Source organism: Trichosurus vulpecula, chromosome 8, assembly GCF_011100635.1.
Source record: "Trichosurus vulpecula isolate mTriVul1 chromosome 8, mTriVul1.pri, whole genome shotgun sequence".
In the NCBI taxonomy this organism is placed as follows: domain Eukaryota; kingdom Metazoa; phylum Chordata; class Mammalia; order Diprotodontia; family Phalangeridae; genus Trichosurus; species Trichosurus vulpecula.
Genome location: NC_050580.1, coordinates 107694295 through 107766383, shown reverse-complemented (window position 1 = coordinate 107766383; position 72089 = coordinate 107694295). Strand labels below are relative to the sequence as shown.

General features: G+C 36.6%; 1 pseudogene; it reads right to left on the bottom strand.

Annotated features, from left to right (window-relative positions):
• Nucleotides 1-13311: 13311 nt before the first annotated feature.
• LOC118829596 lies at nt 13312-46038 on the bottom strand (annotated as a pseudogene).
• Nucleotides 46039-72089: the final 26051 nt, after the last annotated feature.

Below are 72089 nucleotides of genomic sequence, written 5' to 3'. Positions count from 1 at the left end.
CTCTTTTGTTTTTGTTTTAGGGTTGTTTTTTTTTTGGTTCTGTTTCTTCTTTCTCATGATTCATTTCATTGGTCATAATTCTTCTCCACAACTTGACTAGAGTGTAAATTAATTTAATGTGAAGTTACACGTGGAAGATATATGGGATTCCATGCCATCTTGGGGAGGTAGGAGGGGAGGGATGGAAGAAAATCTGGAATTCGAAATTATGTAGAACCGTGTGTTGTAAACTAAAAATAAAAAAGTCAAGAAAAAAAAAAGAAATGGGGATGATATGGACTTCATAACAACCTGGAAAAACCTACACAATACAATGCTGAGTGAGCAGAGCAGAGCCAGGAGAACATTATACACAACCACAGATATATGGATTCTGTGAGGACTAACCCTGTTTGACTTTGCTCTTCTCAGCAACACAAGGTGCAAAGACCATTCCAAAGGACTCACTATGGAGAATGCTGTCTACATCCAGAGAAAGAACTATGGAGTCTGAATGCAGATATTGAGGCACACTCCATGCTTGCCTTTTTTCCCTTTTTTTCTCTTTTGTTTTTGTTTTCGGGGTTTGTTTTTTGGTTCTGTTTCCTCTTTCTCATGATTCATTCCATTGGTCATAATTCTTCTTCATAACTTGACTAGTGTTTTAAACATAGAAGATATATTGGATTCCATGCTGTCTTGGGGAGAGAGGGGGGAAGGGGGGAAGAAAACCTGGAACTCAAAATTATGTAGAACCAAGTGTTATAACTAAAAATAAAAATTCTCAAAGAAAATAAAGTCACCATAGACACTATAAAATATTTGGGAGTCTAACTGCCAAGACAAACTCAGGACCTAAATGAACACAATCACAAAACACATTTCACACAAATAAAGTCAGATCTAAATAAATGTAAAAAACATCAGTTACTCATAGTTAGGCTGGGCTAATATAAAAAAATGACAATTTTTTCAAAATTAACTTACTTATTCAGTGCCATACAAATCAAACTAAAAGACATTTTACAGAGCTGGACAAAATAATAACAAAATTCTTCTGGGAGAACAAAAGTTCCAGAATATCAAGGGAATTAATGAAAATAAATGCTAGGGAAGGTGGCCTAGCCATACCAGATATTAAGCTGTATTATAAAACAGTCATCAAAACTACTTGGTACTGGCTAAGAAATAGAGTGGTGGATCAGTGGAATAGGTTAGGTACACAAGATGCAGTAGTCAACAACTATAGCAATCTAATCTTTGATATTTCACAAAAACTGCTGGGAAAACTGGAAAATGGTATGGCAGAAACTGGGGATAGACCAATATCTTACACTATATACCAAAACAAAGTCAAAATGCCTTCATGACTTAAGAATAAAGGCTGATGCTATAAGCAATTTGGGAGAGCAAGGAATAGTTTACCTGGCAGATCTGTGGAGAAAGGAAGAATTCATGATCATATAAGAAATAGAGAGCATTACAAAATTCAAAATGGATAATGTTGATTGTGTTAAAATGAAAAGTTTTTTGTTCAAAGTCAATGCAACAAAGATTAGGAGGGAAGCAGAAAATTGGAAAAGAATCTTTACAACCAGTGTCTCTGATAAAGGCCTCAAATCTAAAATTTACAGGGAACTGAGCAAAATTTATAGGAATACAAGTCATTCCCCAATTGAGAAATGGTCACATGATATGTATAAGCAGTTTTCAGAGGAAGAAATTAAAGCTATCTATAGTCATATGAAAAAAGTACCCTAAATCACTATTGATTAGAGATATGCAAATCAAAACAACTCTTAGATACCACATCTCTCCTGTCAGATTGGCTAACATGATAAAATAGGAAAATGATAAATGCTGGAGAGGATGTGGGAAAATTGGAACACTGCTACATTGTTGGTGGAGTTGTGAATGGATCCAGCCATTCTGGAAAGCAATTTGGAACTATGCCTCAAGGGCTATAAAAATATGCATACTCTTTGACCCAGCAATACTTCAACTAGTTCTGTATCCCAAAGAGATCACACAAGTGGGAAATGGACCAGTATGTTACAAAAAATATTTATAGCAGCTCTTTTGCAGTGGCAAAGAATTTATAATCAAGGGGATGCCCATCAATTGGAGAATGGCTAAACAAATTGTGGTATATGAATGTAGTGCAATACTATTGTGCTGTAAGAAATGAAGAGCAGACAGACTTCATTATAACCTGGAAAGAATTATATGAACTGATGATGAGTGAGGGAAGCAGAACCAGGAGAACATTATACATGATTACAGACACATGTAATGACTAACTTTGATAGACTTGGCTCCTCTCATCAATGCAAAGTTAAAAGACAGCTCCAAAAGACTCATGATAGAAAAAGCTATGCACATCTAGAGAAAGAATTACAGAATCTGAATGCAGATTGAGGCAAACTATTTGCTCTCTTTTTTTCCCTTCTTTTTTGGTTTACTTTCTTCTTTCTCAAGATTCATTCCATTGCTTATAATTCCTCTTTAACACTTGACTATTATGTAAATAAGTTTAATGTGAAGGTATATGTAGAACTTATTTCAGATTACACATCATCTTGGGAGAAAGGGGGAGGGGAAGGAGGGAGAGAGAATTTGGAACTCAAAAACTTGTGGAACCGAGTGTTGTAAACTAAAAATAAAAAATAAATAAAAAACATGGAAATGAATGTTGAAAACTAAAAACAAATAAAGAAATATTTTTAAAAATCACTTCCTAGGAGGAAAGGAGAATAAAAGGAAAATAAGAAAAGAAGAAATATAAGATATCAAAAATAGCTGACCTAGAAAAACATGGCAAAAAAAGATAACTAAAGAACCTTTAAAATCCATGATTGGAAAAAAAAAAAAACCAGGACACTGTATTTTGAGGAAATCATAATAAATGAACATAGCTACCTAGTTTTTTATATACCCACAGACACTAGGTATTAGGGCAAGAACTCACTCTTTGACAAAAAATAAACTTCTGGGAGAACTTCAGCAGAAAATAGGCCTAGGCTAACATCTCACATAATATAGCAAGATAAGGTCAAAATAGCTACATGATTTAGACATAAAAGGTCATATCATTAGCAAATTAGGGAAACATGGAGCATATTGACTGTCAGATATATGCATTGGGAAAGAGTTAATGAGCAATCAAAAGAGAGGATCTTGGGAGGTAAAATGGATAATTTTTATTACATTTTTTAAATTTTGCATAAATAAAACCAAAGTATTTAAATGTGCCATAAAACTGTCTAAAATCAATCCTCACTCAACTTTTGTAGGGGGTAACAATCCTAGGACAGAGCTGAAAGTAAAAAACATGAATGTTGATACATGAATCTATAGGAAATACAGGGTTAAATGTCTGCTAACTCAAAATGTATTACCTTTCATTACAGATTGCCAAAAGCAGATCTTTCTGCATATAATTCATTATAACAAAACATTAAATCTGATAATATACACTGTTCCCAACACAATAACCATGAAATAATCCATAATATGCAAAGGAGAGGAGAGGAGAGACAACGTATTTGGGACAGAGAGAAGCAGGAAACGTCAAGGTTAAAAAGTAAAGGGGGAAGCTGCCATCTTTAAACTCCCTTTCAGCTCTGTGTTAGAAGTATTCCTTGATGAAAACCACATGCCTCAGGGTGAATCACTGGTCCCTAGTCCTAGCTTAGAAGTCTTGCCCTGGGAAAGCAAGACCTAGCATAGTCCAACCTAGACCCAATAAGGAGGGGTAGAGCAGGCCTGGAGAGGAGCTTTCAATGTGCCTCTCATTTGTTTCTCTACTATGCATAGCTGGGAATGTGCATAGTTGTCAATATGAAAGTGAAAATGAGGTTACTAATTAAACCACCCATGTTTGAAGTTATGGAAGTTAAAGATGTAAATATTGAAGATTCATCACATATCCTTTTACCCAGAAATACTGCCACTAGATCTATGCCCTCAGGAAAAGAAAAAGAAAAAAAGGACTCCAGTGTTCAAAAATATTTTTAGGACCATATTTTATGGTAGCAAAGAATTGAAAACCAAGAGGATAGCACTCAGTTGGATAATGACTAAACAAATTATGGTATATGATTATGATGGAATATTATTGTGATGTAAGAAATGATGAGAGGAGGCAGAGTCAAGATGGCACTGTGAAAGGAGGGAAATACTGGAGCTCTCTCACAAATTCTATCAGATGCATCTAAAAAAGTGAATCTGACCAAATTTGAGAGAGTTAGAAGCCACTAGTAGAGTGAATGGGGCAGTAGCACCAAGCCCATGGAATGGCACCAGACCAAACAAAATGAGAACAGTAGAGGAATCCAGCCAGCATGTGCATCTGGGAGAGTGCTGGGTGCACAAACAAGGGGGGCAGGAGCAAGCCCAGGGCAGAAGTACTGACTACGACAGTGATCGATCCCCAGGCCTCTCAGCCCAGGATGGGAGTCTGTCAGAGCTATGGGAGACACCAGCACAGAGCTTGTGGAAGTGGGAGCAGCTATGCCCGAGGCCTCCAGTCCACAGTCTAAAAGCTTGAAACTTGCCTTCTTGAACTTCTGGGGGCCATGATGACCAGGTAAAAGAGCTCTTATCCCTCCCCTCCTCACCCAGATAACACTCCCTCAGGAGAAACCCTGAAATAGAGGAGCCAGAAGTGGGGCTTCAGTAGCCTTTTAGTGAGAGAAATTGGGGAGAGGGCCCTTCTTGTGGTGGTAGAAAGAGACTAGTGCAGGAAGAAAGGTGTCTCAGCAGGCCCCACCTTAGCAGAACAATGGGAATTCCTGAGCCCCAGAGGGGTGGAGCTAGCAAACATCAACACCAGGACTACAGACATGCCTTCGCACAGCCAGGGGAAGTGGCAGACACCAGTACAGACAACATCTGAGACAATCTGTGTTGTAGAGCAGCCCCAGGGGAAGAGGAGACTTCCAGCAGCCAGACCACCCCTCCCCTACACCTCACAAAACCAGAGGCCACAGCACACAAAGCCAGTGAGCAGGCCCACAGTTTCGAACACAAGAAGCTTGGGGCAGAGCCCCCTGATCTCCAGAAGCAGAGATCCACTTTAGAAGCCAGGGGAAAAAAACAGACTAGAAAACCAAAGAGTATTGATTACTATTATGAAGATAGGGAATATCAAGATACCAACTCAGAAGAGGACAGCATTGACACTAGACCCACATCTGAAACCTCAAAAGGAAATGTGAACTGGTCTCAAGCCCAAAAACCATCCCTGGTAGAACTCAAGGAGGACTTTAAAAACCAAATTAGAGAGGTAAAAGAAAAAATAGGGAAAAATGGGACGAAATTCACTGATGAGAACAAATCTTTAAAAAGTAAAATTGGTGAAATGGTTAAGGAGGTTTGGAATATAAATGGAAAAAATGTCTCATTGGAAAGTAAAACTAACAAAATGGAAAAGGAGGTAGAGAAGTTAAATGAAGAAAACAATACTTTAAAAATTAGAATTGGGCAAGTAGAAGCTAATTTGTCTATGAGACATCAAGAATAAGTCAAAATCTAAAGAATGAAAAAATAGAAGAAAACATGAAATATCTGATTGGAAAAAAACTGGCCTGGAAATAGATACAGGAGAGACAATCTAAGAATTTTTGGTCTACCTGAAAGCTATAATGAAAAAAAGAGCTTGGACAGTATCTTCCAAGAAATCAATAAAGATAACTGCCCCAAGGTCCTAGAACCAGAGGGTAAAAGTCATTTAAAGAATCTACCAGTCATCTCCTGAAAGAGATCCCAAAATGAAAACTCCAAAGAATATTGTACCAAATCCCAGAATTATCAGGTCAAAGAAAAAATATTGCAAGGAGCCAGAAAGAAACAATTTAATATTTTGGAACCATAGTTCAGGTCCTACATTAAAAGAAAGGAGGAATTGGAAAATGATATTTACTCCAAAAGGCAAAGAAATTTGCACTCAACCAAGAATCAATTACCCAGCAAAACTGAGCATAATTTTTCAGTCAAGGAGATGGACATTCAATGAAATAAGGGAATTGCAGAGCTTCCTGATGAAAAAGCAAGAGCTCAATGGAAAATTTGATCTTCAAATACAAAACTCAAGAGAGACATAAAAAGGTAAATGGCGGGGGTGGGGGGGACTATGTTATTCAATAAGGGAATATTGTTTACATCCTTATATAGGATTACATTTATATATATATATATATATATATATATATATATATATATATACACATATATATGTCAATCTTGAGAATGGTACAGTTATTACGACCATTGAAAGGGATATACATAGACTGAGGAAGTTAGTATAATGTAACTGCTGTGATGATAAAAAAAAAACATAAGGAGTGCAAAGGGATTGTTCTGGAAGAAGAGGTAATGAGGAGGTAGAAAGGGTAAATTATGCCACATGAAGGGGCACAAAAACAAAGGGAAAGAAGGGAGGGAGAAAAGCAGTGTTTGAGCTTTACTATCACTGGATTTGGTTCAAACAGGGAAAAACACACTCTGATAAGTATAGAAATCAAATTTGTCCTACAGGCAGTAGGAGGGGAAAGGGAAAAGAAAAGGGGTGGGGTGGATAGAAGGGAGGGAAGAAGTAGCAAGGGGAAAACAGTAAGATAAGGGAGGGGTGTCATTATGGAGGGAAAACTGAGGAAAACGGTGGTGAAAAGCAAAACTCTTTTGAGGAATTGAAGGGAGAAGGGAGAAATAAAGGCATCAATGGGGGAAAATAGGATGGAGAAGACACAGATAGTAATCACAACTGTTAATGTTAATGGGATTAACTCTCCCACAAAAAGGAGGCAGATAGCAGAATGGATTAAAAACCATAATCCTACAATATATTGTTTACAAGAAACACATTGGAAATAGGGGGATACACACAGGGCAAAGGTAAAAGGCTGGAGTAGAATATATTATGCTTCAGCTAAAGTAAAAAAAAAAAGCAAGGGTAGAAATCCTGATCTCACACAAAGCAAAAGCAAAGATAAATCTAGTTAAAAGATAAGGAAGGACACTACATCCTGCTAAAAGGCACCATTGACAATGAAGCAATGTCATTACTTAACATATATGCAACAAGTGGTATAGCATATAAATTCTTGGAGAAGAAGTTAAGGGAGTTACAGGAAGAAATAGACAGCAAAATTATACTAGTGTGGGACCTCAATCTCCTACTCTCTGAACTTGATAAATCTAACCTCAAAATAAAAAAGAAAGAAGTTAAGGAGGTAAACAGAATTTTAGAAAAGGGAGATATGACAGACCTCTGAAGAAAACTGAATGGGGATAAAAAGGAATATACATTTTCTCAGTGGTACATGGCACATGCTCAAAAATTGACCATGTACTAGGGCATCAAAATCTCACAATCCAATGCAGAAAGGCAGAAATAATCAATGCATCCTTTTCAGATCATGATCCAATTAAACTTATTTTTAATAAAGGACCATGGAGAGACAAACTAAAAATTAATTTGAAACTAAATAATCTAATTCTAAGGAATGAGTGGTTCAAAGAACAAATCATAGCAACAATTAATAACTTCATTCAAGAGAATGACAATAATGAGACAACATACCAAAACTTATGGGATGCAGCCAAAGCATTTCTTAGGGGAAGTTTTATATCTCGAAATGCTTACATGAATAAAATAGAAAAAAGGAAATCAATGAATTGGACATGCAACTGAAAAAGCTAGAAAAAGAAGAAATTGAAAGTCCTCAATTAAATAACAAATTAGAAATAATCAACACCAAAGCAGAGATTAATAAAATTGAAATCAAGAAAACTATTGCACTAATAAACAAAACTAAGAGCTTGTTTTATGAAAAAAACAATAAAATCGATAAACCTTTTGTTAATTTGCTTTTAAAAAAAGAAAGAAGTAAACCAAATTGTCAATATCAAAAATGAAAAGGATGAATTCAACTCCAATGAAGAGGAAATTAAAACAATAATTAGGAAATATTTTGCCCAATTGTATGACCATAAATGTGACAACCTGAGGGAAATGGATGAATATTTACAAAATATAAATTGCCCAGATTAACAGAAGAGGAAGTAATATGCATAAATAACCCCATCTAAGAAATTAAGCAAGCCATCAATGAACTCCCTAAGAAAAAATCTCCAGGGTGAGATGGTTTTACATCTGAATTCTATCAAACATTTTAAGAACAATTAATTCCCATAGTTTATAGAAGATTTGGGAAATTAGGCAAAGAAGGAATCCTACCAAATTCTTTTTATGAAACAAATATGGTACTAATAACTAACCCAGGAAGAGTCAAAACAAAAAGAAAATTATAGACCAATTCCCATAATGAATATTGATTCAAATATTTTAAATATAATATTAACAAAACGATTGCAGCAACTTGTCATGAGAATACACTATGACTAGGTAGGATTTATTCCAGGAAGGCAACGGTGGTTCAATATTAGGAAAACTATCAGCATAATTGATCATATCAACAACAAAACTAACAGAAACCATATGATTATCTCAATAGATTCAGAAAAAGCTTTTGAAAAAATACAACACCCATTCCTATTAAAAACACTAGAAATCAAAGGAATAAACGAAGTCTTCCCTAAAATTATAAGTAGCATCTATGTAAACCATCAGCAAGCATTATTTGTAATGGGGATAAGCTAGATCCATTCTCAATAAGATCAGGGGTGAAACAATGATGTCCATTATCAACCCTGTTATTCAATTTGGTTTGCTTTAGCAATAAGAGAATAAAAAGAAATTGAAGAAATTAGAATAGGCAAAGAAGAAACTAAGTTATCACTCTTTGCAGATGATATGATGATTTCCTTAGAGAATCCTAGAGATTCAAATAAAAAAACTACTTGAAATAATAAACAACTTTAGCAAAGTTGCAGGATATAAAATAAACCCATATAAATCCTCAGCATTCCTATATATTACTAACAAAGCCCAACAGCAAGAGATAGAGAAATTCCATTCAAAGTTACTGTAGACACTATAAAATATTTGGTAGTCTACCTGCCAAGATAAACCCAGGGCCTATGTGAACATAATTATGAAACAATTTTCACGTGAATACAGTCAGATCTAAATAAATGGAAAAATACAACAGTTGCTTGTGGTTAGGCTGAGTTAATATAATAAAAATGACAATTTTGCCTAAATTAATTTATTTATTCAGTACCATACCAATAGAACTACCAAAAGATTATTTTACAGAGCTGGATAAAATAATAACAAAATTCATCCGGAAAAACAAAAGGTCTAGAATATCAAGGAAGTTAATGAAAAGAAATGCTAGGGAAGGTGGCCTAGCCATAACAGATATTAAACTGTACTATAAATCAGTAGTCATTAAAACTACTTGGTACTGGCTAAAAAACAGAGTGGTGGATCAATGGAATAGGTTAGGTAGACAAGACACAGTATTCAATGACTATAGCAATCTACTCTTTAATAAACCCAAAGAATCCAGTTTCTGAGCTAAGAATTCACTATTTCACAAAAACTGCTGGGAAAATTGGAAAATGATAGGGCAGAAACTGGGCATAGACCAATATATTACACTGTATACGAAAATAAAGTCAAAATGGGTTCATGATTTAGGAATAAAGCCTGATACTATAAGCAATTTGGGAGAGCAAGGAATAGTTTACCTGGCATATTTATGGGAAAGAGAAGAATTCATGACCCAACAAGAGATAGAGGGCATTGCCTCTGTCATAACTAACTTTGATAGATTTGGCTCTTCTCAGCAATACAAGGTTCAAAGACAGCCCCAAAGGCCTCACGATGGAAAGAATTATCTGCATCCAGAGAAAGAACTTCAGATTCTGAATGCAGATTGAGGCAAACTATTTGCTCTCTTTTTTTCTCTTCTTTTTTGGTTTTGTTTCTGCTTTCTCATGATTCATTCCATTTGTCATCATTCTTCTTTACAACTTGACTAGGTGTACATAAGTTTAATGCAAAGGTATATGGAGAACACATATTAGATTCCAGACCGTCTTGGGAGGGAGGGGTCAGGGGAAGGAGGAGTGAAAATTTGGAACTGAAAAACTTGTGGAACTGAGTGTTGTAAACTAAAAATAAAAAAAAATCTAATGAAAAAAGAAATGATAAGAATTATAGTTTCAGAAAATCTGGGAAGACATATATGAACTGATGAAAGTGAAGTGAGCAAAACCAGGAGAGCAATGCACACAGTATTAGCAATATTGTGACAATAATCAACTGCAAAAGACTTGGCTGATCTGACCAATAAAATGATCCAAGACAATTGCAAAGGACTCACAATGAAAGATGCTACCCACTTCCACATAGAGAACTGATGGACTTGGAGTACTGGTTGAAGGCTATTATTTTCCCTCTTTTTTTCTTCCTTTTTTTTTACAACAGGGCTAATATAGAAATATATTTTGTATAACTTCATATGTATACATGATTATTATATTTCTTGCCTTCTCAATGGGCATGGGAGGGGATCAAGAGAGGGAGAGAATTTGGAACTGAATATCAAAATTCAAATAATTCAAAAAAGGAAAGAATCTAAGAACGTGAGATTCAAGCTTATGCCTTCCAAATCATTAGAAAACTAAATCTCACGGATCATCTATTAAAGTGCAAATCATCTTCCTAAGACTTCTTCACGAGGAAACAGCCACTGAGACTGAAGCTCATGAAAATTTTAAATTGAACATTGACTTCACCCAGATTCTACTAATTGTCAATTCATTAATCTCTTAGAAATTTCAAGATGTAGGTCACATAAAGCATTCGTATATTTGCGTTCTTAGATTTGTGAAAGACTTTCATCTATATTTATGAAGGATAATTTGTACCAGTTCATAATTATCCAGCGTGAAATTCAGTCAACATTCAGGAAAAGTTGAATATCAAGACTAAAAGGAAACAACGTCCATTAAACTAAAAGCAACTAAAAATCTATTCATAATCGTGACTTACTCTAAGTTGCTTTGAAAAGGCAATTCCATTTCCACAGTCTAACACAACTCTGAAGTCTCCTAGTTCTATCTCTTCCCACTGGCTGTAATAATCAAGTCAAACAAATAGAGTAATTGAGCTGTGTGTGTGTAGAAAAGCATCAGCTGCTGCCACAGTTTCAATGAGAGAAGAAGCTTTTGTTCTAATACAAGCTTTCTGGTAGGTAGCTTATTAAAAAAGCAGCCTAGGTCTTAATTCAAATCCCCTAAACTGCCACTTATCCTGTAGCTATGTAACATTTTTTGACAGGAGGAGTAAGGGAGCTTGGTGAAAGCTGTTTATGTCAAACCACTACAGTTGGGGGGATGGTGGTGGTAGTTATCAGCATGGTGTTTTTCCTTTTGTGTTTGTGTCTGTTTCTTTGTGTTATGTGTGAACCTGGAGAAAGTCAAAGGTAGTAAGTACACTGGACTATATGCTGCTTGAGGTCATAGGCACAGAATGCATGAAATAATAACTGTTTTAAAAGGCCAATTACAGCTTCATTACTGAAAACATCTCTTGATACCTTCCCTACCTTCTTGGTCATGTCTGTCAGAAATTGTGGGACTCAGGCAGACAGGCTCCATGTGACACTGACAAAGTATATAAAATTCCCTCATGAAATTAGATGAAATCTAACTGGATATCTTAACAATTCAGTAAAGTTTATGATAATCTGTAAAGGATACAGCACTAGGAGGCAGGAGCCCTAGGTCCTTGTCCTGGCTTGTCAATAGCTAGAATTTTTAAAAATAACTATTTTGTTAATATTTTACATTGCTTTCCCTTCAATAGACCCTGCCTCCTACTGCGGTAGAAAACCTTCTTATAACAAAAAAATGTAATTAAGCAACATAAACCCCCACATTGGCCAACGCATGTCTTGTTCCACACTTATAAACCACTGAGAGGAGTACAGTATGTCTTACCGTAAGTCCTGTGAAGTTGAATACATTAATCCAAATACTGTCTTTTAATGTTATTTTCTTTTTTTATGATTTGTTTTTTCTTTTAATTATGTACCAGATAGAAAACGGGAAAAAATAGTGATTGTTTCTCTTCACCCTCAACACTTCTGTTTATCAAGGTGGAATGGGAGAGAAATTTGTTGACCATAAGTCTTGCTCCTGCCCTGGAGTAAGTTCCTTCTTTCCCTCTGCTCTGTTTCATTGTGGGAGCAAGAGCAAATAGGTTAGGCAGAAATACTTGTGCTTCTGCAGCCACAGTAGAAATGTAGCTGCCATCTTCTCCTCTCCAGACTACTGTTTCACTCAGCTCCTGCTGTGTCCCTGATTCACCAAAGGGCAGAGACAGAAGCAAGAATATGGTAGCTGCAAGAGGCAACAGTAGGTAGTGTGTGTTCTGACAAATAAATAGAATGTGGGAGGTATATACCAATATGGCAGAAGGGCAAACCCTTCTGCTTCTATTGCACAAATTGGCTCAGATTCCCCTACCCTTATAGCAGTGGTCTATCTGCAAAAGAAACTTCTGTAACTTGAGCAAAGAACTCATTCTTGTTTTACAGGCTCATAGAAGGGAGGTTTTGTTGCATAGTTTGTTCAGGGTCTTCTGACCATACCCCAATAAAGGCAGAGCAAGGGGGCAGCCTCTTGCTTTAAAAGAGATGGGACCTGGCCATCCACAATCCACATAGGATGGCTCCGCAATCACCTAGGTCTCACCACCCCAAGTTCAAAGGCCAAGAAGAATTCTCTTCCCTTCTGCACAAAATAAAATGGGAGTCAATGAGAGCCAGAGGTGCCACCATCTTGAATTACTCAAGGGTGACAATTTCTGGGTCTAAAAACTTGATGCGATGATAACAAAGAGCAGAAATTTTTGCACTGTTTGTTTTCTCCTTGAAGAAGCAGCAGTTAAGTCCCTTTGAATAAAATTTGTCTGATTCTCCTCACCAGTGAAAATGGAAATGGGTGGGTTTAAGTTGCTTAAGTAAACTTTTAAACACCTACAGGTAAAGATGACAAGTCCCTCTAACCAATAGGAGAAAAACTGTCTGCAATCTCTCACCTTTGTTGGCTGGAACAAAATTCTAGTGGGAGTTGATGAATGAAGACAAACATAAGTGGGCCAAAGTCAAGGACTGCAGGCTATATGGAACAATGGGTCAAATACAGGACATCATAGAATGTGGCACTATAAAGATGAGAAGACAGATATGTCCATGACACCAGCTGGGAGCAAGCCTTTGGAGCATAACTTCCAGAAATTACTTCTGTCCTGTAGTAACTGGTAGTATCCAGCTAAATGGAGTAGTCTTTCTTCCCCATCCCATCAAATTCTGAGTTTTTCAATTAAATGACTATGTACAAACATATACGCCTGATGTCTCCTTAATGTGGAAGTCCTGGGATAGCATTAGAGAGTTGGTTCCAGCTGTCTTTTGGAGGATTCATGGCTTGGAAGCAAACCTCCTTCTGATAGGGACAGTTTCTCCAGCTCAGCTTCAAGCTCAGCATCTGAAATGCTGGGATTAGGCACGTTGGTGGAGAAGAATGGCTTGTGGGTGATCTCAGGCAGATCCAGAGGTTCTTTGGTGGTGTCCTGGAGGAGGATATCCAGTTCCTTCTCCAAATCCTCACTGTCACTATCTAAGCCATTTATCCCTACCCCAGCCAGAGTCTGAGAATCTTCATGCTGGGTATGACAGAGCTCTTGGAAGTGGTCCACCAGACTGCTTTCTCCACTGTGATGTCTTTCATGGAAAGTTTGAGGGCCCCTACACCAGTCTGATAGGCATTAAAAACCATCTAGTCTGTTTGGGAAGCATAGATCCGATCCAGAAAGCCTTGTACTGTGTCCAGCTTGGCATGTATTGCCTCGATTCGTTTCTCTGTCCTCAGCTTAGACTTGAGATGCCTTAGCGCCAGTTGCTTCTTTCCAGCTCGGCATGTTTATCAGGCGTCTTCTTTACATCTCTCTGCTTCCTGGGAAAGACACTCCACCTTTCGTGAGAGCAGCCATTCACTTTGCATCAACTGGTACACTCCCACATCTACATCATTTACCAGGGAGACTTTAGCATGTAGCCCTCTTGCAAATTTCACAATCTTCTCACCATTCTGCTCTAAAACAGTGACTCACTTCTCTTTCTGCAGCTGGAGCAACACCAAAAAGAAGGTTCACTCATCTGGGCAGGAACTAGCACAGAAGGTGCTCAACTCAGACAGGGCCACCACAGGATGAGAGGAGATTGGAGAGTTCTGATACAGATGACAGACATCCTCTGTTTTTTTCCGTAAGCAGCTCCACAGCCACCAGCACCTCTTCAGCAGGGACCTTGTTGTCCCCTAGCACATTAGAAAGAGTCCATTTGAGAAGCTTCAACAGGAAGACACCTACTTCCCATGAAATCCAGCTGCTATCTACACTGGCCATGAAATCTGACTCCCATTGTTGCTCCTCTCAGCGGAGCAGGTCCTGGAGCACCACGACCAACCCGAAAGGATGCTCACCTTGCGCTGAAAGGCCTCCTGAAGGTCGCGCAGGCGCAGACGGACCGTCCCCTGGTGGCTGCCGTGGCTCAGCACCAGCTGCGCCCAGAAGCCCATCTTGCTATCCCAGTCGGTGCTGTTCACCTTCCAACTCCTCTTGAAGGCGGAGAACGGGAAGGACATCCGTTCTTCATCTTCCTCCAACTCAGGGGGCAGCAGTCCCGCCGGTTACCCCCGGCTGCCGCCGAGGCTCCAGACACAGCCCTGGTCCTGGTCCCCTTTCGCCCTCGTCCCCTCCCGCCTTTGTAATGTTATTTTCTTTATATTGCTGTAGTCGTTAAAGTCTCTTGATTTAACTGATTTCCTTTACATTAGTTTATAAGAAAGACTTTCCAAATTCTTCACATTCCTGTTTCTTGGGATACAGTAATGTATCATCGTGTATTATATTCATGTTTCATAATTTGGTGTCATTCCCCTTTGCTGCCTCAAAAATGTTTCTATGAACACTTTGTTTTGTGTGGGAACTTTTCCAACTGTATTTGATCTCCAAGGGTCATATACCAAGTGGTAACATATCTGGATCAAAGGCCATAAACAGTGACCATTCTAATATAGTATCAAGTTGTTTTCCTGTCTGCGTGAAGCAATTCACAGCTCCACCAATGAGGCAACAAGGAGCTAGTGTTTAGATTACAGCATCTGTTTTAGACTGTTTATTCTTCCATGATTTCTTTCCCCGCAAAAAAATTTAATTTGATTCTTTATCTCTTCCTTTGTAATTTTAGGATGTCTTTGATATGCTTTTGACCAATCTAATCTCTTTTATGATATCACACTTATGACAGTTTTCAAATTTTTCTCTTTTTCTGGGGTTGTAGCCTGAGGTTCCTTTAATCCATGGCATTTCTTTATCATACATTTGGTTTTCTCATATTTATTCATATCTTCAGTTTTCCAATATCAGTTGCATGCTGGGCCGTCTCCAATTGTCCTGATCTATATCTGGCCACTGGACCTCTATGACTCCAGAGGTGAAAGGGAGGCTGGTGACTTTGCACAGCCCTCCTTCACTTACATCCAATTCACTTGCATGTCATGGCATCACCTTCCTGATGTCATGGTTCTCTTTGAAAACAAAGGACAAACAAACTGCATTGGTCCTCTTAGAGAACAAAGGACAAATAACAACTGTAGTAGTTTGCCATTTCCTTCTCCAGCTCAACTTACAGTTGAACTAAGGCAAACAGTGTTAAGTGATTTGCCCAGTAAATGTTAAGTGTCTGAGGATGGATTTGAACTCATGAAGATGAGTCTTCTTGATTCCAAGCACATCAAAAGAACCTTGCTAGCAGCCATTCTGTGTGCTAGTGTTATTGGCCTTGCGCAGTCACAGCAGCTGCTAGCAACATTGTTGTGGCATTAACATATCAGGCACTTACGCTAATACCTCCTATTTGTTCATCTTAACTGAGATGTCATTTCTATAAAAAAAATCAAGAAAAGTTAATCGACATAATACACGCATATGGTGGTATATAAAACACGTAACTTCCAACTCTCTGCCAAAGAAAATACTCCCTCATCTCATCTCTGGGATCACGAAAGATCAGAATAATTTCTCAATATTCAGCTTCATTTGAAAAAAAAACATGTTAATGCGACTCATATAGATTGATTTTCTTTTTCTGCTTATTTCATTCTGCATAAGTTCATTTATCACCCCTTGTTTATCTGAATTCTTCATATTTGCCTGTTTTACAGCACAATAGTATTGCATAACATTTATATGTCAATATTTCTTCAATGATTCTCTAATTAAAAGGCACTCCCTTTGTGTGTACACATATACACATACACACATATGTGTGTATGTAGCTACAGATTTAGGATTTATTGATGTGTTTGCATTATAATAAAAATGTACAGATTACCCTCACTCCATGAAATATGTCCTGTAACAAAGTAAAACAATTAAGTAAAACTAACAATAAAGTGACCTCAGCTGAAAGCATCTGCATCATTTACCATCTGTTGCACATCTCAAACTTCTCTATTTCTTTTAGTGATCAAAAGTTGCTTTCCTCTCATTCTAACCCCTAATCTCTTTAAACCTTGGAAATATGGTTTTTCACAAAGAAAATTGAAGCATTTTTTCTCTGTTATTTGTTTCTGTTTCAGTTGTAGATTTGTTGGATCCATTTGTACAAAAACTTTTTAAAATTTTGTGATTTTCTCTATTCCTGATTTAGTCATAAAATTTTCTCTTATCCATAGATCTGCTAGTCATTTTTTTTTCATTTTCTCTAATACTTTCATGATGTGAACTTTTAGATCTAGATCTCATATCAATTTGTAACTTATCTTGGTATAAAATGTGAAATGCTGGTCTAAATCTCTCTTTTTTTCAACTTCTGTGCAATTTCCCCAGCAGTTTTTGTCAAATGAGTCATCCCAATAGTTGGTGTCTTTGTGTTTATTAAGTACTAGGGTACAAGATACATTTCCTTCTAAATGTTATTTAGTTATGCTCTTACAGTGAACTATCTCTCTCTCTTTTTAAACCAAATTGTTTTGACAATTATGCTCTGTAGAACACTTTGAGCTTTGCCACTAAGCCCCTTTATTTCCCAATATTTTTGTCTCCAAATGAATTAGTTATTATTTTTCTAGTTCTATAAATTAATTCTTGGGTATTTAGATTGGTATGGCATTGGATAAGTAAAATAATTAGGTAGAAAGTCATTTTTGCTATAATGATTCATCCTACCCTTGAGCAATTAATAGTTTCCCAATTATTTAATAGTACTTCTGTAAATAGTGGTTTGTAGGTGAATTTTTATGGTTCTTGTATGTATCTCTGTTGGCATAGTCCCAAAAGTTTTGTACATTTAGTAGGCATTTCAAATGAAAATTCCCTTTCTAGCTTTTCCTGCTGGGTTTTCTTAGCATTATGTGAAAATACTAATGTTTTGTGTTAGTTGTTTTTATAACCTGCTAGTTGAAAATTGAATTCCTTTTTAGTTGACAGTTTTGAGTTCTGTAAGTATCTGCAAAAATAATATTTTTTACATATATTTATTAACTCAATTTCTTTTTCTTGTCATTGTTATATTCAATATTCCCAGTACTGTCAAATGGAAGTGGTATCAATGGACGTAATTTTCTCACCTCTGATTTCAATGGAAAGGAATATAGTTAATCTCTTTTAGATAAAATGGTAATTCTTGGTTTTAAATGTATACTTTTTCATTTTAAGTAACAAGTCATTTATCACTATGATTTCTAATTTAAAAAAAACATAAATGGGTGTTATCTGTTGTTGAAAGCTTTTTCTGCATCTATAGATATATTCAAGTAACTATTTTAAATGTATTATTAATATGGAAAATTAAGTTTTGGCATCGTTAATATATTTCAAAAAATTCTGCCTTCCTGGCTTCAATTCAACTACTTAATTAATCTTTATCTTATCTTAATCTTTAATCTTATCTTAATTAGCTACTTAATTAATCTTTCTCATGTGCTGTTGTACTATTTTGCTAATATCTTATTTTAAATTTTTCCATCAACATTCATTAGAGTTTTGGGGGCAGCTAGGTGCCATGGTGGTTAGACTGCCAGTATTGGAGTCAGGAAGACTCATCCTCCTGAGTTCAAATCTGGCCTCAGATGCTTACTAGCTGTGTGACACCGGGCAAGTCATTTAACCCCTTTTGCCACAATTTCCTCACCTGTAAAATGATCTGGAAAATGAAATGGCAAACCATTCCAGTATCTTTGCCAGGCAAATGTCAAGTTGGGTCATGAAGAGTCAGACACAAATGAAAAATGACTGAAAAATATGAGTTTCCTCATTCCTTTTTTTGAATTTTATTTTATTTTTCCTGGTTTATGTATCAAGATCATATCTCTGCCATAGGAGGAATTTGGTAGCATCCTTTCTTTTGCTATTTTGATAAATGGTTTATATTGTGTTAGAATAAACTGTTTTTGAATGTTCTGCAGTACTTATTTAGGAATTTTTCTGATTCTTGAGATTTTTTTTGAAGTTCATTTATGTTACTCAATTTGTTCCTCTGAATTTCACTTGTTTAAATGCTTTTTTCTTGTTCTGGTAATATGGATATTTTATATTTTGTAAATACTCATTTATTTCATTTATAATTCTTGAAATTATTGGTATATAATTTATAGCTTCTAAAATACTCTATTTCTTCTTAATCTCTCATTCTTTGTTTTTTGATGTTGATAGTTTGGTTTTGCTCTTTCTTCTTTTTATCCAATTAGTTAATAGTATATTTTTTACTTCAAAAATAGCTTATAATTTTATTTTGTAATTCAGTATTTTGTTTAATTTTATATTTTATCACTCTCTTCTTTGAATTTTGGGATTTCCATTCTGACATTAATTGCTCTGTTTTAGTTTTTTTAACATTTTTAACATTTTAAATTGTAAATTCATTCTTTCTCTTTTTATCAATAAAAGTGCTTAGTGGTTTACATTTTCCCCTAAGGACTACTTTGGCTGCACTCAAAATTTTGGTGCTTTGTCTCATTCTCATTATCTTTAATGAAGTCACCCATCATTCTTATGACTTGTTCTTTGACAAAACAATTCTTTAGGATTACATTGTTTTCTAGTTTATTTTTAATATTTTATTTGGTCTTGATTCAATATAATTCTGTTGCATTTTGGTGAATAAAGGATATGTGTAATATTTCTGTATTTGTCTATAAGCATTTTTGTCTTAATACATGATTAGTTTTTTCCCCCTTTTTAGAAATATGAGTATCTAGTTAAGGAAAATATATGTTCTTTTCTATCATATTTTGGGGTTTGTTGTGGTTTGTCCTTCTGGAAGAGGACCATGACATCCAGGAGATGATGATATGACTTGCAATTCACTTTAAGTAAGGGCATACTGTTAAAAGTACCAGCCTCACTTTCTTCTCCAGAGCCATATGGGTCCAGTGGACACATATCAATCAGGATGACTGGAGATAGCCCAGGATGCAGTGGGAGACTGGCCCTTTTAAGCTAAGTTATTTTTAGGTTCTCACTTTGGGTGAGGTGAAGCCCTTTCAGAAAAAAAGTTCTCTTTAAGAAGTGAGTCAAGAGATGACCCCTTTAATCAAAAAAGAAAAAAAAAAAGAAAAATCAAACTGGCAGAAGAAGACTCTCAAGGTTGCTAGCCAAAAGAGAAAGTTACTATTGACATTCACTCCGAGCCAGGAGAGCCCAAAAAATAATGATTAATTGGTGCTTGGGGAGGGACACATTGTTATCCAATCCATGGGATCCAGAGCGAATTGGGTTTAAGCCTTAGTGTTTTAGAAAGAAATATAGCCACTCCTCTCCTCTCTCCTCTGATCTCTATCATATATAATTTTCAAAAATTCTATTCAGGTCTTTAACTTTCTTCCTATTAAATTTTTGGTTAAGCTTATCTAGTTCTGTGGGTAGTAAACTGAAGTCTCTTAATAATACAATTTTAATGTCAATTTGTCCATACAATTCATTTACTTTTTCCCTTAAATATTTAGAAGTTATACCATTATGATATATATAAATATTGAAATCAATTTATTGTTTATGCTATTACCAAAATATAGTTTCCCTCTTTGTGTTTTTAATAAAGTTTTTTTTCTTTGTCTGAAATAATAATCGCTGCTCTTATCTGTGATATTCATCTGAGGAATAACAGATTTTGCTCAATCCCTTTCCTCTTTATTTTTAAGCAAATGAATACTTTTTTAGAGCACTTAGGAAATAAGTCTTATTTCATTATGGAACTACCAGGGCTTTAAACTCTGGTTGAGTCTTTATGTTTCAAGTGTGCTTCTTGGAAGCAACATATCGTTGTATTTTACTTTCTAATTCATTATGCTAAACTTTTCTATTTCACAAATTTTTTTTTCCTTCACATCCACAGTTATGATAGTTAATTGCCTATTTCCTTCTATTCTTTCTTTCCTATTTTTTCTTCTCTATACTCCTTATTCTCTGTTTATTTCAAGTTGTCACTCTTCTTTTCTTTCCTTTTTAATGTTCAATTCACTATTCCCTCTATAAGCTTAGAGTTTTTTTTTTCTCCTTATAACTAATATCACCTTAATTCTGATCCTTTGGTCTCTCCCCATCCCTATCTTTACCCCGTTGGGTTGAATATATTCCACACTCCAGTCCATCCTCCGTTTATCCTTCTAAATGATCTTCCCCAAGTGTGGGTCTCAACATATCACACCCTGTTACACTGCCCCTACCTTTTTAATAAACTCCAGGGGCTATCACCTCCAGGATAAAATATAAAATTCTATGATGTTCAAAGACCTTTATAACCTGTCCCTTATCCCTTTTCTGTTCTTCTAATACCACATGATAGACTCTGTGATCTAATGACACTGGCTTCCTGGCACTTCCTTCCTTAAAACACTCCATCTCTGTACTACAGGTATCTTCATTGACTGTGTCCCATGCCTAAAATTCTCTCCATCTTCATCTCTGCTACTGGTTTTCCTAGATTCCTTCAAGTTCCATGTAAAGTTCTACCTTTTACTGGAAGACATCTGTGATGATCCTTAATTGTATTGCCTCCCATCTGTTGATTACCTATAATCTGTCATATATTATGTACATATATATAATTTTATATTTAATAATATGTTATATAAAATATTAAAATATATTTTATATCATATATGTATATATAATGTATAGGTAGTTGTTTCCCCTTCTTTGTATCCCTAGTACTTAGCAGAGTCCATGGCATATAATAGGTGGTTGGTAAATATTTATTGACTGACTTGTACAACCTTATTGTGTTTGTAAACAAGTTTTCCCATCTTTTCACCACATTTACCCCTTATGTATCCTTATCCAGGTTTTTTTTTTTCTTATTGTAACTCTAAAACAGCAAAAAAAAAATGTTTATAGGCATTATGGCTCAGATGAATATGTCTATGCCATATTGTGACAGTAGGATTCTGAAATAACATATCCCTCAAATTAAAATATGAACAGTTCATCCTTATAAAGACCATTCTGATGGTACACTTTTATTTAGCATTTAATTTGTTTTTCCTCTAGACTCACATATATGCATTTAAAAGTTCTGGTAAAGGTCCAGGTTTTTTCTTCCCAAGAAGAATGTTTAAAAGGGCTCAATTTCATTGACCAGCAATTTTTTCCCCTTTATTCTTGTTGTGGTAATATGGATATTTTATATTTTGTAAATACTCATTTATTTCATTTATAATTCTTGAAATTATTGGTATATAGTTTATAGTTTCTAAAATACTCCTTAATTTCTCATTCTTTGCTTTTTGATATTGATAGTTTAGTTTTGCTCTTTCTTCTTTTTATCAAATTAGGTAATAGTCTATTTTTTACTTCAAAAATAGCTTTTAATTTTATTTTGTAATTTAATATTTTGTTTAATTTTACATTTTATTACTCTCTCCTTTGAATTTTGGCTTGAAGGCCTTTTTTCTTTTCTCCTTTCATAATATTTCATTCCATGTTCTCCACTCCTTTCTATTAAAAATTCTTAAATTGTATTGTCCTGATGGTGATCCATTGGTATCTGAATTGTTTCTGGCTGCTTACAGTAGTTTGTTGCTGTTGTTTTCTATAAATTCTAGATTTTAGCAATACCATTCCTCAGATTTTTCACTCTGGGGTTTCTTTCAGGGGGTGATTCAGTGATTGTTTATATGTTCATATTGCCCTTTTATTCTAATATATCTTGGTAATATTCTTTAATAATTTCTTGAATTATGATATGTGGGTTCTATTTGCTCATGAATTTTAAATACTCTTGTAACTATTTTTTAATTTATTATTAATTTTTTACTTCCAAATTGTCTCTCTCTCTTCATCATACCTCTCCCTCACCAACTGAGAAGGCAAACAAAATATTATCAATTATACATGTGAAATAATATAAAACACATTTACATATATGCCATATCACAAAAAAGCAAGAAAGTTACACTTCATTTTGCACTCAGTTCATTAGCTCTTCTGCTGTAGAGATAGACAACATTTTTTCACTGAGTTCTTTGAAATTGTCTTGGAATATCCTACAATGAAAGTAGCAAAGTCTTTCATAGTTGACCATCATTACAACATTGCTGTTACTGTGCATAATGATCTCCCATTTCTTCTCACTTCATTTTGTATCGGTCTGTACATGTATTACCATTTTCCCCCTGAAACTCCCCCTTCTTCATTCCTTATAGCACACTGAGCATTGGTAGCTTAAGGGCCAAATCAGAGTTGAATGATGTGTATAAAACTAACTAATACTTAAAACATCTAGTGGATTGAGAGTTCTGTTGATAGGGTATCTTTATAGCACAATAGTACTCTATCACAATCATATGCCCCAACTTGCTCAGCCATTCCCCAACTTATGAATATCCCTTTAATTTCCAATTCTTTGCCACCAAAAAAGAGCTGATACAAATAGATTTTGTACATATATGTCACATTCCCTTTTCTTTGATCTCTTTGAGATACAGACCGTTCAGAGGTACTAGTGGATTAAAGGGAATTCACAGTGAATAGCATTTGGGACACAGTTCCAAATTGTTCTCCAGAATTGTTGGAATAGTTCACAACTCCACCAAATGTTTGTTAGTGTATCTATTTTCCCTCAACCCCTCCAGGATTTGTTATTGCTCGTAGGTCTGAAGTGGTACCCTATACTTGTTTTAATTTGCATTTCTCTATTTAATGGTGATTAGAGCATTTTTTCCCCATATAACTATGGATAGCTTTGATTTCTTCTTCTGAAAGTTGCCTGTTCATGTCATTTGACCATTTATCAATTGGACAATGACTCTTATTTTTCTAAATTGACTCAGTTATAAATATTTGAGAATTGATGTCTTTATCAAAGAAAATTACTATTTTTCATATTCATTGTCTATGGTACCTCTTATCAAAATGGAGTTTCCTTAATTATCACTTTTAATTAAATCTATTTTTGCTTTTGCTTTGTCTGAGATCATGATTGCAACCCCCTGCCTTTTTTACTTCAGCTGAAGCAAAATAGATTCTGCCCCTACCCTTTATTTTAACTCTCTGTTTGTGTCTTTCTGTTGTACAAGTGTTGTTTGTGAAAACATATTGTTGAATTCTGGTTCCTAATCAATTCTACTCCCTGCTTAGGTTTCATGGGTGAGGTCATCCCATTCACATTTACAGTTATGATTACTTTGTATTTCTCTCCATCCTATTTTGTTATGTTTATCCTTCTCACTCTCTTTTAACCTGTCCATCCTCAAATCAGTTTGAGTTCATACCATTACCTCCTTCAATCCATTCTCTCTTTTACCAGCACCACCCATATGTCTTATCCCTTTCCCCTCCTATTTCTCCACTGTATCAGATAGATTTCTATATCTAACTAATTAAATATGTTCTTCCCTCGTTGAATCAGTTCTAATGAGATTGAGGTTCAAGCTTTGCCCATTCTCCCATTTCCCTCTTTACTTTAAAAGTTCTTCCTCGTATGCCTCTTTTATGTGAGAACTTCGCCATTATACCTTCCCTTCCCCATTCTCCCAGTGCATCCCTTTTTCTTACTCTTTCATTTTTTTTGGAGATCATCCCAACATAATTGTCACATACTCATGCTGTCTTTTTATACTGCTTCTAACTGCCCTAATAATAATAAAGTTCATAGGGGTTAAAGTTCATAGGATAAGTATCATCTTTCCACATAGGAAGGCAAACAGTTTAAAAATTTTATGTTCCTTATTATTTCCATTTCATATTTCTTTAATGTTTCTCTTGAATCTTGTGTTTTCTATTCAGCTCTGGTCTTTTCATTAGGAATATTTGAAAGTTCTCTATTTGATTAAATGTCTTTTCCCCCAAAGAAGAATTATAATCAGTTTTGCTGGGTAGTTTGTTTATGCTTTTAATCCTAGCTCTTTTGCTTTCTAAAATGTTATACTCCAAGCTGCTACTCTTGCCTCTATGGCTTTCCTCTGATTCTGTGCAGTGTGTCCTCCTGGTGCACTTCAACACTGTTGTAACAAACTTTTATTTTTTTTTTTCTGAAATCTACCTGTTCATCATTTATTATAGTACAAAAGTATTCCATTACATTCATTTTCAGATTTTTCAACCATTCCTCAACTGATGGGCAGATGTCTAAATTGCTTTCCAGAAATGGTTGGATCAGTTCACAACTCCACCAACAATGGAATATTTTCTTTTTTTTTCTTTTTTTTAAATTTATTTATTTAACATATTTGGTTTTCAGCATTGATTTTCACAACAGTTTGAATTACAAATTTTCTCCCCATTTCTACCCTCCCCCCCACTCCAAGATGGCATATATTCTGGTTGCCCTGTTCCCCAGTCAGCCCTCCCCTCTATCAACCCCTCCCCTCTCATCCCCTTTTCCCTTCCTTTCTTGTAGGGCAAGATAAATTTCTGTGCCCCATTGACTGTGTATTTTATTTTTTAGTTGCATGCAAAATTTTTTTTTTGTTTTTGAACATCTGTTTTTAAAACTTTGAGTTCCAAATTCTCTCCCCTCTTTCCTTCCCTCCCACCCTCCCTAAGAAGTAGAGCACTTCAAACTAGGCCACGCATGTATCATTATGTATAACCCTTCCACAATACTCATGTCGTGAAAGGCTAACTACATTTTGCTCCTTCCCAACCCATCCCGCTTTATTGAATTTTCTCCCTTGACCCTGTCCCCTTTCCAAAGTGTTTGTTTTGATTACCTCCACCCCCATCTGCTCTCCCCTCCATCATCCCCCCCTTTTATTTTTTTTATCTTCCTCCCTCTTCTTTCCTGTGGGGTAAGATACCCAACTGAGTATGTATGGTATTCCCTCCTCAGGCCAAATCTGATGAGAGCAAGGCTCACTCATTCCCCCCTCACCTGCCCTCTCCCCTCCTCCCACAGAACTGCTTCCTCTTGCCACCTTTATGCGAGATAACCCACCCCATTCTATCTCTCCCTATCTCCCTCTCTCAGTATGTTGCTCTCTCATCCCTTAATTTCATTTTATTTCTTTTAGATATCTTCCCTTCATCTTCAACTCACCCTGTGTCTGTTCTCTCTCTTTTACATATATATATATATATGTATATATATATACATATATATATGTATACATATATAAAAGCACAAATATATATATACCTAAATACACATGCATACATATACACATAGATACATACATACACATTCACTCATATATATATACATAAACATATATATATGCATATTCCCTTCAACTACCCTAATACTGAGGTCTCATGAATCATACACATCATCTTTCCATGTAGGAACGTAAACAAAACAGTTCAACTTTAGTAAGTCCCTTGCAATTTCTTTTTCTTGATTACCTTTTCATGCTTCTCTTGATTCTTGTGTTTGAAAGTCAAATTTTCTATTCAGTTCTGGTCTTTTCACTGAGAAAGCTTGAAAGTCCTCTATTTTATTGAAAATCTATATTTTGCCTTGGAGCATGATACTCAGTTTTGGTGGGTAGGTGATTCTAGGTTTTAATCCTAGCTCCATTGACCTTCGGAATATCACATTCCAAGCCCTTGGATCTCCTAATGTAGAAGCTGCCACATCTTGGGTTATTCTGATTGGGTTTCCACAATACTCAAATTGTTTCTTTCTGGCTGCTTGCAGTATTTTCTCCTTGATCTGGGAGCTCTGGAATTTGGCGACAATATTCCTAGGAGATTTCTTTTTGGGATCTATTTGAGGAGGTGATCGATGGATTCTTTCAATTTCTATTTTGCCCTGTGGCTCTAGAATATCAGGGCAGTTCTCCTTCATAATTTCTTGAAAGATGGTATCTAGGCTCTTTTTTGGATCATGGCTATCAGGTAGTCCAATAATTTTTAAATTATCTCTCCTGGATCTATTTTCCAGGTCAGTGGTTTTTCCAAGGAGATATTTCACATTGTCTTCCATTTTTTCATTCCTTTGGTTCTGTTTTATAATATCCTGATTTCTCATAAAGTCACTAGCTTCCACTTGCTCCAATCTAATTTTTAAAGTAGTATTTTCTTCAGTGGTCTTTTGGACCTCCTTTTCCATTTGACTAGTTCTGCCTTTCAAGGCATTCTTCTCCTCATTGGCTTTTTGGAGCTCTTTTGCCATTTGAGTTACTCTGTTTTTTAAGGTGTTGTTTTCTTCAGTGTGTTTTTCAGTATTTTTTTGGGTCTCCTTTAGCAAGTCATTGACTTGTTTTTCATGGTTTTCTCGCATCCTTCTCATTTCTCTTCCCAATTTTTCCTCTACTTCTCTAACTTGCTTTTCCAGCTCCTTTTTGAGCTCTTCCATGGCCTGGGACCAGTTCCTGTTTTTCTTGGAGGTTTCTGTTGCAGGCTCTTTGACTTTATTAATTTCTTCTGTCTTTATGTTTTGGTCTTCTTTGTCAGCAAAGAAAGAATGCAAAGTCTGAGACTGAATCTCGGTGCGTTTTCGCTGCCTGGCCATATTCCCAGCCAACTAACTTGACCCTTGAGTTTTTCAGTGGGGTACGACTGCTTGTAGATTACAGAGTTCTATGTTCCACGTTTGGGGGGGAGGTGCCAGCTCTGCCACACCAGCACTGCTCCTTCCCAAGAACCCCCAACCCGAACTGGGCTTAGATCTTTGGCAGGCTGTGCACCCCTGCTCTGATCCACCACTTAATTCCTGCCACCAGGTGGGCCTGGAGCCGGAAGTAACAACAGCTGTAGCTGCCCCACCTCCACTGCCCCCAGGGCTGGAAGGCGAACTGTGAACTCCTTCCACTCCCGCAGCTTTTCCCACTAACCTTCTCCGCAGTCTTTGGTGTTTGTGGGTTGAGAAGTCTCGTAACTGCCGCAGCTCACTGAGTCAGGGCACTAGGGCCCCCTCTGCCCGGCTTCTGGTCTGGATGGTCCATGCCGCTCAGGCTGGGCTCTGCTCCACTCTGTTCCCAGCTCCCAGCTCCCAGCTCCCAGCTCCTTGTGGGATAGACCTCACCCAGAGACCATCCAGGCTGTCCTGGGCTGGAGCCCTACTTCGTTCTGCTGTTTTGTGGGTTCAGCCATTCTATAATTGGTTCAGAGCCATTTTTTATAAGTTTTTGGAGGGTCTCCCTACGGAGCTCACATTATTCCCTGCTTACCAGCCGCCATCTTGGCTCTGCCCCCCAACAATGGAATATTTTAAACATTTTCCCAAATCTTCTCCAACATTTGTCATTTTCCTTTTCTGTCAATCATCACAGACATTTCCTTTGGACCTGCTAAGTTGACTTTGGCTGGAAAAATGTCCCAACCCAACGTTCTATTGGCTCTGTCACTCCAAAATCGATTTAAAGCATTATTTTTAAAACATTGGAGTCAAATATTAGAAGAGTTTAGCTGAGTTGCTGCCTATACTCTGTCATCTTGGCTCCACCTACACCCATAATACATAAGTTATCTCTCCTTCATACGTTTTCCATGAGAGTTGTTTTGTGTATGAAATATTTTATACTTTCCTTCATTTTTTTAAAAATTTGCTTTAAGATTTATTGTTGTCTCTTGAGTCATTAACTTCTATTTGGTCTATTCTGATTTTAGGGAGCTTTTTATTGGGCAAGAATTTATACTTCTGTTGAGCCACTAATCCCATTTGTGAAGTCTCTCCTCCATAGGGCTATTTTTATATAAAGTTGGGATATTGTGCCCTCCACCCTGGAAGCAGAGACCCACTTCAACAAAGAGTCAAGAAATAGACTGGGAAAATGAGTTACATTGTTTGTGGAGTTGTGAACTGATCCAGCCATTTTGGAGAGCAATTTGGAACTATGCCCAAAAGGCTATAAAAATGTTCATACCCTTTGATCCAGCAATACCACTTCTAGGGTTGTACTCCAGACATTACAAAAGCGGGAAAATGACCCATATGTACAAAAATGTTTATAGTGGCTCTTTTTGTGGTAGCTAAGAATTGGAAATCAAAGGGATGCCCATCAATTGGGGAATGGCTGAACAAGCTGTAGTATACGAAGGTAATGGAATACTATTGTGCTATAAGAAATGGGGATGATATGGACTTCATAACAACCTGGAAAAACCTACACGACCTAATGCTGAGTGAGCAGAGCAGAGTCAGGAGAATATTATACACAACCACAGATATATGGATTCTGTGAGGACCAACCCTGACAGACTTCACTCTTCTCAACAACACGAGGTACAAAGTCAACTCCAAAGGACTCATGATGGAGAATGCTATCTACATCCAGAGAAAGAACTATGAAGTATGAATGCAGATTGAGGCACACTTCATGCTAGCCTTCCCCTACACTTTTTTTTTCTTTTTCTCTCTTTTGTTTTTGTTTTTGGGTTTGTTTGGGTTTTTTTGTTCCTGTTTCTTCTTTCTCATGATTCATTTCATTGATCACAATTCTTCTCCATAATTTGACTAGTGTGTCAATTAATTCCATGCAAAGTTATACATGGAAGTTATATGGGATTCCATACTGTCTTGGGGAGGGAGGAGGGGAGGGAGGGAAGAAAATCTGGAACTCAAAATTATGTAGAACCAAGTGTTGTAAACTAAAAATAAAAAAAAATTAAATAAAAAAAAAGAAATAGACTGGGAAAATGAGCAAACAACAAAAAAATTCTGACCACAGAAAGCTACTATGGTGACAAGGAAGAAATTAAAGCTATCTATGGTCATATCCTTTGGTCATTTATCAATTGGGGAATGACTTGTATTCTTATAAATTTTCACTCAGTTCCATTTATATTTTAGAAATGAGGCCTTTATCAGAAACACTGGATATAAAAATTATTTCCAAGCTTTCTTCTTTCCTTCTGCTCTTGGTTACATTTATTTTGTTTGTGCAAAAACTTTTTAATTGAATGTAATTAAAATTATCCATTTTGCATTTTGTAAGGTTCTCTGTCTCTTGTTTGGTCATAAATTCTTCCCTTCTTCATAGGTCTGAGAAGTAAACTATTGCTTGCTCTCCTAATTTGCCTATTCCTTATGTCTAAATAGTGTACAAATTGGACCTTATTTTGGTATAGGGTGTGAGATATAGATCTATACTTACTTGCTGCCAAACTATTTTCCAGTTTTCTCAACAGTTTTTCTCAAATAGTGAGTTCTTATCCTGGAAGCTGGAGTCTTTGGGTTTATCAAACAGGAGAGAAGAGTAGTAATTTACTACTGTGTAGTAACCTATTCCACTGATCTACCATGCTGTTTTTTAGCTAGTACCAAATAGTTTTGATGACTGTCACTTTATAATATATTTTGAGATCTGGTAAGGCTAGTTTACCTTCCTTTCCTTTTTTTCATTAATTTCCATGATGTTCTGGACCTTTTGTTCTTCCAGATGAAGTTTGTTTGTTTGTTTGTATGTTTGTTTTCTAGCTCTATGAAAATGTCTTTGGTAGTTTGATTGATATGGCACTGAATAAGACAATCAATTTAGTTACAAGTGGCATTTTTATTATATTAGCTCAACCTACCCATGAGGAACTGAAATATTTCTAATTGTCTAGACTGCACTTTATTTGTGTGAAAAGTGTTTTGTAATTGTGTTCATATAGTTCCTGGATTTGTCTTGGCAGGTAGCCTCCCAAGTATTTTATATTGTCTAGATTACTTTAAATGGAATTTTTCTTTCTATGTCTTGCTGCTGGACTTTGCTCATAAGAAATAGATGTGCTAATGATTTATGTGGGTTTATCTTATATCTGCCAACTTTGCTAAAGTTGTTAGCATTTTCAAAGTATACCATCATATCATCTGCAAATGATTGCAAAGAAGATAGTTTTGTTTCTTTGTTGCCTATTCTAATTATTTCAATTTTTTTTTCTTCTTTTATTGCTAACGCTAACATTTCTAGTGCAATATTGGATAACAGTAGTCATAATGGGCATACTTTTTTTCATCCCTGATCTTATTAGGAATTCTACTAACTTATGCCCATTATATATAAGGCTTTGTAATATCAATTAAGTTGGGACTTTTTTTTTTTACAGTTTTAGAATGATAAATTAACTAAGTGTCTTTGATTGAGCCTTACTAGGTGCAAAGCCCCAGGCCCAAACCCGTATCTACTAGGTGCTAAGCCTATGTGGGCATGAAGCCTTCAGGGTCCTAAAGAGAGATGCTAAGACCAGAGCCAATAGTAGGAGCCTAAGTGGTCACTCAGATGATGTTTAGCAATGGCTAAAGAGTGTATAAAAAGAGAGAATAGAGCTATTTGCTTGAGGCTTTCACTCCTGAAGGTATGAGACTCTGGGCAGCCTCTCTAAGAGCCTCCAGTATCTCCCAGATGTTGATGGTTTCTTGGTAACTATGAATTGTATTTGGTCTGTTTATAATGTATGTTTGTAATTTGTTTGTATTTGCTCTGAAGTCCAGGGTGCAGGCTTTTCCCCCTGAACTAAGAGAATGATGTTTGTATGTTGGATTGATATGAGATTGTTAACCCCTTAATGTTGCTTTCCTTAGTAAAGCAGATCAAAAGAACCTGTGCTGGCAGCCTTCTTGTTGTTGGGCTTGTGTTGGTGTCTCACCCCCACAGCAGCTTCTAGCCGAATTGTTGCAACAAATGGAGTAGTCGGGTAGGATTTGCAGATTAAAAGCAAAGTATGGCATTTTGGGGCACTGGAGTGGTTGAATGTTTCCCAGTTTTTGAATTACTCTTTGTACCTCTGGTGGCTTTGGTTCTGTGGAGGCCCAGGAGCAACAAAGGCCTGAAGGAAAACAGGCCAGTGGCAATGATGGGAGTGGTTTCCCAGGAGCCCAGAGCAGGGCCCCTGGGAGATAAGAGTGAATACCTTGAGATTATATTGCATGACAAGTTTTGAAACAGGAGTGGAGAATAACCTTCCTGAAGAGGAGTAGGAATGACTGGTGAGGAGAGAGAAGAAGCAGAAGATGGTGGCAAGGAAAACTGCCTACATGAGAAGTTTGGAAAGGTGACAGTTGTGAGCTTCCTGCATCAGGATTCCAGCAGAAGGCAAGAGGGGCCAGCTGGACCTGTAGGACCAGGAACCCAGGAGCTTGGAATTCAGTCCTGGGGCAAGATGTAAACTTTGCAGCAAGGAGCTAAGTGTGCCTTTTCGCTGCCTTCCCCTGGAGCTGTTTGGGACCCAGGAGGGAGGGGTGGATTTGTTTATGGTGGGGTTGTGGAAATGCCTTGGACCCCCAGGGATCCCAACCTGTTGGCTTTATTTCCCAGCCACCCCTCAGGGCTTGGAAGTGGGGACTGGAATAGCATGGAGAGGACAGACCCCCAACAGAACTTTGTTTGGACTTTTTCTTTAAGTTGGGACTTTGGGTGCCAAGAAGAAAGCTGCAATGGCAGTGTGGGGAGAAGGACCCACCCTCAAGAAGTACTTTACTTGGACACTCTGTATTAACTAAAGATGCTTTGACCTAGAGATGGACATTTGAATTGTAAACAAGTATTTTGGGAATGGTTGAAGATATTAACTTGCTGGGACCTAGGGGTAGATCATGTTTGTATTGTATTGTACACAAGTATTTGGGAATGACACAATGATATGTTTTGTTTTGTGGTGAATGATATGTTTTACTTTCCTGTTTGATTGGATAACAATGTATAATGCTTCTATTTATTCCAGGATCCATGTCTATTTAATTTAGATTTTTGTTAGGCCATGTTCATAATGTATGTTTGTAATTTGTTTGTATTTGCTCTGAAGTTCAGGGTGCTGGCTTTTTCCCCTGAACTAAATGAATGATGTTTGAATGTTGGATTGAAATAAGATTGTTGATCCCTTAATGTTGCTTTCCTTAGTAAAGAAGATCAAAAGAACCTGTGCTGTCAGCCTTCTTGTTGGACTTGTGTTGGTCTCTCACCCCCACAGCAGCTGCTAGCCAAATTGTTGAAACAAGCTTGCTGATGGGTTTAGAAACTGCTTATCATTTTAAAGAACACTCCCTTTATTCATATGCTCTCTAGTGTTTTTAATAAGATTGGGTGCTGTATTTTTTCAAAAGCTTTTTCTGCATCTATTAAGAAGATTATAAAATGTTTGTTAGTTTTATTACTGATATGGTCAATTATGCTGATAGTTTTCCTGATATTGAACCAGCCCTACATTCCTGGTATAGACTCCACCTGGCCATAGTGTATTATACTGGTGATAAACTGCTGTAAGCTCTTTGCTAATGTTTTATTTAAATATTTTGCATTAATATTCATTAGGGAAATTGTTCTATAATTTTCTTTCTCTGTTTTGGTTCTTCCTGGTTTAAGCATCAGTGCCATGTTTGTGTCATAAAAGGAATTTCTTAGGACTCTTTCACCTATTTTTTTCAAATAGTTTACAGAGTATTAGAATTACTTCTTTAAATATTTGATAGAATTCACATGGAAATCTATCTGGCCCTGGAGATTTTTTTTTTCTTAGGGAATTCTTTGATGGCTTGTTCAATTTCTTTTTTCTAAAATGTTTATATTTAGGTATTTTATTTTCTCTTCTGTTAAAATGGGGAATGTATATTTTATAAATATTCATCCATTTCCCTTAGAATGTCACATCTATTGGCATACAGTTGTGCAAAATAGCTCCTAATAATTGTTTTAATTTCTTCTTCATTCATGGTGAATTCACCCATTTCATTTTTGTTACTGGTAATTTGGTTTTCTTCTTTTTTAATGAAATGAACCAAAGTTTTATATCTATTTTATTGTTTCTGTCATGAAACCAGCACTTAGTTTTATTTGTTAGTTCAATAGTTTTCTTATTTTCAATTTTATTAATTTCTCCTTTGATTTTCAGAATTTCTAATTTGGTATTTAATTTGGGATTTTAATTTGTTTTTTTCCTAGCTTTTTTAGTTGCATGCCTAAATAATTGATCTGTTCTTTCTCTTTTTTTTCATGTAAGCATTTAGAAATATAAATTTTCCTTTAAGAATTGTTTTGGCTGCATCCCATAAGTTTTGGTATGCTGTCTCACTATTGTCATTCTCTTGATGAAGCTGTTGGCTGTTTCTATGATTTGTTGCTTGACCCACTCATTCTTTAGGATTAGATTATTTAATTTCAGATTACTTTATAGCCTATCTTTCCATGGCCATTTATTATATGTAATTTTTATTGCATCATGATCTAAAAAGGATGCACTTAATATTTCTGCCTTTCTGCATTGGATTGTGAGATTTTTATGCCCTACTACATGGGAAATTTTTATGTAGGTGCCATGTACCACTGAGAAAAAGAGAAACTTCTTTCTTATCTGCATTCAATTTTCTCCAGAGTTCTACCACATTAAACTTTTCTAAATTCTATTCACCTCCTCAACTTCTTTCTTGTTTATTTCATGTTTAGATTTATCTAGTTCTGAGATGGGAAAGTTGAGGTCCCCCACTAGTATAGTTTTGCTATTTATTTCTTCCTGTAATTCACTTAACTTCTCTAAAAATCTAGATGCTACACTACTTGGTGCATATATGCTTACAATTGATATTACTTCATTATTTTGGTACCTGTTAACAAAATGTAGTTTCCTTCCTTATGTGTTTTGATTAGATCTATTTTTCCTTTGTCTGAGATCAGGATTGCTGCTCCTGCCTCTTTTTTAAACTTTAGTTGAAGAATAATATATTCTGCTCCTACCTTTTACTTTTCTCTGTGTGTTTCTCTCTGCTTCATGCATGTTTCTTACATACTACATATTATAGGATTCTGGTTTTTAATCCACTTTTTTCTTTATTTCTAGTTTATGAGAGGGTTTATCCCATTCATATTCACAGGTATGATTACCACCTGTGTATTTCCTTCCATCATATTTCCCACCCTGTGTACTGGTGATCAAGATGGGCTCTTAACACTTATTCAACCTAGTGCCCTTGGAGAGTTTTGGCCCTTATCTCCTTAATTCAATTAAGTAACTAAGGTGGGGTTCCAGGTGGGGCCCATGAAGAGAGGTCTGATTATATCTTCACCCCCAAGTAGGCCCCAAACCCCTAGCTATTAGGTGCTAAATCAACATGGGCTTGAAGCCATCAAGGTCCTAGGGGGAGGTGCTAACTCCAGAGCCAATAGTAAGAGCTTAAGTTCTAGTCACTCAGATGACATTTGATGATGGCTAAAGAGTGCATAAAAAGAGAAGACAGAGCTATTTGCTTAGGGCTCTCACTTTTGGCGGTGCACTGATGTGGAAACTCTGGGCAGCTGTAGTTAAGAGCCCTCCAGCTTGTAAACTCAGATGTTTGGACTTTGTTAAACTCTGGTAAGTATGCATCGAGATTGGAATCAGACAAGGTCTGTCTGTTGATGTTTGTAATTTTTTTGTATCTGCTCTGAAGTTCAGGGTGCTGGCTTTTTGCCCTGAGCTAAGTGAATGATATTTATATGTTGGATTAAAGTAAGATCTTTAACCCCTTAACATTGCTTTCCTTAGTAAAGCATATCAAAAAAACCTGGGCTTGCAGCATTCTGAGAGCTGGTTGTTGGTGGTTTTACACCCTCTCAACAGTTGCAACACCCTATTTATAATTTTCTGTCTCTTTTAACCCTGTCCCTCCTAACCAGAGTTTAGCATCTGACCAACACCTGCCTCAATCTGCCCTCTCTTCTATCAGCCCCTTGTTTCCCTTTTCTTTCCCCTTTCCCATACTACTTCCCTATAAGGGACGATAAGTTTCTATACCCATCTGTGTGTGTATGTCACTCCCTCTTTCAGCCAAATCTGATGGGAATAATCTTCAAACAATGCACACCCCACCCTAATTTTCCTCTATTGCAATAGATCTTTTTTGCCTCTCCATATGATGTAGTTTATTCTGATGCTCCTTTTCCTCTTTTCCCAGTACAATCCTTTTTATCACCCCTTAATAACTCTTATATCATTAATCATAGTCAACTTATACCCATACCTTCTGACAATGAATACTTTTCCTAACTGCCTTAATAGTGATATAGTTCTCAGAAGTTCATCTTCCTGTATAGATAAAACACTTTAAATTTTATTGAATAACATTTTTTTTCTTTCCTGTTTATCCTTTTATGTTTCTCTTGAGTCTTGTATTTGAAGACAGAATTTTCTCTTCAGCTCTGATTTTTTTTTCATGAGGAAAGATTGAAAGTCTCCTATTTAATTGAATATCCATCTTTTCCCCTGAAACATTATGCTCAGTTCTGCTGGGTAGTTGGTTGTAATCCAAGCTCTTTTTCTTTCCAGAACATAATACTCCAAGTCTTCTGATCCTTTAATGTAGAAGCTGCTAAGTCCTATGTAATCCTGACTGTGGCTCCTTTATTTTTGAATTGTTTCTTTTTGGCTGCATGACCTGATAATTCAGGAATTTGGCTACCATGTTCCTTGGAGTTTTCATTTCGAGATCTCTTTCAGGAGGTGATTGGTAGATTCTTTCAATAACTATTTTACCCTCTGGTTCAAGAATATCACAGCAGTTTTTCCTGATAATTTTTTGAAAGATGTAATCCAGGATCCTATTTATGGCCTTCAGGTAGTCCAGAAATTATTAAATTATCTCCTCTGGATCTATTTTCCAGGTCAGTTGTTTTTCCAGTGAGGTATTTTACATTTTCTTCTATTTTTTCATGCTTTCTTTTTCTTTTTAATTGTTTTATTATTTAATTTTTAGTTTTCAACATTGATTTCCAGAAGATTTTGACTTACAAATTTTCTCCCCATTTCTAACCTCCCCCCAACCCAAGATTGCATATATTCTGATTGTCCCCCTCCCCAGTGTGCCCATCCTTCTGTCACCCCATTCCTCCCTTATCCCCTTTCCCCTGACATTCTTGTAGGGCAAGATAGATTTCTATAACCCATTGCTTGTATATCTTATTTCCCAGTTGCATGTAAAAGCAACTTTTTTGAGCATTTCTTTTTGGAACTTTGAGTTCCAAATTCTCTCCCTTCTTCCCTACCCACCCACCATCCTTGAGAAGGCAAGCAATTCAACATAGGCCACATATGTATCATTATGCAAAACACTTCCATAACAGTCATGTTGTGAAAGACTATAATTCCCTACATCCTATCCTGTCCCACTTTCTTAAATTTTCTCCCTTGACCCTGTCCCTTTTTAAAAGTGTTTGCTTTTGATTACCTCCTCCACCAATCTGCCTTCCCTTCTATCATACCCCCTTTTTTATCCCCTTCCCCCTACTTTCCTGTAGGGTAAGATACCCAATTGTGTGTGTATGTTATTCCCTCCTCAGGTCAAATCTGGTGAGAACAAGGTTCAGTCATTCCATTTCACCTGTCCCCTCTTCCCTTCCCAATACAACTGCTTTTTCTTGCCACTTTTTTGTGAGATAATTTACCCCATTCTATCTCTCTCTTTCTCCTTTTCCCAATATATTACATCACCCCTTAATTTTATTTTATTTTTTTAGATATCATCCCTTCATATTCAACTCATTTGGTGCCCTCTGTGTGTGTGTGTGTGTGTATGTATGTATGTGTATATACATATATATGTATGTGTGTATATATATACATATATATGTATATATGTGTGTATATATATATATATATATACACATTCCCTTCAATTACCCTAATACTGAGAAATATTTCATGACTTACAAATATCACATTTCCATGTAGGAATGTAAACAAAACAGTTCAACGTTAGTAAGTCACTTATGATTTCTCTTTCCTCTTTACCTTTTCATGCTTGTCTTGATTCTTGTAATTGAAAATCAGATTTTCTATTAAGCTCCGGTCTTTTCATTGAGAAAGCTTCAAAGTCCTCTATTTTAATAAAAGCCCATATTTTGCCCTGGAGTATTATACTCAGTTTTGCTGGGTAGGTGATTCTTGGTTTTAAATCTAGCTCCTTTGACCTCCAGAATATTATATTACAAGCCCTTCAAACCCTTCATGTAGAAGCCGCTAGATCTTGTATTATCCTGATTGTGTTTCCACAATACTTGAATTGTTTCTTTCAGGCTGCTTGCAATATTTTCTCCTTGACCTGGGAACTCTGGAATTTGGCAACAATATTCCTAGGACTTTTCTTTTGGTTATCTTTTTTAAGAGGCGATCAGTGGACAGACCTTTCCTAAAGTCCTTTTAAGTTAACTTAAGCTGGAAAATTGGTTCACTCAATCTTTTTGTGGGTTCTGTCACTCCAGAATCCATTTAGAAGATTGATTTAATGCTATTTGTGAGGGAAACTGGGGAGAGCTCAGGGAACCTCCTGCCTTCTCTCTGCCATCTTGGCTCCACCTCCCCCCAACATTGTATTTTTGCCTAAATGTAGAAATCCTGAAGGGAATTAATATAAATCAAGGCTGGAAAGGTAGTTGGGAGCCAGAATCTGGAGTGCCTAAAATGCCAGAAAAAGGATTTGAAATTTTATCCTATAGGAAAAGATGAGCAGGTAAGCATTTTTGAACCAAAGAAAGATATTAACTTACTTCAAGGAATTCATTAAGAGGTTAGATTGGAAAGGTAAGAGTCTGGATTTAGGGAGACCAACCAGCAAGGAATAGCAGTAGTCTAGGGAAAAATTGGTGGTTGCCTGAATTAAAAGATCGACAATGCAAGTGGAAAAAAGCAAACATATACAAGAAACGTTATGGAACTAAAAATATTTGGTGCCTGATTGGGTGCAAAGCAAGGATAGTGAGGGAGAGGGAAAAGCCAAAGATAACTTCAAAAATTAGAATCTAGGTAGCTAAAAGGATGCTCACAATATCAAAAGAAATGGTGAAATTTAGAGGAGGAGCAGGGTGAGGTCAGAAGAGAAAGAATTTTTAAATTCATAAGGATACAAACAGGTAGTTTTCAGAGGAAGAAATTAAAGATATCTACAGACATATGAAAAAATTCTCTAAATCACTATTGATTACAGAAATGCCACATCTCTCCTATCAAATTAGCTAACTTAACAAAACAGGAAAATTATAAATGCTGGACAAGACATGGGAAAATAAGAACATGTTACATTGTTGGTGGAATTCTAGACTGGTCCAACCTTTCTGGAAAGCAATTTGGAACGATGCCCAAAGAGCTTTACAAATGTGCATACCCTAGCAATACCACTTCTAGGGTTGTATCCCAAAGATATCGTACAAGTGGGCAAAGGATCTGTATGTATAAAAATATTTATAGCATCTCTTTTTGTGATGGCAAAGAATTGGAAATCAAGGGGATGCCTATCAATTGGGAAATGGCTAAACAAGTTGTGGTATATGAATGTAATGGAATACTACTGTGCTATAAGAAATGATGAGCAGACCGACCTCATAATAACCTAGAAAGTCTTATATGATCTGATGCTGAGTGAGAGGAGCAGAACCAGGAAAACATTATACATGTTTACAGATACATGGTATCTGTGACGACTAACTTCCATAGACTTGGCTCTTCTCAGCAATGCAAGGTTCTAAGACAGCTCCAAAGGACTCATGATGGAAAGAACTGTCCACATCCAGAGCAAGAATTATGGAGTCTGAAGATTGAGGCAAACTATTGGTTCTCTCTTTTATTTTCTTTTTTTCCCTCTTTTTTTCATTTTGTTTCTTTTTTCTCATGGTTCATTCCATTGCTTATAATTCTTCTTTATAACTTGACTATTGTGAAAATAAGTTTAATGTGAAGGTATATGTAGAACCTATATCATATTGCATACCATCTTGAAGGGGTGGGGAGAGGGAGAGGGGGGAAATTTGGAACTCAAAAGCTTGCAGAATTGAGTGCTGTAAACTAAAAATAAAAAAAAATAAAAGAAGAGAATGACTTTTGCTTTTGGACATATTCATTTTGATATGCCTATGGTAAAACTAGGAGATATAAATCAAGCAATTAACTGGGATTCGAGAGAAAGCTGAGAGGAAGGTATTTGGATTTGGGATTATCTGAAAACAAATGGGAGCTCATGAGATCCCCAAGAGAGACCTTGTATAGCAGAGGAGGAGCTGACCCAGAATAGAGTTCAGGGAAACATCAATGTTAAGGAAGAAGAAAATGGATCATAATCTATCAATTAAAAATGAAAGAAAGTACTCAGAAAGCTAGGAGGAGAACCATGAAAGAATAGTGTCATGGAAGCCAAAGAAGTAATTGTTAGGAGCACTTCTTCACATGCTCACCAACCATATCACAAACAGTAAAGACATCATGTGTGAGAACTGAGAAATCACCATTAGTGTTAGCAGTTACAAGGTAACTAAGAAATTTAAAGAAAGTATTGGGGATTAGAAACCAGACTTCAAGCAAATGAGAAGTAGTTCAGAAGAAGGTAATGAAGATTGCAAGTCAACTAGCATTTTTAAGCTCCTACTATGTGCCAGTCTCAGTGTTAAGCACTGGGGATACAAAGAAAGGAATAAAAGGTTCTACCCGCCAATGAGACCACAATCTAAGTGCAGATGATTCTTTTAAAGTTTGCCAATGAAATTGAGGAAAGGGAAAGAGCAACAGCTTGAGGAGAAGTTGGAGTTAATTTAGAATTTTTTCAAGTATTGAGTAGAACTGAGCATGTTTGTAAACAATGAGGAAGAAATCAAATGTCAGGAAGAAATTGTAGATGAGAAAAAGAGGGAATAATTAATGGGACAAGTTAATAAAGGATGGGAGGGGATAAGATCAAGGGTGTAGCTACAAGGAATGTCCTTGGTAAGGAGCCAGGTCCTCCTTCTTCCTCAGATATAAGAGAAAGGGACATGAGTATGTGAGAAAACATAGAGAGATTTGAAAGAATGGAGTAGGGGAGAAGAGGGAGTTTGCAGTAGATGGCCTCTTTATTCTGTAATGAAATAGGTGAGGACATCTGCTAAGGGAATGAGGGTGGTGGACAGCTCAGGGTTTGGAAAAGATAAAAGAAAAAAATTAGAACATGTTTTCAGGTGGCCAGGATCAAAAGTGAATAAAAGCAGAAAAGTAATGAAGCCCTAGTTTAGATTAGGTAACATAAAATTACTGGGAGTCAAGTTGGCACACTGCTGCAACTTCCTCACTCAACTTACATCCAGAGAAGGTAAGATGGAAATGGGGTTTGGGAGTCATGGGAGGATATGAATAGTAGTTAGCATCCATAAAATAAGATTTGTATAAAGAATAAAGTGAAGTATTGACTGAATAAAAAGAAATTGAGGAACTGAGGTTACAATGTGGGAAAAGAGAGTTGTAATAGGAGTGAAACAGCTAGAAACAGAAGTATAGGAAATCATCATAGGATACGCCAATACTTAAGTAAGTTTTTAATGACTGATCATCGATAATAAGTTACCTTGGACTGGCTATAAAAAGACCTTGAATTTCTGAAGAAATTCATGATTACTAAAGATTAAGTGACCAATTGATGTCTCACAGCTAATTAATATAGGAATCAGGAGTCAGAATTTCAATAGAGAATAGAGTCTTAGGATAAAGGGATGAGGAGATCAGAGTAGAACTTAAAAGTCTCATTCAATAATAATAAATAGACTATTTGTCTAAGATCTTGGGATTTGGAAGCAAATCATCAAATTGGCAAGGATTTGAGGGATTATTTACAAATGGAGTAACAAGTTTCCTGAATCTCTATCTGTAAAAACAATGCTACTCGCAGCTGCTGTGGAGGTGTAAGACCAATAACACCAGCACACAAGAGAGCTGCTAGTACTGGTTCTATGATCTGCTTTTCTAAAGGAAAACAACTTTAAAGGGGTCAAAAATCTTACTTTAATCAAATATATACGTGTGTGTGTGTGTGTTTGTGTGTGTGTGTGTGTGTGTGTGTGTAATTTCACTTAGTTCAGGGGAAATGTCAGCACCCTGAACTTCAGAGAAAATAAAAAACAGAAATTACAAGCAAAAATTATATAAACAGAGTAAATACAAACAGCAAAGACCAACAGACAGGACTTCCAACTGTTTGACTAAAAGCAATACATATGTAGGTACCAGAGAGAGAAGCACTAGCATCTGGGTTTTTCAAAGCTGTGGGACTCCTTAACGGCTACTCATCCATGTGGACTAGTCTCATCTGGCTAAACCACATGAACACTCTTCCAATGAGCGAGCCCCAAAGCAAAATGCTAACCTCAGAGTATATATATCCTTCTTCAGGGGTAGAGGGTATCACAACCCTCATGACCCAGGTTCATGTGACTCAGTTTCAAAGGAGGTCATGTAGGCCTATTAAGAGGCTGGGAAGATCTTCAAACTGTATTAACATTACACCACCATAACTACTGTACTCTTAAACAAGGTGGCCCTGTGTTTAATTATCCTGAATCAAAGAATCACAGACTGTTGGACTTAGAAGAAATTTTTCAGATGAAATAGCTTAACCACCTTATTTTACAATTGAAAAAGGGTGTTTAGAGAAATGAATTCTATGTACCTGTGATGACTGTTTTTTAAGTTGGCTCTCGCTGCTGCACATTCTTCTCTGAGTCGTTATTATATGTCTTTCATCTGTTATGACAAATGTCTCCTGTCTCCTTAGATCCCAATGCCACTTTCCTGGCAGGAATGGACTTATCACCTCAAGTAATGACAAAAGTCAAGATAGTCCCTTATGGACTTACTCTTATCACACATTTCCAAATTAAAATTCCTCTTTATCATCTCCCAACCTTTCCTCTTTTGCTTCAGTCTCTAACAAGAAATAAGGCTCTTCCCACAGCTAGGCCTAATTTCTGTACTTTCCCTTTTTATCTTAGTCCCTTCTTTCTTTTCCAGAAATTTGCCCCTTCAAAGAACTTTAGTGATATCTTCATTTTCTCTTTATTTACTGACTCCATCCACATGGACTAAAAATATGCCTGGGTCTATTTCAATACTTTAAAAAAGTCTATAAAAGATCATACCATCTCCTCAAGCTATTGTTCTATTGAACTACATGATTGTTATGGTAATTAGGGTGGGATTTTTTTTACCATTGTCTCTTTTGGAATGCTGAAGTATTCAAGTACCTTTGATGAATTGTGATTTTCAAATGTATTGCAAGCAAAGTGGACTTTTTGTTGTCTTTATTTACAAGTGGTTCTAAGCACTAAGGAATATTTGATTGAACTGGGAGTCTTTGATGTCCTACTTACGTCAAGGGAATGCCTAGTTCACATGGGTTTGAGTAGCATGGGTGTGATGACCTCTGACCCTGAAGAAGTATATATAAACTCAGAGGTTAGTGTTTTGCCTTTGGGGGCACACTCACTGAAAGAATGTAGGTGACAAGACTCTGGGTAGCTGTTGAAGCAGCCCTCCCACCCCCACCCCCTGCTTTGAAAAACCCAGATGTTGTTGCTTCTCTCTCTGGTAACTATGTATGTATTGCTATGGACAGACTGGTTTGTGTTATTTGCTCTGTTTATAATGTATGCTTGTAACTTCTGTTTGTCTTTTCTCTAAAATTCAGAACGCTGGCTTTTCCCCCTGAACTAAGTGAATGATACATGTATGTTTAAAGTAAGATTCTTAACCCCTTAAAGTTGTTTTCCTTAGGCAGATCAAAGAACCTGTGCTAAGCAGCCCTTCTATGTGCTGGTGTTAGTGGTCTTACACCCCCAAAGCAGCTGCTTGAAACATTGTTGTTACAATGACCTCTACCATTTCACAGGTAAAATAGCAATCTACACTCTTGGCTGTACTTTCTCTACTCTCATCCACTTCTCCAAATCTTGAAATCTGGATTATAACCAATCGCTCCCCAGAATTCACTCTCCTCAAGGTGACCAATGATCTTTTAATTTCTAAATCCAACAGCCTCAGTCCTCACCCCTCTGGACTTCCTTTTTAAATATTATTAACCTTCTCCATTGACTTTCTGACAACTCTTTAACCCAACCTAATCCTCCTCCATCCATCTGGCAACTGTTTTTTTTTTTTTACAACACTACTGATTTCCTGTTGTGTAAGCATATATTACCATAGAATTGTATTGTGGGTCCTTTTCTTTCTCCATTCCTTCTTCCTCAATGATCTACCACCTTCTGTAGGATGCAGGTATCACTAAAGATTAGAACAGTAGCTTGAGGGGATGGTATCGATGCATTTAGCTTATGCACACACACACCCATATACATACATACACATATATGTATTAGTAAATGTATGCAGAGGTATGTGTGTATGTATATGTGTATGTGTATATATGTATTTATATGTGTGTACACACATATACATGTATGCACATATATGTATATATGTTTATACATATATATCTGCCCTCACAAGCACACACACACACACACACACACATATCATCTATAAATAATTGGCTTTAAGGTCCATTCCAGCTCCAAATACATGATATTTTGGGCATCTCTATCTGAATATGCTTTAGGCATCACAAATACATCATATCCCTCAAGCCAGCCTTCCTCCAAATTTCCCCATTTTTATTGAGGTCATTAGTTTCCTTCCAATTAAACTCAGGTTGTTAACCTTTGAGATTTTCACAACTCTTCCTCCTTCTCATCACCCATATGCAATGAATTGCTGAAATGTGTTGATGTTATCGCCCAAACATTCCTTGTACATGTCTCTTTCTCCTCACTCACGTAGCTACCTTCTTAAGTAAAGTCTTTTTTACACTTCTCCTAGACTACTATAGTAACCTCCTAACTGGACTCCTGGCATCCAGTTTCTCCCTCTCCAATCCAGTTTCCATATAGTTGCCAACATAATTTTAAAGCACACCTGAATGTGTCACTGTCCTGATCGAGAACCCTCAGTATTTCTCTGTTTCCCCTAGAATAATACATAATCTATTCTTTGACATTCAAAGCTCTTTGCAATGTGTTTCTAACCTATCTTTCAAGACATAATTCATATGATTCCCCTTCATGTAGGCTACTTTCCACTTCAACTGGCTTAGTTCCTATTCTCTGAATTAAACATTGAATCTCCTGCCTCCATATCTTTATATAAGCTGTGTAACATTCTGGGATTTAACTCTAATTTGTTTCAGTGTTTGGTTTTGTTGCTAATTCTTATGGGAAGTCTTTTCTATTCCTCCCTAGTGATTAGCATTCTCCTCCTCTTCAAGTCATCTTGTATATCCTTATTTGTTTACATGTTATATTTTCCAGTAGAATTTATGGCCCTTGAGGACAGGGACTGCTTTTCAGCAATAAAATCTCAATACCTAGCACATAACGTATATCAGAGTAGGCTCTTCAAAATGCATGTTTAATTGAATTGAAGAGACCAAGGTTGCCTGAAAGTTGAATGGATACAAGTTCCTGGGTCACCTGCTTTTGAGTTCAGATTTCTATGTGCTGCTTTCTCTTAGTGCTGTTTCTTCCCCTTGCAGGCTTTCTCCCATCGCAGTGTCCAGAGTCTTGTTGAGGATCAGTGATGCAGCTATATAGTTGGTATGACAGATCCCTGCTCCTGGAACAAAGATGGGTTCTTTTGCTGGGTTGTCTTGCATGAAAAAAAAAAAAAATTTCTCCATCTTAAAATGATATCAGTAAGCATCAGCCAATATATATATAATTTTCCAATTTCTCCTCTTCTTGGATGCCTCCTTTGTCCCCTTGTGCATCTAATCGTCTATTATCACTTGAAATATTCATGGTGTGTCATTCATGTGGCCACTGTATGCTATTTCCTGCAAAAAGCAACTAGGTCAGAACAGAAGCAAGATGTCAGAAAGTTTTCAAGGAGAGATCATTTCTATAAGCATGGTACAACCTCCTGAGTTATAACTCTGGCTCACTAATCCTCATTCTATTTGTTTGTTCTGGGTTTCAGTATGAGTTACTAGGAGCCTGCTTCCTGCAAGAGAGTGATATGTTCTCCATTGCTAGTTATTTTCTAGGAATGTCTCCTCTTGTCATGTTTTCAATTAGTTATTTTTCCTGCCCAAAACACATTTATCGCTACCGTGCATGGACAGGATTAATGCTAACCTCTTTCTTTCTGTTGGAGTAGAGCCCATCCCTCTACTGCCACCTCCATTTGTGCCTTGGTACATGAAATCTCTGTTCTTTTATTAATATTTTTAAGGGCACTCAAATAACCCAGTACCGCTGCATTGTGTGTTCAATGCTATCTATTCTGAGGATTCTATCTCTGCTCTACTATCACTTTTTCATCACTGAAATGACCATCATATTTATTCAGCTCAGCATTTCTACTTACATTTGAAATCCCTGCTGACCTATTGTTGCAAGGGCTGTAGGCTTGTTTGTTCATCTTCTTGTTTATTTTGTGCTCGTGTTTGGGGGTATCATTTGTAAATACACAACAGATAATGACAAAGAAGTCAAAAATGGAGCCCAATCAGCCTTTTTTTCTTCTTCTTCAATTGTCATTCTCTAAAGTTGTATCATTTGGGATGAGCATGGGGTCTGGGGTGATGTTTGCCAAGGGTGTTAAGAGTAGATCGCAATGTCTTTCATACAGTGAATAACCCATAGAGCCTTCTTATTATCTTCTCAACCAAGTAGTATATAAAGCTGGGAATCTCAGCATCCTTTACACTGACTGCTTGGAATCTGTCATGTACCCTCAAGTTTCAGTTCCCTGTCTCCTTTAACCTTAGTGCTACTGCTGAGAGCCAGCAGCTGGTTCACTGAGCTTGGAAGGCTGCCCTCACTAACACATTGGATGTTCCTGCTGTTGTCACCAAAGAGGCTCTTCTTGGCTCCCATACTCATGCACATCTGCTGGGATGGCATGGCTCACAAAGTTATAAGTAACATTCACTAAGCATCAAGCCAGGGGGAATCAGGGCTTGGTAGTCTCTCTCAAGGTGCCTTTGTTCTGAGTCACCTTGAAGCTCAAAGGGTCACAGAGTGTCAGAGGATAAATCTTAAGTGATAATTTCATCCAATACTCCCATTTTTAACAGGATGTGACTATACAACACAGGATTTGAACTAGTTAACTCCATATAAAACAAAAATTACATGATATTTCTTGTAAAATTCCAGGTGGATCAGAATAGAAGCAAGAAACCAGAAAGTTTGGAAGAAGAAATTCAAGTTATAAAATTTTGAAAGCAACTCAAGTTATATTTCTCAGCATACATAGAAGCCTGGCATGGTGATATATGCCTGAAATCCCTGCTACTGGGGATGCTTACACTGGTGGATAGCTTGCAAGTGCTAAGCTACAGTAGGAATAGAGCTAATCAATTGGGCACCCTGAGTCATCCCACCAATATGATGAGTCCCTTGGAAGCAGATGGACCACCACACTGCCTAAGGAGGGGGGCAAACCAGTGTAGGTAGGAAACGGATCAGGTCAAAGCTTCCAAGATGATCATCATTGTGATTGGATACATAAATGATAACTGCATGGCCAGCCAGCTTAAGATAGACAGTCCCGGTTCAAAAATAAGATATGTAGAAGCTGAAATGTGTATTTGAAATGTTCATTCTATGAGGACTATAGGTGAATCCAGCTTTGTATAAACCAGGCATGCCACCAAAATCTGAGCTTACAAAACAGATGCAAATCAGGGAATTCACTTTACAGAAGGATACTTCGCTTCTTGGAAGGATTCACTGCAAACTCCCTGTAAATAATGTTCTTCCCTCTCTCCCCACTGCTCAAGAAAATCAGTAAGGACTGAGGGCTCTTTGTGTGCAAGGAATAAAATCTCCATGCATTTATAGGGGCTGTCTAGCACCTGTGTTATGGCCTAGCTCCTTCAGTAAGAGCAGCACCAGTAGCCAAGAAGAAGAATTCATGTCACTGGTTATTTTGCACTAGCTTTTATTCCAGGTCACTGAAAGCATTTTCTCAGGGAGTTGCTCTGAAAGTAGATACTACTAAAAAACTCTCAAGTATCATACTTCTGGCAAGGTCTAATGCTGTCTAGCAAATTATTCTTTTTCCTATCCTAGCAAATAAGTTTGTTCATCCTGCTCCTTGTTGGGGTTCCATCTCAGTCAATCAGTCAGTCAATAGTCAACAAGCACTTTTAAGTGCTTCCTATGTGTCAGGAACTGTGCTAAGCACTGGGGATACAAAAAACCCATAAAAAATAGTCCCTGGCTGCAAGGAGCTTACATTTTAATAGAGGCAGCGTCATAGAAAGAAAACTGCCAGATATGTACAGAGTAAATTAAAGGTAATCTCAAAGGAAGTGGGAGAGGGAATTGAGGGGCCAGGGGAAGGACAGGGAAAGGCTTCTGGCAGAAGCCAAGATTTTAGCTGAGGCTTGAAAGATGTGATTTATAGTCCACTGGGGAAGGTAGAAGCCCCTTGTGGTTCTGTTTGCTTGTGGAAAGAGAGTCATACAGTGCAAAGAAACAATCAGAGGAGCTAGGTTCAGAGTCCACTTCTAACAACTAATATCAACAAGCCTCTGGGTAAGATCCCACCTTGCCAAATCTCAATTTCCTATCAAATAAAGAATTGAACTAGCTAGATAGCCTCAAAGGTCCCATTGAACTCTTGAGTTTCTATTCTCTGCTCCAGAAACAGCTTTGTGGGTATGACAAGCTCATGCATATCTTATGTTTCTGAGGTCCCTTCGTATCCCCACTAGAGAAAGCAACCTGAGATAGAAGAGAGATAATTTATTAACTTTAGGTCTTTGAAAGTCCAAATAAGGAGTTCTCTCTGAATCTTAATGCAGGAACATCTCTAGAATGAAGATCTTCTAGGTCAAAGGACTTTTAATTTGGTTATTTAAAAAAAATGTTCCTTCCTGTTCTTTGGTTACATGTTAAAAACACCTGTTTATAAGACCTTTGATTTTAGAAAAAAAAAATCATTTCCTTGGAAAACGAAAAAAAAGGTTATGTCTTAGAAAATAATTAGAGTTGAGGAAATTTGCTCTAAAATTGTCAAAATTATTATCTACATGAAAACACAGAGTAAAGCTTTACCAAGTGAAATAAACAAATGTTTGCCTTCGATCCTATCTTCTCTGTGTTCTTCTTAAAGAAAGTGTTAACATCCAGACTAAATTCACCTAAGCAAAGGCATATTTTTTTCTATTTACCAACATTTCCTAAACTTTTAAGTGAAAATGTTTCTTTAAAGTATATGATGATGCTAGAAAAGCTTATTCATATGAATTATGGATCAGAAATCTATCTGCCATATGTAAATGTATCCTTTGATTCAAAAAGCAGTTTGGCATGGTAGAGAGCACACTGGACTAGTAGACAGAAAGTATAGTTTCAAGTTTTGCCTTTTCAATGCTTACTAGCTTGAGAGTCACAAACAAGTCACTGGACATTTCTGATCTTCAGTATCCTCAATTTTTTTTATAAGAAAGCACTTTATATTCATGCTTCTGTACATATATACCTATATAAATAAACATATGTATGTAAGCTACATGACAGACAATTTTCTCCATTTTAAAACATCACATATACATAAGAAGAGCTGTTTCTTTCTTGTTGTGCATATGGTTGTGAATATATTTTGGATACTGAACCCTTATCAGAGAATTTGACGCAAAGATTATTTCCCATTTGACTACTTCCTTTCTTATACTAGATGTATTGATTTTTTTTCTGTCCAGGAACTTTTCAGTTTCAAGTAATCAAAGTTATGTTTTATAATTGTCTCTATTTCTTGTTTGGTTAAGAACATGTCTCCTTTTCATAGCTGTGAGCAGTATATAATTCATTTGTGTTCTAATTTTTAATAGGATGATCATTAATATTAAAATCCTGTATTCATTTAGAATGTGTTATAGAATATGATTTAAGGTGTTAGTCTAATCTATTTTGTAAGCTGTCTTTCCAATTTTCCCAGAAGTTTTTTAAATAAGATTTTTTCCTGAATAATTTATGTTTCCTAATTTGTCAAACAATGAGTTACTGACTTGCATTTTTTCTGATTCTGCCTTGTTCATTCTGTTCCATTGACCTACATTTCTACTTTTCAACCAATACCAGATGGTTTTGATAAATGTTGGATTGCTTAATATAGTTTGAGGTTTAGAAGGAGCTATTTCCTATTCATCTCTATTTATTATTTCCCTTGATATTCCATATCTGTTTTTCTCATAATGAATTTTGTCATTATTTTATCAAATTCTCTAAAGTATCACTTTCATAATCTGATTGTATAGAACCAAATATGTAAATTAACTCTGGAAGTCTCATAATTTTCATTATATTGGCATAGCCCAGCCATGAGCACTGAATATTCCTTTAACTATTTAAGTTCTTTATTTCTTTAAGGAATATTTTGTAATTGAATCTATGCAAGTCTTTTCCACATCTTGTTAGGCAAATCGTCAGATATTTTATGAATGATGTAATTGTTTAGAATGATATTTCCCTTTCAATTTTTCGTTCTTTGGTATTATTATTATATAGAAAAAAGATTTGGGGATGGAGCATGTTTTGTAGTCTGCAACTTTGCCGAAGCTACTGTCTCAATTAATATCTTTGCTGATTCCCTAAGATATTCCAAGTATAACATCATATCATCAGCAAATAGGGATTGTTTATTTCACCTTTATCAATCTTTATCCATTTGCTTTCTCTGGTCTAATTACTATTGCTAGCATTTCCAGAATTATATCAAATAATTGTAGGGAAAGTAAATATCCTTTCTCCCTCTTTAAAAAACATTCCCAAAGGCAGTAACTTTCTTCTTTTCTTGATTGATTTAGTCAACTCCACCTCCAGTGCTTCTTGATGAGGTCAATATCCTTTAATATTGACTTCAAGTTTTAGAGAAGATCTATTGTGTTTCCACTAGCACTAATAATGCTTTTATGATGATAGTTTAAAATTGTGAAAATTGGTGAGTTCAATGATTAGCTGCAGATGTTAAGTAGACTGAGAATCCTAGATAATCCTAGACTGCATCTCTAGCACTGTGGGCCTAAACATTTCAGATCTAGGAATCTCTCGATTATTTGTATCATCTTCAAATATGACTCATTGACTCTTTCTCAGCCTTCCAAAGCCAGATATCTTAGAATATAATTACAGTGTTTTGGTTTTGTTGCTGTTGTTGTTTTTCAGCATAATATAGCATATATAACCTCACTGACAGCAGGAGCTGTTTCATACATTGTCTTTATATTCCCCATACCTAGCAAGTTCTTAATAAATGTTTATTGACTGATGATATATTGGGGGTAGGAAGGGAGATTTTAGATTGTCTTTGTATTTTTAGTACCTAGAGCAACGTCCAGTACATTTTAGGAGAAGAGAAGGGCAGAGACAGATTTGTGCCTTCACAAATAGAAATTAAGGAAAGGAAATTTATTCCACCCATGCAGAATGGTAACCACTTTGCAATCTGTAAAAGCCCTGAGAGGTTAAGTAACATACTTAATGTTACACAACCATTATGACCCCTATCATTAGGACTTGAACCCAGAGATTGATGGCTTCAAGGCTACCTGGTAGACAGTAAGTACTTGCTAAATGCTGATAATTATTATAGTAGAGTGGAATCCAAGGGAGTCTATTTATTCTAGACCCATCTCTAGCACTACCTGGTTCTATGACCTTGAGTGAAGTGTTTTAGTGATCTGGTTTTAAATTCCATCTGTAAAATTAAGGGTATAACTAGATAATGACTAAGGTCCTCCCTCCTGTTTTTTTTTACTTAATCATTTTATGAAAACTAGACTTGTCTCTTGATGGTTTTCTTCCAGCTAAGTTTCCTACCCCCTAAAAATAGTATAAAGTGAGAAATATTGCTAGAATATTCCCCATTTTGAGGGAATTTTTAACCATGAGATGATTTCTGCCTTGTTCTACTCACCCATGAAAATCTAATGTGGGTTCCCCAGTAGATAATGTAGCAAAACCTTACCTAATAAACTACATAGAGAGACCAGTAACAGAGATTTTTTACTATTGTGAACTTCTACCTACCATAGTACACTCTTATAAGTTTTTGAAGGTTTGACTAGATAAAGAGAATATACCACACATTTGAGATTCCTTTCCAGGGTCCTCACAGGCATTTTTGTCTCTCAAATTCTCACTCTCCCTTACCCCAACCAAGAATTACAGGGCTTGCAGGAAATAACAATGCTTATGCTTAGGGAGGAAACATGGTGGGGAGTAGGCAAGACCTGAGAAAATCCCTTTCTTAATGACTTCCACTAAGCCACTGGCATTAGTACTTCAGGCTCTAGAAATATGTAATTCAGACGTCATTCCCTTTATAGGCACCATCATATCCAGGCATGTATTATGGAAAGCCTGTGGAATAAGAATAGGGGAAGAAAATAAAGGTAGGTACAGATGGTACAGTGGAAAAGGGGCTGTATTTAGACTCAGAGGACCTTAGTGCAAGTAATGGCTCTGCTAATTAGTATGTGTGTGATTTTGGGGAAGTGATTTCACTTCTTTCTCTGGGCCTCAGGATCTTCATAAGTAAAAATAGTGGGTTGGGCTATCTAACTTATAAGTTCTCTTTTAATTCAATGATTATATAATAGAAAGATGAAGAAAGAGATGTTTTCCCATCATTGATGGCAAAGTGGATTGAGCGGTGGACCAGAATTCAAGAAAATATGATTTCAAGTCCTGCCTTACACACTTACAAGCTATTTGCCCTGGGCAAGTCAGTTAACAGATTTCTGCCTCTGCTTCCACAATTGTGAAAAAAAGATGATGATAATAGTACTGTAAGAATACTTTAAGAATAGCATTGTAAGAAGGGTGGGACTTTTTTTTACTGTTTTCTCTTTGGAATGCTAAGGCAATCAAGTGCCTTTAATGAGTCTTGCCTTAGTTTGAGTCTTGACTTTGTTTGAATGGGGCAGATAAAAAAAGGATGTTTTGGGTTTTTTGTTTGTTTGTTTGTTTGATTTGGAGTGCTTCTCAGCACTGCGGTAATCAAGTGCCTTTAATGAGTCTTGCCTTTCAAATGTAATGGCAAGCAAAGTGGGACTTTTTGTTGTCTTTTGTTTGAGTGCTTCTCAGCACTAAGGCAGATTGAGTGCCTATGATTGAGTCTTGCCCTTGTTTCAATCAAGAATTTTTGATGACCTGCTTAAGTTACAGGGAAGCCTAAGTTGCATGAGTTTGAGTCACGTGGTAGTGATGCCTTCTGACCCTGAAAAAAGGGTATATATACTCTGAGGTTAGCATTTTGTTTTGGGGCTCTCACTGGAAGAATGTCATGTGATTTGACCAGATGAGACTCTGGGAGAGACAGAACACCCAGCTTTGAAAATCCAGATGTTGATGCTTGTATTGCTTGTATTGCTATGGTCAGACAAAAGCCTGTCTGTTGACCTGTTTATATATTCTCTGTTTGTAATTTCTGTATGTATTTGCTCTAAAGTTCAGGGTGCTGACTTTTTCCCCTGAACTAAGTGAATGATATATGTATGTTTAATTAAAGTAACATTATTAAGCCAAGTTGCTTTCCTTAGAAAAGTAGATCAAAGAACCTGAGCTAGCAGCCCTGCTGTATGCTCCTGTTATTGGTCTTTCACCTCCACAGCAGCTGCTAACAACATTATTGTTACAAGTACCAACCCTCATTGTTGAAGGGAGGATCAAAGTCAATAATAATATGTAAAAAAAGAGCTTAGCAAACTCAGCAAAAATAAATTGATAACCATCAAAACAATCTGATACCAGTGAAGAAATGGAGGGGTAGACCAGTGGAATAGATTAGGTATACAATAAATGATCATAATAATAATAATAAAATGCCCATAGTAATGTAGTGTTTAATAAATCCAAAGAGCCAAGATTTGGGGACAAGAACTTGCAATTTGACAAAAATTGCTGGGAAAACTAAAAAGCAGTTTGGCAAAAGCTAGGTAAAGACCAACATTGGACACCTCATACCAAGATAAGGTCCAAAAGGGTATGTGATTTAGAAATAAAGGGTGATACCACAAGCAAATTAGTGGTGCATGGAATAGTTTCCCTCTAAGATTTATGGATAAGGTAAGAATTTTTGACCAAACAAAAGATGGAGAACATAACAATATGTAAAATGGATAATTTTGATTACCTGAAGTGAAAAAAAAAAAGGTTTAGCACAAACAAAACCAATGTATCTAAGATTAGAAGGAAGGTAAAAAATTGGGGGCATTTTTACAGCATGTTTCTCTGATACCGGCTTCATTTATCAAATATATAAAGAACTAAGTCAAATTTATAAGAATAAAAGTCATTCCTCAATTGATAAATGATTAAAGAATATTAATAGTTTTTAGAAAAATAAATCAAAGCTGTCCACAGTTACATGAAAAATTCTCTGTCGTTATCAATTAGAAGAATTCAAATTAAACCAACTCTGCAATTAAATGCAAATCAATCACATATGAGGTTGTCTAATATGACAGAAAAGGAACATGATAAATGTTGGAGGGGATATGGATTAGGATTAGGATACTAACGCTCCATTGGTGAAGTTGTAATCTGATCCAACCATTCTGGAGAGTAATTTGCGACTATTTCCAAAGGGCTATAAAACTTTCAATACTCTTTGGCCCAGCAATACTACTACCAGGTCTGAAGGCAAAGAATTGGAAATTGAGGGGATGCCCATCAATTGGGGAATGGCTGAAAAAGTTGTGGCATATCACTGAATATTATTGTGATTTAAGAAATGGCAAGCAGGATGCTTTCAGAAAAACCTGGAAAGACTTACATGAACTGATTCAAAATGAAATAAACAGAACCAGGAGAACATTGTACACAGCAATAGCAATGTTGGTGATGATCAACCATGAATAACTTAGCTATTCTCAGCAATACAATGATTTCAGAAAATTCCAAAGGATTGAAGATGAAAAATGCTGTCTACCTCTGGAGAAAGAACTAATGGAAGCTGAGCACAGATCAAAGCATATTATTACGTGTGTTTGCATCTGATTTTTTTTCACATGACTAATATGGAAATATATTTTACATAACTTCACACATATAACATACCAAATTGTTCACTTCTTCTGATGAGGGAGGAAGAAAATTTGGAACTCAATTTTTTTAAATGAATGTTAAATTTTGTTTTTCTGTGGAACTGGAAAACAAATAGAACATTTTTAAATGTTTAAAAATAATAAAGGAAAGAACTTGCCATGTTACCTAGAACATAATATAGACACCTAATAAATCCATTAATCTAACTATCCTTTATTCCTTCCTTGTTTCCTCCTTCCTTCTTCTCATTGGTTAGCATTGGCTGAGCCAGGCTTCCTCAGTGCTTTTGATATCAAGTATTGATCATTTGTATATCAAGAAAGTTTTAGGCAGACACATAAAGTATAGGCTTTGGAGTCAGGAAGATCTGTGTTAAAATGCCTGTCCCTGTATGTCATATATGTACGTGTGTACATATGACCTTGGATGTCACTAATCTCTCTCAGCCTCAGTTTCCTTATCTTTATAATGGGAACATAGTGGCATCTATTACTTGTGGTTGTTGAGGAGCAAATAAGATAAAATAGAGAAAACACTTTGCACAACTAAAAGCAATATATAAATGCTATTATTGTTGCTGTTACTCTTGAAATCAGATCCCAGACAATATATACTCTAAGAAAAGTAATACACCTCAATGTCTAGGCTCCAATACTGGGAGTCAAGAGACCTAGGTTAAAATCTTGCCTCTGATACAGTTTACATTGTGACCATAGTCATTAAATTTTTCTTATCCTCTATTTCAGAAAAAATATAGCTAATATTTATATAGTACTCACTATGTGCCAAGCACTGTGCTAAGTGCCTTACAATTATTAACATATTTGATCCTCACAACTACCCTGGGAACTAGGTGATTTTACTATCCCCATTTTACAGATGAGGAAATTGAGGCAAATAGAGGTCAAGTTATTTTCCCAGGGTGTTTTAACAACCCAGCTAGCAGCTTCGGTGGGGCCGTAAGATCCCTCCCCCACAGCCGGCACCCAGGAGGCTGCCGGGAAAGCACAGGTTCTTTTTATCTTCTTAAACAAGGAAAGCACAGTGAAGGGGTTGACCAGCTTACTTTAATCCAGTATTCAGTTAGCATACAATCATTTAGTTCAGGGGAAAACACCAGCATTCAGTTAGCATTCAGTTAGTTCAGGGGAGCATACAGACAAGCATCAAGAGACAGACCAAATACAGATTCATTGACTTACTTCAGGGGAAAAAACCAGCACCCTGAGGTTCAAAACATTCATTTAGTTCAGGGGAAAAAACAAACCAGCACCCCAAACCTCAAAACCAAAATACAAACAAATTACAAATATCAACAGACAGACCCAATACAATTCATAGTTACCAACATCTGGGCTTGGCCCGAGAGCAAGGGCTGGCCCAGAGTCACGCTTGCTTGCCACTGCTCCCACACCAACCGGAAGAGGAAAGAGAGAGAGCTTCAAGCTGTCCTCTCCCCTCTTATAGAGTTTTTGACATCATCAAGCGCCGCCTGAATGACCAGGGCTGATTGGTTCTTGACTTGGCCCCTCCCCCTAGGGTAGACGTTAACACCTCCCCTCAGCCAGCCCCATGACTCATCACACAGGAAGTCTTCTGCTTCCTGACATGCTCTCTGGGCTTCCTGCCCCGGAAGAGCAAGCCACAGCATCCAGAGGCTCAATGAGATAAGCTGAGTCATTCAAAGAAAACAAAGGCCATTCTGGTTACACAGGTCACATAGCAAGTATCCAAAGCAGAATTTGAATTCAGAGTCTTCCTTCTTCCAGACCTGGTGCTATCTACTTCACCACCTTGTTGCCTATGGTAGCTATGTCACATGGTAGTTGCGAGCTAAAATAGGCTAATGTAGGTTAAATCTCATGGCAAATTTTGAAGCCCTGTGTAATTATCAATTATTTTTATTATTAAAGAGTAATCTCACAAGTTTCTTTGTATTCTCCTTCAACTTAGATCTCAGTTTAAGAGCTAATAATTCACATTTATATGGCACTTTGAGGTTTAAAATTATCTTTCCTCACAACAATCCTATGAGCAGTCACTTTGATTAGGTATTATGAGTATTATTATACTCTTTTTAAAATGATGAAATTGTGACTTGCCTGCAGTCAAAAACAAAAATCAGTCGAGGTGGGCCAAGTTTCCGTAGAACTATACGGAGGAAGAAAATGCCTTCAAAGAGGCTGACTTTCAGTGTAAACACAAGTATCAAAATACAATTATCATGTAAACTTATCTACTTAAAAGTTTTATTCCCCTTCCCCAGTAGAACATAAAGTATTTGGGGGCAAGAAGATAGATAGATAGACAGACAGATAGATAGACAGAGATAGATATGCCCACATATTAAATATATATATATATATATGTCTGTGTATATGTATATGTCTGTGTATATGTATATGTATGTGTGTATACACACACATACACACATCTATATCCTCAGCATCCAGCACAGGCTTATCTACATAGCACGTACTTATAAGAACTGGCATTTTATGCTTTGTTGATACCTGGTACACTAGACTGAATGAATTACAGCTCCTGATTGGTACTTGGCTTCAGGTTGAAAACTGTCATTTACACTTGCTTTCAAGGCCAAGCTAAAGTATTACCTTCTCCACCTTGCCTTATTTGATTGCTCTAAAAACACAGGACTCTCTCAAATTTCTCGGAAATCTGATGATAATGATGATGATGATAGCACTTATATAATGCGTAAAGGTTTGCAAAATATTTTATATAAATACATATATATGTACATATATACACATATATGTATATTTGTATGTATATATATAAATTTTATATATAGTTTTTTTATTAGATACTCAGAACCCTATGAAAGTAGGTAGTCTTATTATCCTTATTTTAAAGATGAGGAAACTAAGGCTGAGCTACATAAGTGACGTGCCCAGGATCATATAGCCGGTAAGTATCCAAGGCAGAATTCAAATTCAGGTCTTACTGACTCCAAGTCCTACTCTCTACCATTCTACCACCTGGATGCCTCTTAAAGCACTTACTGTCTCTAATACCTAAAGAAATTAATCAGGCATTGCTTTGTGAAATACCTTATATAGCAATTTTACCTTTTGTCTGTATGTATTCTGGCACCCCTCATGGGGAAGCAAGGTGGTACAGTGAATAAAGCACTGACCCTGGAGTCAGGAAGACCTCAGACACTTACCAGCTGCGTGAACCTGGACAACTCACTTAATCCTGTTTGGCTCAGTCCTTCGTATGTAAAATGGACTGGAGAAAGAAATGGCAAACCACTCCAGTATCTTCACCGAGAATACCCCAAATGGGGTTATGAAGAGTCAGCCATGACTGTAAGAACTGAACAACAACAATCCTTGCAGCCCAAATAGACTGGGAATTCTTTAAGAACAAACACTAGTTCCTGCATATATTTCATATGCCTACACAGCACCCAGTACAGTACTTCACACACTGTAGAGTATTAATAAATGTGAGCAGATTGATTTATCGAGTGCTCCACTCATCTCTCCATTCCCTTTTGTGTCTTTATACTACTGTCTCTCTTTGACAACTTTTGTTGTTCTGATGTTCTTGACCCAGTCTCCTTTTCATCACATCCCTTCATCATTGCAAATCAAATCAGGTCCTCCTATTTTTTTGTAGCCACAAAGCTGTTGCAAATGATTATCAGGTAGATTTGTACCTAGATTATTTATGCTAGGACTGTAATTCTTTCCTTAATACAATTTATATCAAAGATGCTCACTAAAGCAAAATGGATCTTATTTTATTGTAGCTTCTCTGTTACCCATTCATATAATTCCCTCAATTGTTACTTCTACAATAACAGCCACAGAGGATGCTAGCTCTATGAAAGCCATTCTCCTACTCACTTATGGCCTTAGCTCTTACAACTTGTTTCTCCATTTTCTTCCTTGATCTTTCTTTTGCTGACCCATTTGGTCATCTTCTCTCCCTTCCTTTAGTCCTAGCTATTGAAATAGGCTTCTTCCTAGCAATATTCCAAAACAATTGCCTTACCTACCAGGTTCCAGGTCTGGTGAGATGTTTAGATAATGGGCTGAGCTTTCCAATCAATCAAGTATGAAGGACTTATTATATGCTAAATGTTGTGCAAGGTGTTAGTGATATTAAACCAAAAAATACCCTCTACCCTAAATTACTTTATATCCTCTATATCTTCTCAGGGAAGAAATTTGTGCATCTATCTATGTGTCCATCTGTATAGCTAGCCATCTGCCTATACACACACATACACATACATATGCACTTATATGATATATGTGTGCATTAGCATGTATATATACACATTTATATGTATGCATACTAAATATACACTATATATACAAATGTATATATATAGATATACAAATACATAGATATATACAGAAAGAGAGATATGGAGGGATAGAGGGAGAGAGACAGGGGGGAGGGAGGGAGGGAGAGAGTGGGGGAAGGGTGGTAGGGAGGGAAACTTTCTAGCAGCTGATGATCAGGAAAAGCTTTTTGCAGGAAGCATCAGTTCATCTCCACTTTGAAGGAAACTAGGGATTCTAAAAGACAGAGATGAGAAGTGAGTTTGTTCCAGGAATGAGGAATGACTTATGCAAATTCACCAAGAAAAGATGGAATGCCCCATATGAGGACCAGAAAGAAGGCCAGGTCAACTAGACTGAAACTTTTGGAGCGGTGGAGTGACATGGTCAGATCTGTACTTTGGAAATATCCCCTTAGCAGCTTTAGGAGGGGGGATTGTAGAGAAGAGAGACTTGAAGCAAGGAGAGCAGCTAGGGGATTATTATGATAATCCAGACAAAAAGGGATGGAGGCCTGAAGTTGGATGGTTGTCTCAAGTATATTCTATGTAGCACTCATTCACTTGGATGGGTCTGGCTCAAAATGTCATCAATAGCTATAAGAAGAGAAGAGTCACAAGGAAGGACAGATGTTGTAGAACGGGCATGAGATTGAGAGTGCTAATGGAGTCCAATCTCCACGACCTTAAGATATCTTCTCTCTCTACCTTGGTTTGGTTCTCTGTAAAATAAAGGGGCAAGGTGAATGACCCTCTCCAAGATGCTCTGCAGTTTGATTACTCAGACAGTAAATACTGTGCTTGCAGTTCATATAGTGCAAGGGAAATGTGGCGGTGATGATGACCCTTCTCTATCAGTGATCTGTTTATTCCATTGCTAACAAAAGACCTTCTGACATTTGGCTCAGAGAAGCAGAACCTAAATCCCTGACACTGTAGCCAGCTGTTTTCTGTTACCCTTCAAAGAAACCAGGATTAACTTTGAAGGTTAATGAGGTATTGCAATTAACAAGGAAGCTTGTGGAATCCCTTCCCAGGAGAGTTACAGGAACAGGCTTGCCAATGGCAGCTGACACCCATCGGCCAATTAGTGCTCTATAGCCTAAACAATGTTCTGGGAGCCTTCACTGTACAGTCTACACCTGCAGGCTCTGTGGAAGACTTCCTCCTCTTCCTACTGACATCCAGTGCTTTCTGGCTCCTTCTTTGCTTAATGGTTAAAATCCCTGATTGCTGTGACTACACATTTCTCATTCCTGCTCTCTTCTCTGTTGGTGCTTTAGACAAATCTTGCGCAGATAGTTTTGGGGCTGGATAAAGTGTGCGTTCTCAGTCTCCTTTTTATGTTGTGTGTTTTGACCCAGGCTCCTTTCTCTGCCATAATGGATTTTCCTGAGCAAAATCTGGAACCAGGATATGCATCCCCACAGCTTGCCATGGCACCAGCAATTATAGACAGTATATGTGTGTGGGTTGGGGGGGTGGGGGAGGTACATCCCAGAACTTTATTCTAAAACTCCAACTGCCAATGAGAACTGTCTGGACCATCATTTGCCTTGTAAGCAGGACATCTCCCAGTGAGAAAAACCCAGGCTGGGCTCTGTTCTATTATTCACAAGTGTCTAGAAGATTTGTCTGAGGAATAAATTAAAGTTGTAATGTGCATGCATCCTTCCCATTCAATAAAGTTAGTCTCTTGGTAATATGCATAAGAAAAACACATTTCAGCCTAGCATTCATGCTAGGAAATGAATAACCTTTGAACCTGGACTTTAGAGCTGATCTCTTTGGGGAACACCCTCAATTTCTGCTCATATCCACGTGTCTATTTGTTTAGCTCTAACCTGATTGATTAGGAAATAAGTGCTTTCCAAGTCTACTAGGTAAATAATGAAACTTTATTAGTGATATATGTGACAAGTTTAACAATGCAAATTTTGGAGGATATACTAGGTAATTCACTTGGCTTTGGGGTAGGCGGTAAACAATGGAGGGTTTTGGAAGGAATCGTGTATTTTGATGGGTGTTTTTAAAAAGGATACTCAAATTTAGACACATCTAGAGAGTGCCACCTTGTGGGCAAATGAGAGAAGAAATGATAGAAAAATTCATTCAGACAATGGTCTTGTTATTAACATCTGTCCATACACAACAGATCCTTAAAGCTGAAAAGGGGTGGGGGGAGGATATTTAGTCCAACTTGTTCCTATTATAGAATCTTATACTGAAGCCCAGAGAAATCTGATGACTTGCCCAATCCTGTCCAATTAGTGCTAAAGTTAGAATGAAATTCCAGGTCTACTGACTTCCAATTCAGGCTTCTCTGCACAATGCTGCAATGCCTCTCTGATGATCACTTTTTTTATTCTCCCTCAAGGATTCAACAATTTCCTAAACAATACTTACAAAAAAGCTTGTTTTCAGAGGGGAAATGAAATAGACTTCTAAAAATCAGACCGAAAGGCCATGTTTTCTGCTTTCCCTAACCAATAAATCCAGAATTAATGGGGAAAATTGTATTCTACATAAATGAGGGAAATAAAATACAGTGTCTTTTCCAAATGTATATATATATATATATACATATATATACATATATATGTATATATATACACACATACATGTGTGAGTGTGCAAGTGTGTGTGTGTGTGTGTGTGTGTGTGTGTGTGAAAAGCAGCAATTGCCTAGTAGAAAGAGGGACAGTATTGGAGTCAGGAAGATCTGGGTTCAAGTCCTATTTCTGACACATACTAGCTATGTGACAAAAGTCATGGCATTCAATCCCTCAATGCCTCAGACAATCTTTGAAAACTAATAGTTAATAGCAGAATTAGCATTTATCCAACACTTTAAGTCTTTTAAAGTGCTTCACATTAATTATCTCATTTGACCCTCGCATAAACATATACTTGTTTACATACACACACACACGCACATGTGAAGTGTGAGAGAGAGAGAGAGAGAGAGAGAGATACAAATGTGTATCTGCTCACATACGAGTTGTAATTCAACAAAGCTTTACCAAACACCTAGCATATACAATAGCTGACACATGGAATGCAGCACAAATAAGAAGCAGTCCTGATGTTCATTGACTTTACAATCTAGTGGATCCATAGAAGAAAATCATAGCATCTCAAAGCCCTCCTGCAGACACTGCCCATAAGTGATCTAGGATGCCTTGGGCAACCTGCTCTTTTCTCTTTTCCTATAGAGTCTCGTCCTTCCTCATCCACACCTTTCCTATCCTTCCTTCTCAGGTACCTAACTTCAAAAACCTCAGAATGAAATTGACAGATTTTTTAGGGAGGAAAAAGTGGTTATGAACTAAATACAGCATTGCAGCAGCACAGCTTCTGCTGATGGGAACATTTCATCAATACATCATGCTAACATTATGCAGCGATGCTGCTCCAAGGGAATACTTTGGAATTATATCCCAGCTCACCATCCTTTCTAGGGACTTACAGTTGTCCCAATCTGTTATGAGAATGAAAATTCTTCCTCTTAGGAAGCTTAATAACATAAAAAAATACAAAAGCAAACATTTCAAGGTCAATTTTAAAACAAATATAAAATGAATATACTTTACCTCCTTTATTGATTTTCTTTTAATTCCTTAAGTTTGTCTCTTAAGGCATCAGTGCTTCCAGCTACTGAGAGGAAAATCAATTTAAAATAAGTAAGATTTCCCCCCTTTAATTAGGATAAAGAAAAACAGGCAGCACAGCATAGGGGATCAAGGGTGAACTGTAGAATCAGGAGGATCTGGGTTCAAGTCTTGCCTCTTTTAGATACTAATGGAACCACAGACTAGTCACTTACTTTTCTTTTTTGTGACCCAGGCAACATTATAAATTACAGATAAACTTCCTATCTATGTCAATAGAAAAAGCATCCAGTTCAGAGTCCCCTAAATTTATGAAATCTCAAGGGCCAACCAATATGAAGAATAACCTATTTCTCTATACTTAGGAGCACCTAGGTGGTTCAATGGATAGAGTAGTGGGCCTTGAGTTAAGAAGACTTGGATTCAAATCTGACCTCAGACACCAGCTATGTAATCATGGGCAAGTCACTTAACATCCTGTTTACCTCAGTTTCCTCATTTGTAAAAAAAATGGGGATAAAAGTACCTACTTCCAATGGTTGTTGTGAAGATCAAATAAGAAAATAATTATAAATTACTTAACACAGTGCCTGGCATGTAGCATAAATGTTAGTTATTATTATTGTTGTTATAACTACAACAACAACAACAACAACTACTACTACTACTACTACTACTAGTACTACTACTACCACTTCTACTACTAAAGTAGTTTGCTACTCTAAAGGCAAAGCAATGATACCTAAGTCAATATCTGTCTTCTAAGCATAGAAATAAACATTCATCAATATGAAGATACATGCTCTCTCCTCAAAGTACCATTTTTTGCTCATGGGTAGGTCAAGTTAATATAATAAAAATGACAATTCTATCTAAATTAATTTACTTATTCAGTGTCATACCAATCAAACTATCAAAAAATATTTTGTAGAGCTAGAAAAAAACTAACAATAAAATTCATGTGGAAAAACAAATGTCAAGTATATTAGGGAAATTAATGGGGAAAAAATGCAAGGGAAGGTGGCCTAGCTGTACCAGGTCTAAAACTGTATTATAAAGCAAATAGAATGGTGGATCGGTGGAAGACATTATGTACATAAGACACACTAGTCAATGACTATACCAATCTACTGTTTGATAAACCCAGACTCTAGCTTCTATGATAAGAACTGATCATTTCACAATAACTTCTGGGAAAACTAGAAAACAGTATTGGAGAATTGAGGTATAGACCAACATCTCACACCATAAACCAAAATAAGGTCAAAATATGTACATGATTTAGACACAATGGGTGATATTATAAACAAATTAGGAGAATGAGGAGTAGATTATCTGTCAGATCTACAGAGAAGGGAAGAATTTATGACCAAACAAGAGAGGAAGAACATTATGAAATGTAAAATGGATAATTTTGATTACATTAAATTAAATTTTTTGTGCAAACAAAGCCAATGCATCCAAGATTAGAAGGGAAGCATAAAGCTGGGAAACAATTTTTATGAAAGGATATGAACAGGCAGTTTTCAGATGAAGAAATTAAAGTTATCTATAGTCATATAAAAATATTCTAAATCTCTATTGACTAAAGAAATGCAAATTAAAACAACTCTGAGGTAACCACTCACACCTATTAGATTGGCTAATATGACGGAAAAGCAAATGGTAAACGTTGAAGAAGATGTGGGAATATTGGAACAGTAATGTATTGCTAGTGGAGTTGTGAATTGATCCGACCATTCTGGAGAGTAATTAGGGACTGTGCCCAAAGAGCTATAAAAACTGTGCATAGCCTTCGATCCAGCAATACCAATACTTGATCTGTATCTCAAAGAGATAATAAAAAAGGGAAAAGGACCCACATGTACAAAAATATTTATAGAAGATCTTTTTTATGATGACAAGGAATTGGAAATTGAGGAATCAATTGAGGAATGGCTGAAGAAGTTGTGGCATATGAATGTAATGTATTGATATTGTTCTATAAGAAATTATGAGCAGGTAGATTTCAGAAAAAACCTGGAAAGACTTACATGAACTGATGCTAAGTGAAGTGAGCAGAACCAGGAGAACACTGTACATGGTAATAGGAACATTGTGTGATGACTGACTTTGATAGACTCAACTCTTTTCAGCAATACAATAATCTATGACAATTACAAAAGATTCATGATGGAAAATACTATCGACATCCAGAGATAGAACTATGGAGTCTGAACGCAGATTGAAGCAGATTATTTTCTCTTTTTTTGTAATTGTTTCTTTCTCGTGGTTTATCCTTTTTGTTCTCTGATTCTTCTTTCACAAAATGCCAAATGTGGAAAGATATTTAATATGCTAGTACAGGTGTAGTCTATATCAGATTGTATGTCATCTTGGGTAGTGCGGAGGGGAAAGAAGGAGAAAAAAATGGATCTTAAATCTTATAAAAGTAAATATTGGAAAAAGTAAAAAAAAATATAACATCCATACTGCTGTCCTCTTACACACTGTGAGAGGCTCCCATTCTACTTTGACTCAGTGCTTTCCAGTCTTTACCAATCTCCACATGCTAGAGATATCCTCGTTGGCATAGGTGGAAATAGAGGTAAGATGACTTGAGGAATATAATGCTTTCACCAAGGTCCCTTCTATCTTCCCTTTTTCCTCTTCTCTACTCTAAGAAAATGTCTAATATTTCTAACCCTTATTGATCACTTTATTCTGGACTCCAATATCACTTGTACAATTTAAAACTCACTTAGACACTGTCTGGGATTGTTCTTTGTTTCATGTGTCTTGGACTTATGAAAACTAGAATGAGAATTCCTTAAAAACAGATAACTGCCTCTAATGCTTCTTCTGTATCTATCACATTGCCTAGGCCAGTGCTGAACACTTTGATTTCTCTCTGTCCTAGTAGTTTGTATGTTTTAATTCAAACAAATGAAATTAGATTGAATTAGGGTGCTGTTCTTGGCACTTTGCCATATGCCATTTTATCTATCACTGGGATAGAGGAATAGAAAACATGCTTATCAAATTTAGGTGTGAAAAAATCTGGGAGGAATAGTTTATACATTAAATGATAGAGCCAGCGGCTATGAGATTTTGCATTAAAAATTAGCAAGCTTTTATTTTTAAGTGCCTAATCTGTGCCAGCCACTGTGCTAGTTATAGGGGATATAAATTTTTAAAAAATGAACAGTCTTCATTCTCCAGGAGCTTGTATTCTATTTTGTAAGATTTAGATAGATAGATAGATGGATGGATGGATAGCATTTTCCATCATGAGTCTTTTGAAGATGTCTTAGGTCATTGCATTGCTCAGAAAAGTTAATTCTAACAAAGTTGGCCATCATATAATGTTGTTGTTACTGTTTACAGTGTTCTCCTGGTTCTGTTCACCTCACTCAGCATCAGTTCACGCAAGTCTTTCTATGTTTTTCTGAAATCCTCCTGAACACAAATTCTTACAGAACACTAGTCTTCCATTACATTCATATGCCACAACTTGTTCAGCCATTACCCAATTGATGGGCATCCCCTCAACTTCTAATTCTTGGCAACCACAAAGAGCTACTATGAATATTTTTGTACATGTGGGTCTTTTTTTTCCTTTTTTGAGATCTTTTAGGGATGCAGACATAGTAATGGTATTGCTAGATCAAAGGGTATGCACAGTTTTATAGAACTTTGGGCATAATTCCGAATTATTCTTCAGAATGGTTGGATCAATTCATGACTCCACCAATAATGCATTAGTATTCCAATTTTCCAACATGTGCAACATTTATTATTTTCCTTTTTTGTTATGTTAGCCAATCTGGTAGGTGTGAAGTAGTACCTCACAGTCATTTTAATTTGCATTTCTCTAATTAATAGTGATTTAGAGCACTTTTTCGTATGACTATAGATAGCTTTTTTTCTTCATCTGAGAACTGCCTGTGACCATTTTATCAATTGGGTATTGACTTGTATTTTTATAGATTTGACTCAGTTCTCTATATATTATTGAAACTAGGCCTTTATCAGAGACATTGATTATAAAAAAAATGTCTATCCGCTTTCCCTCCTAATCTTGGATGCATTGGCTTTGTTTGCATAAAAACATTTTATTAAATTTAGTATAATCAAAATTATCCATTTTGCATTTCATAATGTTCTCTATCTCTTGTTTGGTCATGAATTCTTCCCTTCTCCACAGATCTGAGAAGTAAATTATTCCTTGCTCTTCTAATTTGCTTATAGTTTCACCCTTTAGGTCTAGAATATGTACATATTTTGTCCTTATCTTGATATATAGTGTAAGAAGTTGGTCTATGACTAGTTTCTGCCATACTGTTTTGCAGTTTTCCCAGCAGTTATTGTAAAATGGTGAATTCTTATCTCAGAAGCTGGAGTCTTTAGGCTTATCAAACAGTAGATTACTATAGTCATTGACTGCTGTGTCTTGTGTACCTAACCTATTCCACTGACCCAACACTGTTTCCTAGCCAGTACGAAGTTGTTTTAATGATTACTGCTTTACAATGCAGTTTTAGATCTGGTATGTCTAGGCCACCTTCCCTTGCATTGCTTCTCATTAATTTTCCCTTTATATTCTGGACCTTTTGTTGTTCCAGATGAATTTTATTATTATCTTTCTATCTCTACTAAAATATTTTTGGGTAGTTTGATTAGTATGTCACTGAATAAGTAAATTAAGTTAGGTAGAATTTTCATTTTATTATATTAGCTTGGCCTCCCCATGAGCAACTGATATTTTTCCAATTATTTAAATCTTACTTTATTTGTGTGAAAAGAAATTTGTATTTGTGTTTATATAGTTCCTGGGTTTGTCTTGGCAGATAGGCTACCAAATATAATAATTATAACTCTTAATGTGAATAGGATGAACTCACCCATAAAATGGAAGTGGATAGAAGAATGGATTAGAATGCTGAATCTAAAAATATGTTATCTTATATGAGACACACTTGAAACAGAAAGAGATATGAATTTAAAATAAGGGACTGGTGCTGAATCTAACATACTTTAGCTGAGTTTTTTTAAAGAGAAAAATAACAATCATGATCTTAGATAAAGCAAAAATATACCTAATTTTAAAAAATAATCAGGGAAACTGCATTATGTTGAAAGGTACCATAGACAATAAAGCAATATAAAAATGTAAGTTTCTCTAATAAAAGCCTTCATTTCTCAAATATGTAAGGAACTGAGTCAAATTTATAAAAATAAGAGCCATTTTAAAACTGATGAATGGTGAAGGGATTTGAATAGGCAGTTTTCAGAAGAAGAAATCAAGGTTATCTAAAGTCCTATGGAAGAAGCTCTCAATCATCAATGATTAGAGAAAAACATATTAATACTATTACAAGGCATCACTTCATACATACTTGATCAGTTAACATAACAGTAAAGGAAAATGACAATATTGGAGAGGAATGTGGAAAAATAGGGAAATAATGCACTGTTGGTGGAGTTGTGAACTAGTCCAACCATTCTGAAGATCAATTTGAAACTATGCCCAAAGAACTATACAACTATGGATACCCTTTGGCCCAGATATACCACTACTAGGTCTGTATCCCAAAAAGATCAAAGAAAAAAATCAAAGGACCTATATGTACCAAAAATATTTATAGCAGCTCTTCTTGTAGTAGCAAAGAATTAAAAATTGATGGAATACCCATCATTTTGCGAATGGCTAAACAATTTTTTATATGCTTGTAATGGAATATCATTGTGCTATAAGAAATTACAAGGGAGGTGGTTTTAAGAAAAAAAACTAAGAAGACATATATGAACTGATGTAGAATGAAGTGAGCAGATAATTTTACACAGCAAAAACAATTTTAGTCACTGTGAAAGTCAACTATGAAAGACTAACCTTCTCTGATGAATACAATGATCCAAGACAGTTTGGAAGAACTCATGATGAAAAATGTTACCCATCTCCAAAGAGAGAACTGGTGATCTCTGCATGAAAATCAAATTACGTATTTTTTTTTAACTTTCTCAATTTTTCTTATTTTTTTTGCTCCATAACTAATATGGATACGTGTTTTTGCATGATTTGAGATGAATAACTTATAACCTATTCCTTGCCTTCTCAAGAGGTAGTCAAGGAGCAAGAGAAAGGGAGAGAAGTGGGAAATCAAAATTGAAAGAAGAAAGAATGTTTAAAAAGAAATAATTTTAAAAAATAAAAGAATAACTATTGGTCAGGCATAGTTCCTACATTGGGTGGGTGGCTAGATTAAATGATTACTAAAATAGTTTCTAGTTTTCTATTAAGTCCAATATTTTATAGATCTCCCTCCCCCTTTTTATTCTCCTTGTGCAATATTTTCAGTAGAATAATAAACCCATTGGAACTCTTTATTAATGTTAAACTTTTTGAAATCACGTGTGTTTTTTGTTTAAATAATACAGTGTCAGGTTTACAATCTCATTGAGTTGGTGAAGTGCACTCTAAGTTTTATGCACATAGTGTCCCTATTCATGCTGGACATATAATATGGGCATATCATATGCCCATATCAATGGGCATAACTTTCTTTCAACCTGTAATAGTAATTAAGGTGGGACTTTTTGCTGTTGACCTTTAATGATTCTGGCCTTTGTTTGAATGGGGCAGACAAAGTGGGATGTTTTTGTATTTCTCAGCACTGAGACAATTGGGAGTCATTGATTTGTATCTGATGTGATATTGGGGGTGGGGATCTTCTCCATGCCCAGCCTGGGTGAGGTCAGGGCCCTCAGGTCACTGAACAGGATATACAAGTGCAGAGGTTGGCATTCTCTCTCGGAGCTCTAAGCCACAGCAAGAGTGGTGTGTGACTCTGGGCCAGCCGTTGTAATGAGCTCCCCAACTGAACACTCAGATGTTCATAACTATGAATTGCATTTGGTCTGTAATTCAGGGTGCTGGCTTTTTCCCCTGAACTAGGTGGATGTTATTTGTATGCTGGATTAAAATAAGATTGTTAACCCCTTAACATTGCTTTCCTTAAGTAAAGCGGATCAAAAGGACCTGTGTTGGCAGCTTTCTGGATGCTGGTTGTTGGTGGATCTTGTACCCCCACAGAAGCTGCTAGCTGGATTATTGATACACAACCTTAGCAACTCTTTGATCATTTCACAGATGAATTTGAAAATTTCATTGAACCATAGCATATCAGAATTGGAAGGAACCAACTCTAGGTCATTGATTTCCATGTGTCCCTAAACAAGAAACCCACTTACAGTTTTTCCCCCATCTAGTACTGATCCAGCCTAAGCTGTTTGTTTGCTATGTGTCTTTGAGGTAAGGTTCTAAAATACAAAACCATGCGGTTTTCTCCAGGTGATAAATACTCACAAACTGTTAGGATATCCTGCATACGGAAAGCAGAACCCTGTGGGGAATTTTTGAATCAAGTAAAGGTAGAATTTTAAAAAACACCTTGTTAGCCCTATCTGCCTGCTGGTCACAGTGTTCACAGCTGGCTCCTCAGGGTGCCTTGGTGTGAATGGTTACAAATCTCCACCGACTTTTCTCCATTAACATTTCTGGCAGGTCTGAGAAAAGAAAGTACGTGAATTGAACCTGAGGTGACAGAGAATACAGCTTTGCAGCAGAGAAACAACTCTGTTAATTTAATTACCTTTAAAGCAAAAACAGCTTGGAGGAGATACCTGCCAGCGAACTGATAATACGGCATTTCTAGGGAACATGTGTCTTTGACAATATGGTTAGAGACAGTGGGTAGGGGGATTTGGAAGGAGAGAAAGGCAAAGGAGCAATTGCCTGGGAGTCTGATGTTTAGGGTGTCTGCTACCCAATACTTATCACAAATGTGACATTAAGAAAGATGTGGTTAGCACTCCCTTCTACTCTTTTGGCAGTATAGTGAAGGGCATAAGGTCCCAGACTTGGAGACAGGAAGTCTAGGTTCAGATCCCCTATTGGACAGGTGTTCAAGATATGTGATAGTAGGAAAGTCATTTAAACTATTTGTACCCCAGTTTCCTGTAAAACAAAAATTAAATGTTGCTTAATGGTATGTCCAAATTGAAATTTATGAGCCTATGATCTTTCCTTCCCCAATGATATAAACCAAGAAGAAGCAGAGTAGCCTGTTACTCAAGAGAGACAAATGAATTAGAAGGTGACAGCAGGGTGAAAGTAGGATTTGGGAAAAAAACATTAATTTACTATACTCTCTATGTTTTTAATCCCTATTCTATGGCATATTCCCTTGACTTTGAATTATCTGCTTAGCAACTGAATGGCCTGCTTGTCCGATCCGCTTGGGTACCTACACTACCACAATAGCCTTGGTAAAAAGCTATCTTGACTTTTGAATTACATCTGTTCTCTTTTCTATCACCATCCCTCCATACACAGAGGGAATATTGACCATCCTACCACATGGTGAAGTTATCTGGTATCTGCCAATGTTGTCTCAGTGGTATATGACAGAGATTTGTGCTTTGTCCAGTTAAAAAGAATACTTTCCCCATTAATCAGGAGTCCATCACCTCAACCAGACAACATTGAGGACAGAAATGTTATAACTATGTGTATGTGGGAACTAAGAAACAATTATGTGCTACAGGAATGCAATGGTTAAATTAAAAAAAACTTTATCTCCAAGAAATCCTTATTCTACAATGGAATATCTAGAAAGCCCTTAGAGTATTGGGGTTTTTGTTTGTTTGTTTTGCTTTCCTTTTTAATGCACCCTGAGATTTCTTTCAAAAGACCCTCTTTGTACACCCATGGGGAGTCTAAAAGAAAGCAAAGGTCACCATGAATAGGGACTCGTCATAGGAGATCTCCAAAAAGGGAGGAGTTCATAACTTGTAAACACAGTGGAGAAAACCACAAAGAAATAAACCATGTGGATAGTTTTATTAAAACATGGAGCTGTTCTTGGAATAAGACATATCAACATTCTTGCTACCATCCACTAACCCTAACATCTATCAAAGGGCAAGAGTCAACATTGTCTTTCTGTTCTCTGAATATAGTATGCTGGCTCTTCCAGAATCACCTGGCTTGGAATGGGGTTGAATAATTCATAAGGGAAGGCCATCCCTACAGGGTACAAAAAACAAATAGCAGAAAAGCTCAGAGGACTGGTTATGTCTAATTAAAATCCATTACTTCTCTGGCCAACACCTCTGTGCTCTCACTCTCTTGTGAACCCATACCCTGAAGCTGCAGGGACAAGAGAAGGTGGAAAACCAGGCCCCTTAACTGGGTCAGGAATAGCCAGGCATCCTTCCTTCTGACTCCTGAACCCAACTACTATCGGGTCTGTTGTGGAGATGAGGCTGCTAATGATCTGCAGAACTCAACCTTTCCTACCGAGAGGGAATTTTTGCCTTGAGTTTCTGTTCTAATGAAATGGTGCAAAAAAAAAAAAATAAATGGTGCTTGGTTTCCTTTCTGAAAACAAATTTGCATAGACACACACACTCCTATATCCCTTATTGATCCCTTGCAAAACAGACCACATCTCTGTGTTTGCCTTTAATGATAAAAAAGAGGTGCTTTCCAACCTCCACATAGAGAAATTGGCATTAGGGCTACAACTCCCTGTGCCTCATTAAAAAGGCCTAATTAAAACATACAACTTGGTTTTATGAAAAAACCAATAAAACAGATAAACCATTAGCTAATTTGATTTAAAAAAAGAAAATCAAATAACAAGTATCAAAAATGTAAAGGGTGAATGCACCACCAATGAAGATTAAATCAAAGCAATTATTAGGAGTTATCTTGTCCAATTATATGCCAGTAAAACTGGCATATAGGAAATGATAGATATTTACAAAAATATAAATGGCCCGGATTAATAGAAGAGAAAATAGAATACTTAAATAGCTCTATCTTAGAAAAGAAATTGAAGAAGTCAACAATGAATTTACTAAGAAAAATCCCCAGAAACAGATGGATTTACAAGTGAATCCTACCAAACATTTAAAGA